This window comes from Pelodiscus sinensis, chromosome 1, assembly GCF_052426305.1.
Source record: "Pelodiscus sinensis isolate ZL-2025 chromosome 1, ASM5242630v1, whole genome shotgun sequence".
In the NCBI taxonomy this organism is placed as follows: Eukaryota; Metazoa; Chordata; order Testudines; family Trionychidae; genus Pelodiscus; species Pelodiscus sinensis.
The window spans coordinates 141,173,590-141,245,345 of NC_143052.1; the positions used below are offsets into that span (position 1 = coordinate 141,173,590).

The 71,756-nt window shown below is 48.9% G+C and overlaps 1 protein-coding gene and 1 gene segment (V, D, J or C); one reads left to right on the forward strand and one right to left on the reverse strand.

The window, feature by feature from the left end:
- Nucleotides 1–21,579: 21,579 nt before the first annotated feature.
- On the reverse strand, nt 21,580–27,779 carry LOC102445365 (cationic trypsin-3-like). The gene is made up of 5 exons (XM_006111843.4): nt 27,621–27,779; nt 26,250–26,412; nt 24,473–24,726; nt 23,410–23,546; nt 21,580–21,830 (listed from the first exon to the last, which is right to left on the reverse strand). The coding sequence occupies exons 1-5, from the start codon at nt 27,658–27,660 to the stop codon at nt 21,681–21,683; spliced, it is 744 nt and encodes a 247-aa protein (XP_006111905.1). The 5' UTR covers nt 27,661–27,779; the 3' UTR covers nt 21,580–21,680.
- A 5,588-nt stretch (nt 27,780–33,367) lies between these two features.
- Nucleotides 33,368–34,305, forward strand: LOC149525643 (T cell receptor beta variable 20-1-like). The segment is given in 3 exon segments: nt 33,368–33,448; nt 33,636–33,688; nt 33,985–34,305. Coding segments are annotated over 3 exon segments (405 nt in total).
- The last annotated feature ends 37,451 nt before the right edge of the window (nt 34,306–71,756 follow it).

Consider the following 71,756-nt stretch of genomic DNA (forward strand, 5'->3'; position numbering starts at 1 on the left):
GGTCAAGGGTCTTTTATAACATGACCTGATATCCGGTACCTTATTAGGGTCTGTTCCCTGGCTGTGCCTGATAGGCTGGTGATGAGGTAATGTGCAATATTGCCCTATAGGATTTTTCATGATGCCTGCCTGATGGCCCCATGGACAGTGCTAGGTGTGGACATGGTCAGTATGCATGGCAGTTGTGTCTAATCTCCCTATGCCTGTCTCCCTACCTTCAAGGACTGGTCAAGAGAGTCTTAACTATCTCTTGCAGTTGTGCTCTATCTTTTCATGCTCACCTCCCTGTTCTTAGATGCCTACAAGGTTAAATTCCATTCACAGAAAGCTACATTGTGCGCTTACAAGTTCTTCTTTGAGTGGTTGCTCATGTCCATTCGAAGTAGGTGTGCGCACCGCGTGCACCACGTCTTCCGGAGCGTTTTCCCTAGCGGTACCCGTAGTGCCGGCAGCGTGCCCCCTGGAGTGGTGCCGCCATGGCGGGGCATAAGTACCCCTGCCAGCGCTGCCCCACCTCAGTTCCTTTTTACCACCGTGTCGGTCGGAGCGTCTCTCTCTCTATAGCTGTTAGGCTTAGATAGGTTAATGGTTCCCATTTCTCACTTTGTAAATAGTTGTGTAGTTAGATAGTTAGGTTTTTTGTTTTTGTTCCTCCCCCCCCACCCCCTTGGCGGTAAGGAATGCCAGGGCCGCAAGGCTTTAAAACGTGCGCTAACTGCGGGAAGTTTATGCCCGGGGCGACCCACACGACAGCTGCCTTAAGTGTCTGCGTGAGGCTCATTTGGCAATTGCCTGCAAAATCTGCAAGTCTTTCAAGCCTCGTACGAGAAAAGACAGTGTTTCCCGCTTGAAGCTTCTCCTCATGGAGACGGCGCTTCAACCGGCACTGCCGGACCAGCCTGCGGTGCACAGAGCACCGGCCTCCACGTGCGAGGCTGTACACCGGCACCGGACATCGGCGTCAAGATCCTGGCACCGGTCTCGCTCTCCACCATCTAAGAGGGTGAAGAAGTCCCGGGGCAGGTCCTCGTCCAAGAAGCTGATGTTGGCTGGATACCGCACTGGCAGGTCACCGGTACGCGTCTCCCCTCCGGTGCACCGTCGGCACCGAGGGGGTCTAGCGAGCCCTGGCCACCTGCCTTCTCATCGCCCGTCTATGCCGGACACCTTTGAAGTGGCGCAGGACCTAATCAGCCTTACAACCTCCCCGCCGTCGTCGGTTGACTCGGACGGGTCGAGGTTGCCCACGGTGCAAGCCTGCAGAGCACCGCCGTCGCCCTTGCATGACCAGACTCGGCATGCTACAGTGGCGTATGCGTCGGGACCAACCCCGGTGGGGTCGGCTCCCACTACTACTACAGCCCCCTTCACGATGCCGGGTCATCATTTCCAGGGAGCTTCGAGCCATGGCACGTCGTTGCTCTCCAAGTTGCCAGAGCCCTGCTTGGCCGTACCGGTGCCATACTCCCAGGGCTATGTGGCCTCCCAGTCGACGTCCGTCTCCATGTCGTCATCGGCACTGGCATCGACCCAGTGGCCTACCCCGGTACCGGGCCTGGGCACCCCGGTACTGCTCCAGTCGGGCACAACTCAGTCGGCATCGAGCCTGAGCACCTCGGTGCCATACCTGCTGGACACGCAATCTACACCGGGCCGGAGCACCCCGATGCTGCAGCTTCAGGCGGCACAAACGGCACCGGGCCTGGGCACCCCGGCGCCGCAGCTGTACACGGTGCTTCCGGTACCAAACTTGGGCACCCCGGTTCCACTACTCCAGGCATCGCAACCGGTACCGAGCCTGAGCACCTCAGTGCTGCAGTTGCTGGCGATGCCGCCGGCACTGGGCCTAGGCACCCCAGTGCCGCAAATGGGGCACACGGCACCGAGCCTGAGCACCTCGGTGCAGCAAATGATGCCACAAACAGCACCGGGCTTGGGTACCCCGGTACCGCAGCTTCTGACGAGGCAGCTGGCACCGGGCCTGGGCACCCCGGTGCCACAGTTGTCTGCGCCATCGGAGTTCGCCGCACCAGGTCTGGGTCCCCTGACACCGCAGACAGCACGTCCACGCCGTGCGCATGCGGGCAAACTGGAGTTGATGGCCAAGTTTGCACCGCACTCCTCGTCAACTCCCCCTTGGCCAGAATCCGATTACTCTTCAGACTCGGACACGGTGTCGGTGCAATCAGGGTCTTCGGGAGCGTCTTTGACACCCAGATCCAGGCACCGAAGGGACCACAACCAGCAGATGTGGCCCCCTCATCCGCAGTCGCTTTTTTGGACTCCCTGGGCCTATCATCAGTGGCAGGGACAACCACCACCATCTATGGGTCAGAGGCCTCAGGGCACCATTCCCGTCCCTCTGCGTCCCTATCTAGGGCACCCCCTCCCCCCTTCGAGTGCCGCAACAAGACCCTGAGGCACCGCAACCACCGGTGCCGGAAACAGCCCCTCCGGAAGCTCAGGCTGCCCAACCGGCCCCGCAGCTGGCCGCGACGGCCCCCCTGTTGGTCCAGGAGTCGTCATCATCATCCTCCCCCGATGAAGCACTGGCAGACCCAGCGCCCGGGCTGCCATCAATGGATGCCAGAGCACAGCAGGACCTCTTGCAGCGCATGGCTTCCAACCTGGCTGTTCCGGTTGAGCCCATAATTGAGGATACCGACCCGATGGTAGACATCCTCACTGAGGACACCCCTGCGCAGTTCGCTCTACTGCTCAACAAAACGGTTTCAAAAATTACTAATGCCCTGTGGCAAACGCCAGCAACTCTGACTCCTACCCAAAAAGGGGTGGAAAGGCGTTACTTCGTCCCGCAGTCAGGTCATGACTTTCTTTACTCCCAACCCATCCCGGGATCATTGGTCGTGCAAGCCGCGGCCCAAAAGGAAAGGCTTCCCCAGCCCGGGCCTTCACCGAAGGCAAGGGAACCTAAGAAGCTGGACTTGTTGGGCCGCAAGGTGTACGCTACGTGTGCTCTACAGCTCCATATCGCTAACCAACAGGCGATGCTGAGCAGGTACGCTTTCAACACCTGGCAGGCGGTTGAAAAATTTAAAGACCGACTCCCTATGGAGGACCGCCAGGAGTTTGCAGCTATGGCTTCCAAGGGTAAAGTCATCACATGAACTGCCCTCCAAGCGGCTTTGGACACCGTTGACTCGGCAGCCCGCACCATGGCGACGGGTGTTGTTATGCACCATGGAGCATGGCTCCACGTCTCGGGGATCCCCACTGACATCCAGCATACCATCCAGGACTTGCCCTTTGAAGGGAAGGCCTTGTTCTCAGAGCACACAGATTACAGGCTCTATACCCTAAAGGACACTAGGTCAACTCTGAAGTCCTTAGGCATACATACGCAAGCCATGCAGCGGTGACAACTGCCGTTTAGGCAACAGGGTAGAGTGCAGCCCCAGCTCTCCCGTGGGGATTTCTGGAGGCGGCCGCGCACCCTCAAGGGCCTAGGGGTCGACGTTGTCGTCCCAGGTCAAATCCCCAGCGGGCAGGGCCCCACGGCCCTTCCAATCAGGGCAAGCCTCAATTTTGACATGGCGCTAGAGAGTCCTGTACCAGTTTGCCATCCTGGTCCCCCGTTCGGGGCCCGGCTTTCCTGTTTTTCCCAGGCATGGGCCTGAATAACATCAGATGCCTGGGTCCTGAACATTGTACATTCGGGCTATTCTATCCCGTTCCTGGGCCCACCACCTTCAAAACCCCCTACCCTGTCCCTAATAAGGGACACCCCTCACGAACACATCCTGTTTCAGGAAGTGGGGGCTCTCCTCGAAAAGGGAGCAATAGAAAGGGTTCCCCCGCATCTGCGGGGCAAGGGGTTTTACTCCTGTTATTTTGTTGTCCCAAAACCAAAAAGGGGGGTCCGTCCTATCCTGGACCTTCAGTTCTTAAACAAGGCGGTGGTAAAACACAAGTTCAGAATGGTGACTTTAGCCTCGGTCATCCCAGTGCTACAACTGGGCGACTGGTACACGACTCTCGATCTAAAGGACGCCTATTTCCATGTGGCCCTTCAGTTCTTAAACAAGGCGGTGGTAAAACACAAGTTCAGAATGGTGACTTTAGCCTCGGTCATCCCAGTGCTACAACTGGGCGACTGGTACGCGACTCTTGATCTAAAGGACGCCTATTTCCATGTGGCTATCAGGCCCGGTCATAGGAGGTTCCTCCGGTTTATGGTGGGCCGTTACCATTTTCAGTTTACGGTACTCCCCTTTGGGTTATGTACTGCGCCAAGGGTATTCACAAAACGTATGGCTGTGGTGGCCATCTTTCTGTGCAATTGAGGGGTACACGTGTTCCCGTATCTCGACAATTGGTTAATCCGAGGTCGCTCATATGAGCAGGTAGAAGCTCACGTATCACTCATAAGAGCTCTCTTCTTAAGGTTAGGGCTCTTGATAAATGTCAAAGTCATCCCTGACCCCCTCCCAGAGCATAGAATTTGTGGGAGCCCTCCTCGATGCGAAGGTGGCAAGAGCGTTTCTGCCCTACAACAGGTTCCTCTCCATAGTGGAGCTGATCTCGGAACTAATCTGGTCCCCCATCACGACTCCTCGAGTCTGCTCCAGGCTCCTGGGCCATATGGCGGCTTGCACTTACACAGCGCGACACGCCAGGATGAGACCTTTGCAGGCATGGTTGGCGAAGGCCTTCTGCCAGTCCAAGGATCTATGGGACTCCATAGTATCAGTGCCCCCAGACATTCTGGACTCCCTACTCTGGTGGACCCAGGAATCTGTGGTGCGCAGCGGGGTTCCCTTCAATGCCCCTCCCTGACTCTGGTCACCGATGCGTCCGACCTAGGATGGGGTGCACACCTCGGGTGCCACAGAACTCAGGGCCTCTGGTCCCCTTCCGAACAGTCCCTGCACATCAACGTCCAGGAACTGCGGGCGGTGAGGAGGGCCTGCGAAGCATTCCTGCCGAGGCTCTCCCACCGCTCCATCCTAGTACGTATGGACAACACTGCAGCGGTTTTCTACCTCAACAAGCAGGGTGGGGCACGTTCGCCACCCCTATGCAAGGAGGCCCTGCTTCTGTGGCATCTGTGTCACACATGACATCACGCTTCAGGCGGAGTACCTCCCCGGGTGCAAGAACCTACTTGCAGACACACTGAGCAGATCCTTTGGAGCCCATGAGTGGTCGCTCAAGGACTCTGTCCTCAGCCAAGTTTTCCGCAGGTGGGGCTATCCTCACCTAGACCTGTTTGCCTCGGCATGCAATACGAAATGCAGGAACTACTGCTCCCGGCTGGGGAAATTTTCCAAGGGAGATGCCCTAACGACCACGTGGCCAAAGAGCGTCCTCTATGCTTTTCCCCAATTCCCACTAATTTTCAGGGTATTGACCAGAGCGAGAACTTTCAGGTCCTCGATTATCCTCATAGCCCCCAGGTGGCCCAGACAGTTCTGGTTCCCCATCCTGGTGGACATGCTGACCCAAGACCCCATAGCACTCCCCCCAGTTTGGGACCTGCTAACCCAACCTTGGGACGGAGGGATAATGGTTCACCCGGATCTCCGGTCTCTTCACCTGACGGCCTGGTTTATCCGTGGTTGAACCAACCAGAAAGGGAATGTTCCCGACAGGTACAGATGGTGCTCCTTAGCAGCAGGAAGTCCTCTACCAGACGGTCGTACGCTGCCAAGTGGTGGCGCTTCTCGTCTTGGGCGTCCCGGAGAGGAGTACAACCATCCTCAGCCCCTGTTCCAGCTATTCTCGACTATCTCTTTCAACTCCATTCTTCTGGCCTGTCCTTTTCTTCTATTAAAGTCCATGTGGCATCTCTCTCCGCCTTCCATGTCGGTACAGCAGGAGCCTCTTTTTTTTCTAACCAGGTGGTTAAAAGGGTTCTTACTGGTTTGGAGAAACTGTACCCCTCAGTGAGGGCCCCATGCCCAGAATGGAACCTCAACCTGGTTCTTCACAGGCTTATGTCCCCTCCTTTCAAGCCTTTGGCTACCTGCTCACTGAAGCACCTTTCATTGAAGGTTGCTTTCATAGTAGCCATTACGTCTGCTAGAAGGGTATCAGAGTTAAGGGTGCTGACTATAGAGCCGCCCTACCTTGTTTTTTCACATGATAACGTGAGGCTACGGCCTTATCCAACCTTCCTCCCAAAGGTGGTTTCCCCTCTTCACCTATCCCAGGAGATTTATTTACCGGTGTTCTTCCCTAAACCTCACTCATCCCCTAAGGAGCGTGTTCTACACTCCCTGGATGCCAAGCGAGCGCTAGCCTTTTATATCAACCGAACCAAGCCCTTCTGTAAATCCCAACAGTTGTTTGTTACATTTGGGGGAAAGGTAAAAAGTTCACCTATTTCTACGCAAAGGTTATCAAGATGGGTGGTGCAGTGTATAGCAGAGTGTTATCAACTGGCTGGTAAAACCCCACCCAGGGTGAAGGCACATTGTACCAGGGCGCAGGCGTCCTCGGTAGCCTTTGGTGCCCAAGTACCGATCACAGAAATTTGCAAGGCAGCCACCTGGTCTTCCTTCCACACATTTACAACACATTATGCGCTACCTCAACAGGCCAGGGAGGATGCAAGGGTGGGCTCTGCAATCCTCGAATCTGTGGTGTAAATTTGTAAATATATAGATCTGGCTATCTTGTTCTGGTTGGTGACTTGTCACTGTTTATTTGTTCAAATAAATCTGTTATTGTTCACCTTCCTTTATGACTGTGGTGCTATGACTGTTCCAACCCCTCCTCCTTGAGGTTAGCTTGGTAGTCACCTGCTTCGAATGGACATGAGCAACCACTCGAAGAAGAAAAGAACAGTTACTTACCTGTAACTGTTGTTCTTCGAGATGTGTTGCTCATGTCCATTCGACTCCCACCCTACCTCCCCTTTGTCGGAATATCTGGCAAGAAGGAACTGAGGTGGGGGAGCGCCGGCAGGGGTACTTATGCCCCGCCATGGCGGCGCCACTCCAGGGGGCACCCCGCCGGCGGTACAGGTACCGCTAGGGAAAACGCTCCAGAAGACGTGGTGCACGTGGCGCGCAAACCTACTTTGAATGGACATGAGCAACACATCTCGAAGAACAACAGTTACAGGTAAGTAACCGTTCTTTTATGCTTTCTCAGAGTGTGTCAGCAGCCTACATTTTCTGTGAGGAGCCTTTGTGTGGCAGAATGGGCATTGCGCACGCGAGGCCGTGGTCAAAAGGACCTGCTCTGCGACATGCCTCAGTTTCCCCTTTCACGTAGCAAAGTATGGCTGGAATTTCCTTTTTCCTGTAAGAGGTTCCAAGATTAGTTACAGCCATTAACAATGAAATATCAACATTGCAAGATCTTTTAACATACAGTCTGTCATTTGGTCATTTCTTGACAGGTTCAATGATTTTTCCAAAACAGTATTCACATTGTACATGTAGTCCCCTTACTAAAGGGGCCTCTGTTTTATTCTGAAAAGACCCTGTGTGCTACAATCCAGACTTCAATTCCCATGAGCCCTTGGGAAAAACAGGAAGGAAAGACTCTTGTGTGTGAGAGAGGACTGCCTCTCCATGTGCGTGAAGGAAAGAGGCCTAGTAGTCTGGGACTCTGCCTTGGAGTTTGGAACCGAAGGGGGAGCCAGGCTGCTGCCAAGGACATTGACCCAGTGCAGGGGCTGTTGGATGCAGCTGCAGACTGGGACTAGATGCCTTTTGGAACTGGGAGTTAGCAGTGTGGAGGCAGGAAAAGGGAATAAGGGAATTTGTGTGCAGCCATCTTGGTCTTGTTAACAAGAGAGCAAGTCAGGCTAAGTCTGTGGCCTGACAACGCGAGATCTGTAATTAGACGCTGCCTTCGCCTCTCGCCTCCATACGGAGATAAGGATAGAATGCCGATTCAAGGGACCTTGAGATAAAGAGCATCTGGGTGGAACTAAATAACTGTTAGCTATTGGTGTTTGTAATGGGAAGGAGACTAATTGTTGTTGTTATTATATTTAATAGACAGTATATAAACTGCTTCATAATTGCTTGTATTTGAAGATCTGCTTCGGGGGGCTTCCCCTCCCCCGTCCAAACCAGTTTTTCCCTTGCTGCAGCTCGTAATAAAACTGCTTCTGGCTACTTGTTGCTTTCAAACTTTCAAACAATTTGGTGCCGTGACTTGGATGGCAATGCCTGGGTGAGGGCAGCAGCTGCTGCAGGCCGTCTCCCCTCCTAGCCTCCAAGGCGCCTTGCGAAAGGTAAGAGACCTTTTGAAATCTCTGAGGGGGTCAGAGGGAGGACTGCCCGTGGAGCCGTCTGCCTCGCTGGGCTCACGCCATCCGAACGTCTTGAATCTGCAACAAGGTCAGATGCAAATCGGTTCCGGGGAGGTTGTTTTGTTACCCCCGAGTAGGCCTAAGTCCGTGGTCACCAACCGGTAGCTCGCGATCTACTGGTCGCTCTCAGAGGCTCTCAGAGTAGCTCTTGAGCCCTCTCTGAACTGTGTGCATGTGCAGTACCTTTACATTAGATTTCCTCATTTGAGGAGCAACTACTCACGAAACACCAGCGGTGAGTAGATGCGAGGAATGGTGGGAGGTTGGGAGGGTGAAAAACCCCAGCCAGCTGGCTGTGGGTTCAGTCCGAAGGAGGCTGCCCCGTGCTCCAGCTGATCGGCGGCTTCCCTTGTGCACCAGCCCACGTGGAGTGTGGTGCACCCGGGCTGAGCGCCGTGGACAGGCAGCCGCTTCTGTGCCGCTTGGGCTCAGCCCGGGAAGCTTGCTCCAGCACAGCTGGAGCTAGGTGCAGCCTCCCTGGGCTGAGCACTGGGGGGGGGAGGGGAGGGGAGGTGGGTTGGCGCTGGGACAAGCGCACGCGGGGCTTCCCTGCGCTGGGGGAGGGAGGGTCATCCCCCTGGGCAGGCGTGCGTGGGCTTCCCTGCGACGTGTGAGGTCGGCCCTGGGGCAGGCATGGGCTGGATTCCCTGGGGGGAGGGGAGAATCCTGGGAGGGGGGAGATTCAGGGGACTCTCCGCCTCCACTGGCACCCCACTCCCCAGCCACAGAATGCTGTCCCCACGCTCCCGGCCCCAGCCACAGTACTCTGTCCCCACTTCTGTCCCCACTCCCCGAACTCTGTCCTCACTGGCGCTCTGTCCCCTGCTGTAGAACCCTGTCCTCTGCCCTCCCAGCACCCTGCTCCCTCTCCTCTGCCCCTAGCCGCAGAACTCTGTCCCCACAAAATGTATAATTATAAATGCTTCATTTTTCGATTTAAATAGCATGAATAAAAAACAGACCATTTATTTCAAAACTATAAACACCTGATTTTAATTTTATGTATCGCATAATTTAAAAATAAACTGTTTATCAGAGTGTGTAAGTAAGGGCTGATGATAGCAAGTGATGGACAGGAGGAGAATAGAGAGGGCAGGGCTTCAAGGAAGGGGTGGGGCTTCAAGGAAGGGGCGGGGTGGTAGATCTTCGCCTTTTCTGAGATTTAAAAAGTGATCTTGGGTGTAAAAAGGTTGGAGACCACTGGCCTAAGTTTATGCAGTGCTGGGAACTGCTGTGGTATTGGTGGTGCCGCCCCAGGTACGGGAGGAAAATTGTATTGCGTCTGGACATAAGGCACCTAGATTTACGCAGTGCTGGGAACTGCTGTGGTTCTGGGGGGAAACATCCAAATATGGATGAGGTCCATAAAGAGAGATGCAAATGTGGGAGGAAAATTTCTGTGTGAAAAGCATGCTGAGTGTGAATGTAATGAGTGGAATGTGAATGCTGCTGCCCAGGTCTCTGAGAAGTAAGCTGATTCCAGCCACACCAGGGCTCTCCCACAAGGGAGTTCTGAACGCAAGAGAGGTCAGCCGAACCTCGAGACCCAGCGGATATGTGAGGGAGTGATGACTCCCCTTATTCAGACCCTGCTTACACATATTACAGTAATTCATTATTTAACTGTTCATACACTTACAATCCTCTCTCTGCCGCTCCACCCCCTCCCCGAACAGAAATCTTTCTCTCTCTGGCTCAGGACTTCCTGTGTCTCAGCCTGTCTGCTCTGCCAGTGAGTGGAGGTTCTGATTCAGGCTCAGGCTCAGTCTGTGTATTTATGCAGCTGTCTCAGACAGATCCCCAGCTAGATGTACAAGTACTCAAAGATTCCTCATTTGCTCTTCATCATCATCATCCAATCTCCTTTGGGTAAGTGAAAGCCAGTGAAATCAACTCATAAATGAGTCTAGAGATCTATTTGCTCTAATGAGATACAGTAGTAAAGGGCTATCTTTTAAGGGGCATTTTTCACCATTGCTCCCACCCCTCAGCACCTGTGGGGAGGTTATATTATCCCAGGCTATCTACAGTGAGTTTTTAAAATGAAGAAAGTAATAAAGCTTTCAACCCTTGGTAAACCCTTCACCTTTGGAAACGCTTCCTGATCTCCAGCCTGAAACCCCCCATTTCCCTAACTTCAACGACTTAAAGCCTTATCTAATTTAATTTCCATTTCCCTATAGGATGGGCTGTCCATCAGTCCCCACACATGGTGGTCAGTCAGGGAGAGCCACTGACGCTGAACTGCTCTCTATCAACAAGCTTCATTACCTTGTACTGGTACAAACAGGCAGTGGGGAAGAATGCAAGACTGCAGCTGGTGGTGTTTTCTACAAAAGGCTCTGATGCAAATGTTGAACAGCCATTTCAAGATCACTTCCAGAGCAATGGGGCAAAAAACAATGTCCTGTCATTGTTTGCTGAGAGAGCCCAGCTAAATGACTCAGGCACATATTACTGTGCTAAGCAAGATTACACAGTGACTCAACGGCCAAAAGTGCCTAGCATAAACCTCCGAGCAAATGAAAAGAACTTCCCTTCTCACACAGCCCTGCCTCCTCCATAAAATAGTAATAGAGAGGTAGATCTTGCTGGAACAGAAGGAAAAACTAACAAGATGGTTTAATAGGTGATAAGCTTTGATGGGCCAGACTCACTTCCTCAGATCATATTCTGGAAGTGCTCACATTTTCTGGATGCATTTTAGCAGAGCTTTGCTGAATAAATAGAGCGGTCTGACAAATCTGTGAGTCCTGTCTGACTTTGACAAAACAAAGTCAGGAGACATCACAATAGAAGAACGGATTAAGTCAGTGAAAGCAGCTGTACAGATATTGAGAGTACCTGAAGATGATCACATGGATTTTGTGGAAGAGCATCTCAAAAGACAGATCATATCCACAACCATGTTCATGGCAACAGCTGGCAAGACAAACACAGAGAAGGTATTTCAGTTTCTCATAGAAATTAGTGGAGAGAAAATGCTTACTGGAACCAGACTCAAGGAATTCTGCAAGCAGTTACAGAATCCAGGTGAGACGATTTGTGCCTGTGCATCTGACCTCCATAAGAAAATAAGCAACATTAAATGCCAGGACTCGTGACCAGTTAGTGCTGGTATATTGGGGTGATTCCCTCTGCCATGAAATGAAGAGGAGGGTTAAAGAAGAATCTAGTAATAAATTCCATGGATTCATGCAAGCTGCCATTACATGTTCTAAAAAAAGAGACAGTTTCTGCAGAAGACATGACCAAGCCTAACTCCCATACATGAAGTGCAGGCCTAGTGAATGCAGCTACCAGGGTAAAGACCCTGTTCCAAACACCATTTACACTGGAAAATTTAAATGAAGCTATCCAGGAAATAGCAGACTAACGGGGGAAATGCTGAAGGTGATGACTGAGGTGATTAAAAAATAAAATCTTCCAACACCAAAGTATTCTAAGACTCCAGAATCTCAAAGGTTCTCTCTGAAGGATGATCAAGGACGGTTCAAGCAGGGACAAATGGTTTCTTAGGCCTGTCTTTGGTTGAAAATTAATTTGGATACAGTGCAGAATGGAACTTGGACAGAGCCAGCATCTCTAGTGACTTCTGTGAACAAGCATTTGGAAACTATTTGCCAAGTTATTTATAGCAAGGATGAAGACCAATTGTTTGTTCAATACTGGCTCAGAAGCCATCATCTTTACTGAGTTGCATTTTTAAAAGTATTTGAAAGACAAGAAACTAACCATGCACAGCACGTGGTTTATATGTCTGTGATGGGATAGACAAGGCCCCGCAGCTCTATGCTGGAGGTTTGTGGTCTCGCCACATTTCCCCTCCCCCAGAAAAACAATAGAGCGGTCCTTCAGGCAGACTAGAGTGGCTGCAAGGGAAGCAGCCAATGAGTAGGCAGGAAGTCCATATAAAATAAGGGCAGGGGACCTTTTTTGGGTTGGGGGCTGCTGACCCAAAGAAAAATCAATCGGGGACTGCACACAAGTGATAAGCAAAAACCAAACAAATGTTCACTGACCCGGTCCCCAAATGAGATGCAGAAAGACACTCCCCACATTCCCCTCACGCACCAGAGCCGGGGGTGGGGGCAACCTAGTAGATTTTGTGTGTTCCAGCCCTATGGTGGATAGTGGGGGGGAGGGGCAGGGCTGGAGTGCCAGCGCAGGCTACCCAATACTGGCGGGGAGGGGGTGGACAGGAGCTGAGCCTTAGGGTCTGAAGCAAGCCAGGGGTCATATTTGCCCCCCAGACCAGAGGTTCCCCATTCCTGGAATTAAAGGAGCTAAAGGACAGAATAGCAGTCAATCCCTCTTTGAAGCTCAATGGGTGCACACCGACTGACTGAGAGCACCGCAGTATCCTGTACAGCTCCCTGTGGAGACAGGACTATGCTGAAACTTTGAAACAAAGCCAGGAGGTAAGGGCCAGTTTGCTGCCTGTAGGAAGGGAGCCCTGGGGGCACCTCTCTCTTCCAGAGCAGGAACAGACTGAGGGGCACTGATATTGCATCTTTGTACCATGTCTAACGGGGGCCCATAAGTAAAAATAATAAGCTGCAAAAGTAAAGAGCATGACGTGATAACCTAAGGAGAAGGGGGCATAATTAATATTTTATACAGAAACACCTAATTATTGTGCTTAGCTGAATCACCAAAGATCCTCCATATCAGAGAGTGCAGGCACATGCACTCAGCCAGCGGGTGCCTGTGAGAAGGGAGTGTGATCCCATTTCAGTCTAACAGCAGCTAATGGACCCACAATCCCAATGGTGGGATGCCTTAAAACAGACATGGGTCAGACACTGGCAAGAAAATGCATTTTCATCATGAAAGACAAAGTGTCTGAAGGAAGTCATATGGGAGATGAAGTCCTGTGGATTCTAGGGATGACCATAATGAATAAGCTAAAGATGTTATTGTTGCCAGAAGAGGGAACAGCCTGCTAAAACATTTACTGGTTGTGGGGAAGAAAATGCAGGTAGTCTATAGTGTTAACTTATAAGCTCTTGCTTATCAGTTAATTGACCACATTATTACATCCCTAGTTTGTAACTGCATGTTGGTAGCAAATCTGTTGGTAGCGTCTTTAACATTACTCTGGCAGAGGAAGCTGAGACACACTTGTGTCTATACACCACTGCCCCTCCCCGCTACAAGAGTGAAGTACAAAATGGGTTCTCCAAGGTTCAACTATCAAAATAATCCCCATATACTTGCTAAGATTAGTTTATGGCTCAGGAACAGTGCACATACCCTTTCAGCCCCAGGTCACTGTCCCACTACTAGGCGTACGGCTAGTTCGGATTAGAAGCCTAATCCGAACTAGCTAGTCCGTGCTGCGTCTAGCCGCGCGGCACGGGGTTCGAACTAGCCGGAATTTAAAAATGGCGCCGGCCGACTTCATGCAAATGAAGCCCGGGAAATTCAAATCCCGGGCTTCATTTGCAACTGTGGATGACTACATTACCCTGGTTCTGTTGCATCTGCTTGGCACTGAATAGCTTCTTAACTCTAAGGGTATGTCTACACTACATGGCTCCGTCGACGGAGCCATGTAGATGAGGTTGTAGACATAGCAAAATGAAGCGGCGATTTAAATAATCGCCACTTCATTTACATCAGAATGGCTGGCACAATGTGCTGATCAGCTGTTTGTCTGCACAATGTGGGAGTCTGGACACTCGGACATCAGATGCCTTTGTCGACCACCCTGTTATGCCTCGTGGGATGAGGTTTACCGGGGAGATCGACAAAGGCTTCTGATGTCGACCGCTGAGCATCCAGACTCCCGTGCTGTGCTGACAAACAGCTGATCGGCACAGTGCAGCAGTCATTTTGATGTAAATGAAGCGGCGATTATTTAAATCGCCGCTTCATTTTGCTACGTCTATAACCCTCATCTACGTGGCTCTGTCGACGGAGCCATGTAGCGTAGACATACCCTAAGAGTGCTGCCTCCCAAGCCAAAGTGTGTGTGTGTGTGCGCGCGTGCGCACACACAATCTGGCAGTCCTATCTCCCACTCCAGTCATCTGAAGAAGTGGGTTGTGCCCACGAAAGCTCACGATCCCATCAACATGTTTTGTGAGGCTCTAAGGTATTGCAGGACTGTTTGTTTTTGTTCCAGTTACAGACTAACTTGCCTCCCCCCTGAAGCTTTTCCCACTTTGTAGCAACCCTGCAGCTTTACTATGAGACTATGTCTAAACTACACCCCTCTGTCGGCAGAGGGATGTAAATTAGACATTTTGAAAGATCGTGTACTCCTCATTTTTTTTAGGAGTACAGGATCTTTCGAAAAAGTGCCCTGTTTTTGAAAGAATTGTATCTAACCCGCGATTTCACTTTTCAAATGGCGCTTGTTTGAAACAGTGCCATGGCGTGATTATGCAAATGAAGAGTGGGATATTGAAATGACTGCTTCATTTGCACTTTCAGAACATCTTAATTTACATCCCTCTGCCGCAAGGGCGGATGAGGGTTTCACGGGGCCCAGGGCAGCACAATTTTGCGGGGCCCCCCCTTTGACACAGTGCATGCACCATGGCGCATGCGTGGGGCCTCTTGAAGTGCGGGGCCTGAGGCAGCCGCCACACTTGCCCTGCCCTATATCTGCTGCTGCTCTGCCAACAGAGAGTTGTAGCTGAGACGTAGCCTGAATGGCAAGACCTTCCCTAAGCCCTAATCTGAGTCTCACCCTCATCAGCACACTCTGACACCTGGAATTTGCTTCAACAAAGAAAATGGGTCAGTTAGAGCAAACCTCAGACTTTCTGCTCCCAGCCACATCTCCGTCACTCTCACACACAGTCGCAGGTGCCCGATGTCTGGCAGTTATCAGTTGTGCTGAGTATTTGTAAACAGGATGCACCAGAGAGTGGGAACCAGCTTGCATCTTTCACGTGGCCCTCACCAGTGAGACACAGTCCACTTTCCTCCCAACACCCACATGTTTTGCATGAGCCAACTGGTGCTGAACTTGCGATTGAGTTCCTGCAGGTTACTGACGAGTGACACCTCATCACTGAGGGGATCACGAAAGTCTGGAAATAGCAAGAGATCCCCCCAGCCCCAGAGTAAAGGGGACGCTGGATGCCAAACCCCAACTCACCTTCCTGACAGTACTCCATCACTCACATATAGTCAACACTGACCTATGTAAAGAGCTTCTGGCAGGTTCCCTGAGTTGTTACAGGATATATGTGCCTTGGAAGATAGACAGGAAAATTGCCTGTACACACAAAATACACTCACCAAGGTTTCATGATGTCCCAGAAAAGTGAATCCTGAATTCCATTGTCCAATGGTATTCACACTGTAGGAACTATACCCATCCCAAAAAGGCACAGTTGCAGAACTGATATGATGGGTACTTTTTTCAGCTTGGAGGGTTGTTCCAACTAGAAGCTGCAGTTGATCTATGCTAATCATCTTGGCTATCATCTTGCTGGACTTCTATACTTTCTGGGTGTCTTTTCACTGCAACGTTTCTCTGGAAAAACCATACCTGCGATAACACTGCCATTGCATTCTTTCAACAGAAAGTTGAAAGAATGGAGGGGTTTTTCTGACAGTGGAAAACTTCTTTCTATGAGAAAAAAGCCTTTTTCAGGAAAAGGCATGTGTGGATGTGGAAGAGGGAGGTTTTTTGAAAAAAGATGCCTCCAGTAAATAACACAGGTGCCCCGGTGGACACTCCGTCCACACTAATAACAATTCTACAGTTCCCAGTTTCTGCCAGTTTTTAAAGCTACAGGCACCCAGGAATAGCCAGGAATCCATCACAAGGTACGGGAATACTGTGCATCATGCCCCAAGTGCCAGAAAACTAGTACCACAAATGTCCCCCGGGCACTCCTGGTGCCACTACCCATCCTGGGAACTCCATTTGAGCAGATTGGCCTGGACTTGGTGGTCCCACTAGAAAGGAGCCAGATGGGGCACAAATATATTTTAGTGGTGGTAGACTACACCATGTGGTACCCAGAGGGGGTTCCATTGCAGACGCTACCGCCCGCATCATTGCAGAGAAGTATCTCGGGAGATTCTCACAGACCAGGGGATGAATTTGATGTTCCGACACATGGCTGAGCTGTGACGGCTGCTGAATATCCATGCCCTCAGGACCTCGGTCTACCACTCGCAGACAGATAGGCTGGTGGAATGCTTCAACCACACCTTGAAGGTGATGCTACACAAGTTTGTGGAGGAGGACGCCCGTCACTGGGATAAGATGCTGCCAGCATTGATGTTTGTGGTGTGGGAGGTGCCTCAGGCCTCCACAGGATTCTCGCTCTTCGAGCTTCTGTATGGATGACAGCCCCGGGGGATTCTTGACCTCGTTTGTGATACCTGGGAGGAGCAAGAGCCTATGGCCCGAGGCGCTGTGCAGTATATCCTACAGCTGTGAGTTGGAATGCCTGGCGCAAGAGCATCTACGCCAAGCCCAAGAGGTCCAGAGGGCTCATTACAACCGAGGGACCCGGACCTGAACCTTCCAGCCAGGAGACCGGCTGCTACTGTTGCTCCCTTCCTTGGAATTTAAGGTTCTAGCCAAATGGCAAAGACCATTTGAGGTGGTGAGACAGGTGGGCCCGGTGAATTATGAAGTACGACTGCCCGGAAGGAGGAAAGAGGTGCGGGTGTACCATGTGAATCTTCTCAAGGGGTGGGAGGACCAGGAGGCCCTGATGATTACCTCGTACCCTATGGAGCTAGAGCTAGGGCCAGCAGGCGAAGAAGACCCAGCACCGGCGCACTTCAACATCAGCACCGATCTCAGTCCAGAATAGCAGGAGCAACTTCGCCGGCTGCTGGACAGCTTTCCCCAGGTCCTGTCATCTAAGCCCGGCAAGACAAGCTTAATGTGCCACCACATCGCCATCCCCCCAGGACAGAAGGTGCAGGACTACCATCATCTGCTCCCCAGGAAACTGGGACATGGTCTGGAAAGAACTGGACCAAATGTTAACTCTGGGGGTGGTTGAGGAATCCCAAAACAATTGGAGGAGCCTTATAGTCCTGGTACCGAAGACGGATGGGTCAGTCAAGTTCTGCATGGATTTCAGAAAAGTGAACGCCATCTCCCGCATTGATGCTTTCCCAATGCCTCGAGTGGATGAGTTGTTAGAAAGATTAGGTCACACTAGAATTATATCCACCCTTGATTTAACCAAAGGCTACTGGCAAATCCCTCTGACACTGGCATCAAGAGAAAATATGGCCTTCCCGACACCTTTTGGACTCTTCCAATTTACAACGATGCCCTTTGGCGTTCACGGAGTGGCAGCCACCCTCCAGCAGCCTATGAACAAAGTCCTAAGTCCATATAACAATTACATGGCAGCATATATCGATGATATTGTGGTGTATAGCCATAGTTGGATGGAACACCTTCAATATCTGGCACAGGTATTGCAAGCGCTAGCAAAGGCTGGACTCACAGCCAACCCAGTAAAGTGCCACTAGGAACGTCAGGAAGTGAGCTACCTGGGCTATACAGTCGGGAGGGGGCAGCTCTGACCCTTGCTCTCCACGAAGAGGCAGGTGCGACAATTCCTGGGGATGGTGGGATACTATCATCACTTTATTCCAAACTTCGCGACTGTTGCAGCACCTCTCACAGATCTCACAAAGAATCCTCAGGTACGCCGCATCGAGTGGACCCCAGAGCGTGAAGCCGCCTTTCAGACCTTGAAGGGGCAGTTAGCCCGAGAACCAGTGCTCACCCAGCTGGACTTTGATAAACCATTTATTTTGCAGACGGATGCCTCCCGAGTAGGGCTGAGGGCAGTTTTAGCACCCGATTCTGTATCTTAGCCACAAGCTATTCCCGCAGGAGACCTGATACTCCACAATAGAGCAGGAGACCCTTGTGGTGAAATGGGCTGTAGAGTCCCTAAGATATTATCTGCTAGGGACCATGCCCCCCTGAGATGGCTCCATGCCATGAAAGATTTGAATGCACAGATCATGTGTTGGTATTTATCACTACAGCCTTTTGCTTTTCATCAGGAAAAGCCACACCAACGCAGATTTCTTTTCAAGGACAAGTGAAGAGGGGTCAGCAGACACCCCATTGTTGCCCCAAACTGAATCCGCAGGGCCCAGCTAGGATTACCTAGCTAACAATCTCTTGAAAGAACAAGTTAGGAACTATTTAGAAAAGCTAAACATACACAAATCCATGGGCCTAGATTCAATGCATCTAAAGGAACTGAGGGAGTTGGCTGATGTCATTGCAGAGCCTTTGGCCATTATCTTTGAAAAGTCATGGAGATTGGGTGAGATCCTAGATGATTGGAAAAAGGCAAATGTAGTGCCCATCTTTAAAAAAGGGGAAAAGAACAATCCAGGGAACTACAGACAGTCAGTCTCACCTCAGTCCACCAGAAAAATCATGGAGAGGATCCTCAAGGAATCCATTTTGAAGCACTTGGAAGAAGGGAAAGTGATCAGGAATAGTCAACATGGATTCATGAAGGACAAGTCGTGTGTTACCAATCTGATTAGCTTCTCTGACGAGGTAACTGGTTCTGTGGATATGGGAAAGTCAGTGGATGTGATATATCTTGACTTCCTGAAAAGCTTTTGATACGGTCTCCCACAATATTCTTGCCAGCTAGTTAAGGGAATATGCATTGGATAAATGGACTGTAAGATGGATACTGTATAAACCTGGCTAGACTGTCGGGCCCAACGGGTAGTGATCAATGGCTTGTGGTCAGGTTGGCGGTGGGTTTATAGCAGAGTTTCCCAAGGATCGGTTCAAGGACTGGTTTTGTTCATCTTTATTAATGACCTGGATGAGGGGATGGTTTACACCTTCAGCAAGTTTGCAGATGGCACTAAGCTAGGGGGACAGGTAGATAGACTGGAGGGCAGTTATAGGGTCCAGAATGACCTGAGGAGATTAGAGGATTGGGCCACAAGAAATCTGATGAGGTTCAACAAGGACAAGTGCAAAGTCCTGCACTTGGGACGGAAGAATCCCAAGCATTACTACAGGCTGGAGACCGATTGGCTAAGTAGCAGTTCTGCAGAAAAGGACCTGGGGATTACAGTGGATGAGAAGCTGGATATGAGTCAACATTATGCCCTTGTAGCGAAAAAGGCTAATGGCATATTAGGGTGCATTAGGAGGAGCATTGCCAGCAGATCCAGGGAAGTGATTATTCCCCTTTATTCAGCACTGGTGAGGCCACATCTGTAGTATTGTGTTCAGTTCTGGTTCCTCCACTATAGAAAGTATGTGGACGCATTGGGGAGGGTCTAGAGGAGGGCGACAAAAATGATTCAGGGGCTGGAGCACATGACCAATAAGGAGAGACTGAGGGATTTGGGTTTGTTTAGTCTGCAAAAGACAAGAGTGAGGGGGGATTTGATAGCAGCCTTCAACTTCCTGAAGGGAGGTTCCAAAGAGGATGGAGAGAGGCTGTTTTCAGTAGTGACAGATGGCAGAACAAGGAGCAATGGTCTCACGTCACAGTGGCGGAGGCCTAGATTGGATATTAGGAAAAACTATTTAACTAGGATGTTGGTGAAGAACTGGAATGGGTTACCTAGGGAGGTGCTGGAATCTCTATCCCCAGCCCTGGTTGGGTTGATTTAGTTGGGAATAGTCCTGCCTTGGTCTCTTCCTGAGGTCTCTTCCAGCTCTATGATTCTATTCTGTGATTCTATGAGTCAGCAGGATATGTGGGGACATGCCAGTGTGCCCTTGTAGCCAAGAAGTCTAATGGCATATTAGGTTGCATTAGGAGGAACATTGCCAGCAGATCCAGAGATGTCATCATTCCCCTTTATTCAGCTCTTGTGAGACTACATCTGGAGTACCGTGTCCAGTTCTGGGCCCCCACTACAAAAAGGATGTGGATGCATTGGAAAGGATCCAATGGAGGGCAACCAAAATGATTAGAACCGAATCTTGGAGCAGTCCACTAGAAACTGACCACCATCCTGACATCGAGCTGTTGATCACTACCCGCTGGGCCCGGCCTTCTAGCCATCTTTCTATCCATCTTACCGTCCATTTATCCAATCTACATTCCCTTAACTTGCTGGCAAGAATATTGTGGGAGACTGTATCAAAAGCCTTGCTAAAGTCAAGGTATATCACATCCACTGACTTCCCCATATCCACAGAGCCAGTTACCTCATCATAGAAGCTAATCAGATTGGTCAGGCACGACTTGACCTTTGTGAAACCATGCTGACTATTCCTAATCACCTTCCCCTCTTCCAAGTGCCTGAAAATGGATTCCTTAAGAATCCCTTCCATGATTTTTCCAGGAACTTAAGAACCACACAGAGGAAGGCCAAAGCTCTGATACAGCAATAATGTCAAGCAGAGCCTCAAGAAATTCAGCATTCCACTGACAACTGGGAAAATCCTGCCTATAATCACTCAGGTTGAAGCAACTGGGTTAAGACTGAGGCAGACACTGTGGAAAACCACCCATTCTGAGGCTTGCAGCTGAGTGGGGAAGCTGTATAAGTTTCAGCCTCCAGCAGGCAAGTGATCCAGCAGCCACCATGGGAAGTTTTGTTGCTCACATGTCAGGCTTTTTTTCTCATGCCATTGTTAAGCACCACTGCCAGACTACCATTGTGACTTCTCCTTTCATCATTTCACACGTTGGATGGCCATGGTGGTGTTAGCATTGAACACTCAAGCAATGGCACTTTTCCCTCACACTCTACACCAGCCCCAGTGCTCCAATATAGTGATAGGCACACTGTGCTCAGGGAGTCAGTAGGGGACATTCTTGCCTCAGAGTCAGTACTGACCCCATATTCTCGCAGCAGAATACTATTAAGTGCAGTGCTGTAGGGGCCACTACTTTCACATAAGGTGTTAAACCAAAGTGCTGAGCATTGAGACTTCTAGACAATCCCACTGCACCTTTCATAGCAAGATGGGAATTAGCCCTGGAGAGCTGGACATATTCCAACTTGGAATGGTCACTTTTACCACTGTATGATTCCCACTCTATTTTCACTTGGATAAAGTCTTTTCAAGCAGGTTGTGCCCAGAAAGCTATCTACATTTTTTGTTAGTCTCTAAGGTGCTGCAGGACCATTCGTTGTTTTTTAAGTTTTTCAGTTACAGATTAACTCATCCACCCTTCTAAGACTTTTCTTTAGCTGTTCTCTTAAATAGTTGTGGGGCATCAGGCTGATTGAGTACTGTTAAACTGGCTGAGTAAATCTTAGAGATAAAGATTGTAAAGCCATGTATCCAAGCAGAGAAAGAGCCAAAGAACATCAACATAGACACAATGTTGCATCAAACTCTATTTATTCCATAGAGTTGGAAAGTCTAATACATGGCTGAGGAAGCGGAGTGCGGAAGATAGCACTGGTAAAATGGAATGAGAGTATCTCAGTTGGCAGCGATGGTATTTTTGATCCAAGAGACGTAGTTGCACACTTTAGTGTAGACCCCAGGGTAGCCTTTCTGTGCACAACCAATTCCCCAGGAGACAATCCCTTGGAGCTGGCCATTGCAGACTACTGGGCCACCAGAATCTCCCTGCAACAAAAATTGTGAAATGATATTTATTAGGCATTACAATCAAGAGGGGATTCTGCCTTCCTGACAAAGCAGCTGGGATCCTAAGTACTTTTTCAAAAACAACAGGAAGTCCTATAGACTAACAGATTTATTGGAGCATAAGCTTTCATGGGGAAAGACCAACTTCATCAGATGCATGTCATACATGGGTCTTTGCCCATGAAAGCTTATGCTCTAATAAATCTGTTAGGGTACGTCTACACTAGCCCCCTAGTTCGATCTAGGGAGGCTAATGAGAGCGACCAAAATTGCAAATGAAGCCTGGGATTTAAATATCCCGTGCTTCATTTGCATGTTCCCGGCCGGCTGCCATTTTAGAAATTGACTAGCCCAAAATAACTGCTCACGTCTACATGCGGCAGTGAAACGGGATTCTGATTTAAAGCTCTACATCGAATTAGCTGGTATTCCTCATGGAATGAGGCTCATGCAAACATGTGCGGCCTGGAGACACTATGCCTACGTGCCAAACAGGAGTTTGCTTTTTGTAGCTAAAAGACAAAGAACAACTTGTGGGTTCCAAGTACTTGGCTGGATTTAGAAGTGAGACTCTTAGTTCTGCCAGAAACTTTTCAATTCATCCACAAACTGATTTGCAAATTGCTATTGACACCAAGAGAAGTCAAGCTGAAAACTGGGCTTCTAATTTGCTTCAATGTCCTACCAGTACTTATGAATTGTGAGGATCAACCCATTCATGTTCCTGAGAGGCTTGAGCGTACATGATGTGCCCATGAGAAAAACCTGCAGAGCCAAGTTTTCTGAAGTGACTATGGATCTTGTATGTGTCCATTTTGGGCACTCACCTCAAGACATCTCGATACTGATTTTAATATACACTAGTCCCTGAATCTTTTAAAGCAGGGATAGGGAATCTTTTTTGGGTTGGGGCCCACTGACCCACAGAAAAATCAGAAAAAAACCCAACCCCCCCACTAATATGGTGCCCCAACTGAGAAACAGACACTCCCCACATTCCCCCACATGTCAGCACCTAGGGGGCTCAGTGTAGTAGATTTTGTGTGCTCCAGCTCTGTAGGGAGTAGCAGTGGCTCTGTTCCTCCCCTCTTCTTGCCTCATACAGAGGCAGCAAGTGAAGGGGAAGCGAGTAGTCGAGTATTCCACTAGACTATCCAATAAGGTTATATTTGTCGGATAGTTGAGTACTTGCCTACATCCCTAGTTCCCCACCCCTGGTTTAAAGGCTTGAACTGGAGCAGCAGGTGATCACCACCTCTAATATCCAAGAATAAATTGTGTCAAGTCTGGCATAAAAAATGGAGGCATTTAAAATCCATGACTAACCAAATAAAAGTCACTCCTTGGCCTCCAATGAAACTCCCTAGAAGCACTGCTAAAAATGGTATGTCATGAGGTAAGGACAAGTTTCCTACTAGGAAATCAACCAAAGGTCAGCAACAAACCAGAGTTCAGTACTTGAGGAAACAACTAACCATGTATAATGCCTTATTTGCTGAGGATAGAGTGGGGGTGAAGGGTAGACAACAGGTGATAAATGTGGGGTGAACTGTTTTACCTGACAGGAATCTTTGCCCCCTTCCAGGTATCCGATACAGATCATGTTGCCAGTGATTTGTCCTGGATAGGCATTGCTACATTGGCTGGAAGACAGGACAGGAGCTTTCAGGCACTGCAGGAGGTCAGGATAGTTAGCTACAAGAAAAGAAAAACAAATTAATAATGAAAATCCTTGAATTCACAGTGAAATAACAGCTACCCTTTCAGTAACTGGAATAGTGTCTCTAAGCGGCATTTTTATCCCCCTAGACTTTTCTCTAGCAGCAACCAGCTCTCCCCCAGGATGGCTATCATCATACAGGGACCTCCTTACTCCAGAGGTATCAGAATAGGTAACTAGAAAGTTTATTCAGCCAGCTCTCTGCACAGATTAAACACTGAATTCCAGAAAATGGGCAGCCAATTGAACTAAGAAATTATTATAAATCAGAGGAACCCAGTGAATGGAAAATACTAATTGAATTGCTCCCAGTCAGCTTCTGCACTGCAGTAATGGGTTATAGTGTAGCCTATGGATCAGTAGCCAGACCCCAAGTGGATTTGGCTCATTCTGTCTATCTCGCTTTCTGATGCCTGGGCTAGGGCAAGAGTTATATTGTAAAAATGTAGTTATAACGTAATAATCTTGAATGTGCAATCAAAATATTGAACTCCATCTTGAGAGCTGTGGGGAAGCCTTTGAGGGCATTGGTCTCAGGGGGGCTGTGGGTTCCTCAGCACCTGTCAGGATCTGCCCCACAGAATGTCCCAAGTAAGGGTGATAGAGGGTTTCTTCCTGGAACTCACAGAGGAACATATTTAGTGATTCAGCCAGCTCCATGCCAATGATAACAAGAGTCAATCAAGGATATTAGAAGAGAGCATATTTAAATTAGATAAAGGTTGCCTGCTCCCACAGGCTCTTCCCTTTGAGCCATGACATCCCAGATGGATTCTCTCTTCAAACTGCCTCCCCCACAGGTGCTCGCCCCTCCCCATATTCTCCTCTATGGGGCCTATTACCAGGCCAATAAAGGTCTCCAGGATCCCCGAGAAGCTCTACACTCCCACAGAGCACTCACTGCCACTGCTGAGAGTGTTGCCCCAGCCAGAGATCAGGCACGGGGTGCCAGTGGCCACACAGCCGGTTGGCAGGGCAATTGTGTTGACGTAGGAGTTGAGGGTGGCTTCACTGGCCAGCTTGATGAGCATGATGTCATTGTCCAGGAGCCGGGAGTTGTACTTCTCGTGACGGATGACTTTGACTGAGTTAATGAACTGTTCGGTGCCTTCTCTGACTTCTATGTTGTGTTCTCCAAGCCTCACTTGTATAGAGCTGGAAAGGAGGAAGGAATAACAGCATCCTTACCAGCACTGTCACCATCATTATCCATCATCATCATCACCACCACAACAACCTACGCCATCACTGTGGCTATTGCCACCACTACAGCTGTCATCAGCACCAGCACTAAGTCTCAGTTGCTCCATTCAGTGGAAAGCTCTCTGGTTTGGCGTTCACATGCCAGGATTTGGACTCATCTGCAATCCAACTGTGCAGGGCAGTCCTGGAGCACTGAATTTTCTTTGAAAATTATCAACATTTGTAATTTTTTTACCATGTCTACACATCTCTCCCCACGCTTTACTTTTAGTTCTAACAAGGGGGTAGTAATTCCTAACTCACAAGGGAGTTCTGAGGCTTAACTCAAAGGCTCTGAGTTCCTCAGGTGGTGGTGCTGTAGAATTGAAATGTAATGTTCTTCCTGGGGGAAGAGGTACCCATGTGATGAGAAGGTTATACTTTGAAGGATACAGTACACTGAGGATGCCTACTTACTCCTCTTCAATGGGTTCCCAATGATGGCCCTACAAGGCAGCACTGAAGAAGCAGTGGGTACTGATCTATTTGAGGAGCTACGCCACAATGGAGATGTCTGACAACCTGGCACGGTACCAATCAACCATCTCTAGGTGATTTACAGCAATAGTTTAGGAAAACCCTGGTGTCCTCATCAAATCCCTGTTCCCATATTTCCCAGTGAACGAAAGATACTCTAACAAGACGGTAGGTGAGTTTTCAGAAAAGGTGACACATAATCCCTGCATGACCACTGCACTGTCACCTGGCAAAGGATCTTCAATCATTCTTTGTTAGTCCATCATTCTGCTTTCTGCAATTTTAGTTCACGATTGAACTCCCACAAAGCCAATTAACTCCCTTAAAGCAATCAAGAGACTTCCAGAAAATACTAGACCATTATAGGACATGCCTACACTAGAAGCTGGAAGGGCAATTCCAAGCTCAGGGAGACATTTCTGTGCTAGCTTTAATTAATCAAGCATGCTAAAAATCACAGTGGCAAGAGGGATTAGCAGCCATGAGTATGTGCCTATAGGGTTGGGTGGGAAAGTGCTTGAGCTGGCAAGCCCTTCCCATCATTTGCATCACCACAGTGACATTCTATTTTCAGTGTGTGTGTCTCTGAGCTGGGTATCATGCCTCCAGCTCAAAGTGTAGACATACCCACTGACGGTCACCAGGACAGATGACTCATGCTAGGGCATTTGATTCAGTTCTAATTCAGAAAAAATGTCACCCAATACTGAATCGTCACCTCATGCAGCACAGCACCCTCTTCTAATGCCAGGCTGCTGGTGCACTGCAGTCAGTACTGACACAGAAACCAGAGCCTCTCCTGAAATACCAACTCCATTGCTTGAAGGACTGGAGCATTCTTTGACAATCTCCCACCTGAGGTGGACTGACCCTTGCTTAGTTAACCAGATCTGACACTACAAGGGTGATAGGGCCAGAGGGGAAGCAGTAATTTAACGGCACAAATATTTTCTACTCACGATTTGTAGCAGTGAGCAGCTGAGACAACCCATCTGCTGTTAATGAGGGCACCTCCACAGAAATGGTATCCAGCATTCAGGGACACCTGGTAGGGCAACGAGTTCTTTGAACAGGTGTAGCCTCCCACTATCTTGTCATCATCATCATCAAGGGGAAAGGCAACTGCGTGAAAAAGGAAGATAGTAATTAATATGCATGATGAGGACCATGGAGCCAACCTGAATGAAAGGACAGACAATTAGGATACAAAGCCGCTCACTTGTAGGAAACTGGGAGCCAAGCCTGAGCTGATGGTGGTCAAAAGGTCTCCACAGCTGGTGGCTCTTTGTTGGTTGTTTTATGAAATCCAGCTCTGGGGCTCACTTAACCCAGCTTCTAGTGCCTATTTGTCCATATTACAATCAGGCTACGTCTACACTGGTGGCTTCTTGAGCAAAAACAGCTGTTCTTGCGCAAAAACTTGCCGGGTGTCTACACTGCACAAACATTCTTGCACAAGTAAATTTACAGTATAGCATCGGAAAACAGGGCTTCTTCCAGAAGAGTTATTCTTCTCCCCACGAGCAATAAGCCCTCTTGCACAAGAGCTCTTGCGCAAGAGGGCAGTGTAGACAGGAAACATTAATTTCTTGCGCAAGAAACCCCTATGGCTAACATGGCCACCAGAGCTTTCTTGCTCAAGAGAGCATCCACATAGCCATGGATGCTCTTGTGCAAAAGCACATGTCAGTGAAGACACGCTCTTGTGGAAGACTTTTTGCGCAAGAACTCTTCCACAAAACAGTTCTTGTGCAAGAAGCTGCCAGTGTAGACGTAGCCTTCAAACTCTGTGATAATTAGCCTGTGGCTGACAGTCTTGACAATTTTGGGGATAAAAAAGGGCTTCACTCTCCAGGGCTGTATCTACACTGGCACGATCTCATGCAAAAGTGGACACCCTTGCTCAAAAACTTGCTGCCTGTCTACACTGGCCACGTGATCTTGCGCAAGTAAACTGACGTTCTAATGTATGAAATTAGGGCTTCTTGCGCCAGAACTCTGATGCTCCCACTCAGGAATAAGCCCTTTTGCACAACTGTTCTTGCGCAAGAGGCCAATGTAGACAGGCAACATGAATTTCTTGAGCAAGAAAGGCCTATGATTAAAATGGCCATCAAAGATTTCTTGCACAAGAGAGCGTCTACACTGGCATGGATGCTCTTGTGCAAAAGTACATGCCAATGTAGATGCTCTCTTCTGGAAGAGTTTTTGCAGAAGAACTCTTCCTCAAAAGAGTTTTTGTGTGAGAACGCACCAATATAGACGTAGCCAGTAGTATACAACCTGGCTCATATAAACTTCACTGTAACAAACAGTAAAAATGAACTTACCAGCTGCTCCCAGAAAAGCTACTACCAGGATGTATTTCATGGTCTTCCTATGGATTTAATACAGCTTTGTAGACTAGAAGATATAATTTCTGGGGTTTTATCCTCCTGAATGGGCCTTATCTCCAGCCCAAGGATTTCACCAAAGGAAAGTACACAATGGAAAGTTTGAAAGTATACATTTAGGTGTTTATCAGGCACAGGTAGAAAAAATCCCACATCTCCCCAAACTCCAGAGTTAATGATGAACTTTTCCTCATTTGCAGAGGTATTTTTTAAATGATTACAGGAGATAGCTTTCAGTTTAAAAATGAAATGAGAACTTAGGTCAGTTTTTCTTTGATTTTATTCCAGGTTTTGTTAGTGCACAACAAACCTCAAAGCCTTTTGAGAGTCATCTGTCAGTAATCATGCCTTTCTGGAATGTGCCTTTTCTTTCCAGAAGTTAAGAGTTCTCTATGTAGGGTTTAAGGTCCTATAAATTGGAATTGGAGATGATCTATTATTAGGTTGTCTCTTGACCATGTAGTTATCCTGGCCAATACAGATTTATTTGTATCCATTAGAACATCAGAGTTATGAACACCAGAGTTACAAACTGGCTGGTCAACCACACACCTTATTTGGAACTGGAAGTGCACAATTAGGTGGCAGAGACTAAAAAAAAAAAGAAAATATTATATAGGACTGCGTTAAATGTAAACAACTAAAATAAAGGCAAAGCTTTAATAAGAGGATGGGATAAAGTAACTTTGTATTTGATTCATCTAAATTAAGATGGTTAAAAGCAGCATTTTTCTTCTACATAGTAAAGTTTTAATTCTGTATTAAGTGAATGTTTAACTGTGAACATTTGAAAGAGATGTAACAGTTTGAGCAGAATTGTGAGTTTTTCTGTTAGGAATAATCTCCATTCCTGAGGGGTGTGCAGCTCTAATTTACTATCCCTGTGGTTGTTGTTATTTTCCCACTTCTAGTGGTAAATGAACCAAATTATGGAGCTTTCATAATTTCATGTGGGAGACAACTGTCCACTTACGGATTTTCCTGGATTTATTAATCCAGCCAAGAACTGTGTCTCAGCTTGGATTTTTAAATTTTTGGGGGAATGTTCTATAGAAAATCAATATTCCAATAAAATATGGAACTCCCAATAATAATATATATACTATTATAAAAAGTATAAAAGTGTCCATCACACTGTCTGTTATAGAGAACATTTGAGAATACACTGGAAAGGTACAATATGATAAGCTGGGCTGGTGGCTACCATTTGCTCCTCTCCCACCCCCCACAACAGAGCAGGATGTGAGGATGTGGTGGATAGGTGGGGTGGGCACAGGAAGACCTGCGGGGGCACCAGCTTGGGGAGCCGAGGTAGGGATGAGCAGAGCATGGCGGGCAGGGACTTACTTCCAGTGCCACCACTCACAGCATCTCCCACTTCTATATGTCCCTGGGCCCAATATGCCACTCGGAGAAGTCATTGTGCTGCAGGTGCTGCCCCCCGCCAACCTCTGCTGCTCCCGCCCCTCCACCTGTAGGACAGGTCACCCCCAGGGTGTAGGACAGGTCACCCCTAGGGTGCAGGACCCTGCCCCGTGAGCCGCCTACCCTAGCAGGCACAGGTCTGAATGATACCACTGCCCCCACAAGGTCCCTGCCGCACCTGCCAACCACTTGCTGAGGAGGCATCCCAGGGGCAGCCTGTCTAGCAAGTGGGGGCAGTGTGGGCATCAGAGTATGGCGGGGGGGGAGGGAGGGAATGCCTCACAGACCATTGAGCAGCTGCTGCCGTGGCAAAATGACTTCTCTGCGCACACCTCAGGCCCTGGGACAAAGAGAAGTGGGAGGTGCTGCAAGAGTCCCTTCACGCCATGCTCCGCCTGTTCCTCCTTCAGCCCCCCAAGCCAGTGTCCCCTGAGTCTTCCCACACCCTCCCCTCCCCCATGCTGCCCACGTGCCTGCCTCACCTTGCCGCCACATCCTCACATCTCTGCCACCTCTGAGACTGTTGCACTGCAGGCATGAGGCAGAGATCCGCTAGTGATAAATTAAAAAGGAGTAGGGAAGGGTCATCAGGTCTACCATATAGCTAGAAGGGAAACGAAAGGTATTTCCTTTTAAATTGATAAAAGTTAGTTTTAAATAATTAGCTTGTAAAACTCCCTGTTGCAGTGTATTCTTGAAACATATTGCTTAGGGCCCAGTGTTACTACCTTAATAACTTTTTTTGTGAGTAGTCCCATTGATATCAATAGGAGCTGCTGCACTTTTGAAAACAGTTCACTAATCTAAGTGCATAAGTATGGATTTGGGAGGTTTAACTTTGTGACCATTTTTAAAAATCTTTGTTAGTGTGTTACTTGACTCTCATCATGTGCTTAAATGAATTTAGAACATTATAATAACAAACCAACATCCCTGCCTGAGAGGAGAGCTGATTTGTGCAAGGACATTGGCCACCCAGAGATGAAAGTGTTTGTTGATGCAGCTGTCAACTCTCCTGAGTTAGTATCTAACTACCATGGGATGATAGCAGGTGGTTGTTGGCTCAGGATAATCCCCAGGTGGTTATTGGCTCAGGATAACCCCATGGAGACAATGCTATAGGGAGCAATCCTACACTGGCTGGGGCTGGAGGGGGAGGACATTTAGAATGTGATACTAACAGGAGGGGGGAAGAGTCCAGGAGAGCTGGCAGTATTTTAGAGAAGCTTTATTGAAGGTGCAGGAACAAACCATCCCAATGTGCAGTAAGAAAGGCAAATATGGCAGGTGACCAAGTTGGGTTAGCAGTGAAATCCTTGGTGAGCTTAAACACAAAAAGGAAGATTACAAGTGGAAACTTGGATAGATGACCAGGGAGGAGTATATATATTGTTCAAGCATGCAGGGGTGTAATCAGGAAGGCCAAAGCACACTTGGAAGCGTAGCTAGCAAGGGATGTGAAAGATAAAAAGAAAAGTTTCTACAGGCATGTTAGCAATAAGAGGGTGATCAGAGAGGGTGTGAGGCCCTTACTGGATGGGAGAGATAACTTAGTGACAGATGATGTGGGAAAAGCTGAAGTACTCAATGCTTTTTTTGCCTCTGTCTTCACAGACAAGATCAGCTCCCAGACTCTGGGCTAGGCAACACAGGGTGGGAAGGAGGCAGCCATCAGTGAACAAAGAATAGGTATAAACAGCTATTTAGAAAAGCTTGATGTACACAAATCCATGGAGGTGGATCTAATGCATCCAAGGGTGCTGAGGGAACGTGTTCTTGTTGAACCTCATCAGACTTCATTTGGCCCAATCCTTCATTTTGTCTAGGTCACTCTGGACCCTGTCTCTGCCCCCCAACATATCGACCTCACCCCCAGCTTGGCATTATCCACAAACTTGCTATGGGTGAAATCCATCCCCTTATCCAGGTCATTAATAAAGATGTTGAACAAAACCATCACCAGAACTGACCTTCAGTACATTCCACTTGAAACTGACCACCAACCTGACATTGAGCCATTGATTCCTACTGGCAGAGCTTAACAAACTAGCCAGCTTTCAATCCACCTCACAGACCATTTATCCAATCCATAAATGTATCTTACATGCTGGCAAGAATTCAATGGGAGACCGTATCAAAAGCTTTGCTCAAGTCAAGGTATATCACATCCACTGACATCCCCATGTCGACACAGCCATACTCATGGACATGCAAGTAAATAAATCACTGGCGGCCAGCTGGTGAACCTCCTCCAGCTCATTTCCCACCACTGGGTCAGAGCGAACAACTGAGAGTTTGGATACCCATGTTTATTTCCTTCTGCCAGAGAGGAGGGAATTGAACATGGGATGCCCACATCCCAGACAAATGCGCTAACCACTGCAATACAGGTTTAAAGATCAGTAATGCTAGCTAGTTTGGATTTTTTGTGAGGAGTTAGATAGCCCCTGAGCACAGCTACTGGACTGGGCCCTGCATGATCTTCTCAGAACCCTGGATTCAGCTAGCTACTTCTGTGTTGTCAAGGAGCATGCCATGCTATGAAGTGCCCAAAGTAAGGTAGTCATGCTCATGATTAGAGGCAAAAATTTAGGAAATGTGATTATGAAAAACTCCCACATCTCTCTAGTACACTTCCTCCTGACAGAATTCAGAAGATTCCATGCAGAGATTCTGAAATGCAGAAATTATTAAAAACTTCCACATCTCTCTAATACAGGGGTCTCCAAACTGCGGCCCGCGAGGCCCTCTCATCCGGCCCGTGGAGACCGTCCCTGGGGCGCCGCCGAACGGGCCCTTCTTGCCGCGGGGGGGGGGCCCTGTCAGGGGTGTGCGGCGTGTACTCACGCCGCGCCGGGGCAGGAGAAGCGGGCAAGAATTCAATGGGAGACCGTATCAAAAGCTTTGCTCAAGTCAAGGTATATCACATCCACTGACAGGGCAGCCGGCCAATCAGGGGCAGGATGGGCGGTGGTGGTAACGCCCGCCCGGCGACGTGCGGGGGAACGTGAACCCCGGCGGGAACTTTAAAAAGGTGACCCCTTCCGCCCGGGGGGGGGGAAGGAGTGAACGGTGGCAAGCAGGAGGGGAGGACAGCGTGCAGAGGAAGGGGAGAGCAGGGGGAAAAGCCCCCCCCCCCTTCCGGGAGAAACGGATTCGCAAAGCCAGAAATGTCTGCTATTTTGGCATCCAGGAAACAATTTCACCATTCACACTAATACAGGTGTTCATGTGTAGTGTATCAATGTGTTATTAAATAATAACTGAATAAAATAATATTAAATAAATAATTAAAAACAACATCCATGTTTTGATTGTTTTTTATTTGGACCTCAAGTGTGTAGTCGGCCCCCGAACTGCTGTTTGATAGTTAATGCGGCCCTCGGGCTGAAAAGTTTGGAGACCTCTGCTCTAATACATTACTTCCTCCTGAGAGAACTCAGAAATTCTTGCTCAACTAGAAGATCAATATCAGGCAATGACAGAGCCTAATAAACACTGAAAATCCTATATAGTCTCCCAGCTTTGAGAACTCCACAGCTGACAGTCAATTGTTCATCCAGTGATCTCCAAAATGCAGTTACACATGGGATTTGGATCTGCACAGCATTGTGGGTAGGCAAGTGAAGGAAGATGATTTCTACAGGGAGGGGAGCTGGAAAGAAAGGGAAGCTATAGATCCAGGAAGGAAGCTCTCAAGGAAAGTAAAGAAAGATCTCTCAATGGGAAGGGAATATTTATTCAAATGTACTCAAAGAAAAGCCTGAGTGACAAGGAATTAATATTTAAAAAACTACTAATGAATTGAAAACTAATTTACTAAATAACTGGGTGTAGCTTTTAAAACAAAGTCAATCAAAATGCAGATGGTATCTCTGCATTTCCAAACAGTCCACAGATTGTGAGGAGAAAATTCTGGAAAACAAAAATATAAGATAGTTGTGGTTCTACACTAATATTATTTCAATCACTCAGTGCATGGCGCAGTCAATCAGGAATGGAAGGAAAGAATAACTTCATCTACATTGCTGGGGGCAGAAAGCAGTAACATGAGTTAGGGTTTGCCCAAGAGCACATCTGGATCTCTCGTATAAAGTGCTGAAGAAATATTTATGACCTGAGTGCTCAGGAAACCGTTTTGCATATCATCTGAAGCAACATTTATACATCATTTCAATTCGTCCCCTCCCCAGGTTTTCATTGGAGAAATCATAGAAGGGAGAAGATGCTCAGTCAATTCATCACTTCCTGTCACCTTCACAAAAACCAAAAGATAAACCAGAGAGAAGAATAAAATTCACTAGCAAAAATGTTGAGATTCCTGCTGCTTCTAGTGCCTGGTAAGAACCTAGAAATCCCACCCCAAGCTGGTGCACAGGCAGAGCACAACTTCTCTAGAGATATGCGCAAGCCAGCAAGGAGCAATCCTACACTGGTAGGAGGAGGGAGGGGAGAGACATTTAGAATGTAACTTAAAAGACTGTATACACCTTTAATTTGTTTTTTTTAATTGCTTCTCTCACATAGGCTCTGGGCTGGGAGTCCTCATCTCTCAGTTCCCAAGAACAGCAACCCAGGGTGTGTCTAGACTACATGCCTCCTTCGACGGAGGCATGTAGATTAGCCAGATCGGAAGAGGGAAATGAAGCCGCGATTAAAATAATCGCGGCTTCATTTAAATTTAAATGGCTGCCCCGATCTGCCGATCAGCTGTTTGTCGGCAGATCGGGAGAGTCTGGACGCGATGCCCCGACAAAGAAGCCTTTCTTCATCGACACAGGTAAGCCTCGTGAAACCAGGTTTCATTTCCCTCTTCCGATCTGGCTAATCTACATGCCTCCGTCGAAGGAGGCATGTAGTCTAGACACACCCCCAGAGACATGGAGAAAGGATGGAAATAACCTGTGTCCAGAATGACACTAGCTACACCTATATGTACTGGTACAAACAACTCAAGACAGAAGGTCCAAGGTTAATAGCCTTAAGTGTATATGGATCGAATGCTACTTATGAGAAGGACTACAATGCTTCCAAGTTTCCAGTCACTAGACCCAATACCAGAACCTCTTCCATGAACATCATAGCTCTGGAAACCCAGGATTCAGCCAGCTACTTCTGTGCAGCCAGTGAGCACACAGTGCTACATGGCGATCAGCACCTCATTCAAAAACTTGCCCTTTACCTAGGAGCGAGCTGACAATAATGGGAGAGAGAGATGCCAAAGCACCCCTCATTTCAAAAACAAAGGCATTGTTTGCATTCCAGGGAAATGCAAATTTTGCAGTTGTCAGGGGCATGCATGTGAGAGGCTTCCTGTAGCCTGTATTGTTTAGGGTAGGATGGGCAATCATTTTTGGTGGGGAGCAGTGTTCCCTCTAAGCTGCAGGGCTGCTCAGCTTCACAGGAGATTAATCAGCACTGCCCAGTCAATCAGCTCCCTGCATGGAACCCTGAGCCTCTGACTGGGCGGGGCTGATTAATCACCCATGAAGCTGTTGTTCAGCTTAGAGCAAACACTGGTCAGGGTCCACTCCAAGATTTTGGAAAGTGGTCAAGGGCAGCACTTTCTGGTGGAGGAGGCGTGGGGTCTAGGATGGAGGTTGGGTGTAGATGGGCGCATAGGGTAAGGGACTGGGGTGCAGGAGATGATATGGGGTCTGAGAGGGAGTTTGGGTGAAGGAGGGTTGTGACCTGGGTCCGGGAATTGGGGTGCAGGGTCTGGGAGCAGGAGAGCACTCTGGACTGGAGGAGGGATATAGAAAGAGGTACAGGGTCTGAGAAAGCTATGACCTGGGGCAGGGGGGTGCAGAGGATGGTGGGAGGGAGTTGGCGTGGAAGAGGGGCAGGGGTGCCAGTGGCACACTCTGGCTGGGAGGCGCTTACTTAAGCATCTCCTGGACAGCAGCTCTGTAGCACCCTCAAGGCAGGCTGGACTCTCTGCCTGCTGCAGCCCCAAACTGCTTAAAAGTGCAGCCTGCTCCCTCCATTTGGCTCTCAGCTCCCAGAGGGGGAGAGGCTTGTGCTGTTCCCCTCCCCCAGGCCAATCTCACAGGTCCTATTGACTGGTTATTTCTGGCCAACAAGAGCAGAGGATTGGGTTGGGGGCAGGAAGATCACACCAAGCCTCCCCCTCCCTGCAGAGCAGAGAGGCGCTTGGAGCAGTGGCTGGTGCGTGCCTGAAGGCCCCTGCAGGGTGTCTGTGGGCTAGATCCAGTGGTGACAGTTACAATAAAGAAACCCTGTTAAAGACACTGGAGCTGGGGGGTCCCTGCTCTTCAGGCTGAGCTCTGCTGGGGCAGAGGGAGGTAGCGGGGAAGAGCTATCCTGTCTGGGGGAGAGAGGCTTGGGGAGAGCTGCCCTGGCTGGGGGGAGGAGTAGGGAGCTGGGAGGAACTGCCCTGGCTGGGCGGGAGGTTGGCACTATCCTGCAGGCAAAGGGCTGAAAGCAAGGAGCGCTATGCCTCCACTTCACCAACACTACAATGTCATTATCTTCTGCATTTTCACATCAAAAACCATGAATGGGACACAACCAGCCCACTTAATTAGCCTTATTAACACATATCCTACAATTTCTGTTATTTCCATTCCAACTCATCTGATGAAATGGGTTTTACCCATGAACTCTCATGATTCTATATATTTTGATAATCTCTAAGGTGCCACAGAACTACTGATTGTTTTCATACCCATTGGAATTCATATCCCAAATGATCTTCTACAGGCTCTGAATAGAGGAAACATTCACCCACTACACACCATGAGAAAGGAATAAACATCCTCATCTTCTGATTTCATTAGCCTTTCCTGCTATGGCCACTCGAGGGCAGCATGGTGCTAATAAAACAAAGCCCGGAAGAGCAAAACCAGAGTCAATCTTCCTGGCCCTTGTCTATAGCTTCCCCCCCTCCTGTAGCATACAACAAGTTACCAAGGGTGGAGGAGAACATATGGGCACAGGAGAGATGAGGAGAGTCAGAGGGTAGCATGTCCTTGTCTTACTTGAAACCAAGAGAGTTTTCAGGTGCAGATTATTAACTCTGGGGTCAAGCCTGGGGCCAGTTTTGTTCAACATCTTCATTAATGACCTGGATGAGGGGATGGGCTGCACCTTCAGCAAGTTCGCAGATGACATTAAGATGGGGGGAGGGTAGATACTCTGGAGGGCAGGGATACTCTGGAGTGACCTGGACAAATGATTGGGAGAAATGAAATCTGATCAGGTTCAACATGGACAAGTGCAGATTCCTGCACTTGGGACGGAAGAATCCCAAGCATTGGTACAGGCTGGGGACTGACTGGCTAAGCAGCAGTTCTGCAGAAAGGGACTTGGGGATTACAGTGGATGAGAAGCTGGATGTGAGTCAACAGTGTGCCCTTGTAGTCAAGGAGGCTAAGGGCATATTAGGGGGCATTAGAAGGAGCATTGCCAGCAGATCAAGAGAATTGATTGTTCCTCCTTTATTCTGCACTGACGAGGCCACATCTGAGTACTGCATCCAATTCTGGGGCCCCCATTACAGAAAGGATTTGGATGCATTGGACAACAAAAACAATTAGGGAGCTGGAGCACATGACCTATGAGGAGAGGCTGAGGGATTTGGGATTATTTAGTCTACAGAAGAGAAGAGTGAGGGGGCCTTCAACTACCTGAAGGGGGGATTCCAAAGAGGATGGAGAGAGGCTGTTCTCAGTAGTGACAGATGGCAGAACAAGAAGTAATGGTCTCAAGTTGCAATGGGGGAGGTCTAGGTTGGATATCAGGAAAAACTATTTCAGTAGGAGGGCTGGGAAGCACTGAAATGGGTTCCCTAGAAAGGTGATGGAATCTCTATCCTTAGAGGTTTTTTTAAGCCAGGTTTGACAAAGCCCTGGCTGGGATGATTTAGTTGGGGTTCTTCCTGCTTTTAGCAGAGATTGGACTAAATGACCTCCTGAGGTCTCTTCCAACCCTAGAATTCTATGAAATGCAGCCATGTCTCAGTAGTGTCTTCCATCCTTCTGACATATCCTAACATGCTGCATTCTTATCCCAGGAAATTCTCACACACCTCTGAAATGTAGTGAGGACAGGGATGGAACAGGACAGCTGTCCTTTGCCAGTAATGCTACAAATGTGAAATCTAGAGAGGCAGAAAGAAATCAAGACTTGGGTAGGACAAGGAATGAGCAGAAAACTGACATATCCTGGGATCATCTAACCCAAATGTCAAAGTATTTACAACAATTGATGTGAAGAATAGAGGGAAAGGGACTTAAGCCACACTTTTCAACAGAATGTTTAACCACCACACTACATTGCTGGGTTGTGCAGATCTGGGTTTACAATTTCATCCATAAAGAAACACCAAAAAACAGCACACTTCAGATCCATATTTGGACCCCATTTTTCCACCTCCACCATCTGCTCTGCCTCGTGATCATCAGTTATTTCCCTTTTTGTGGTTTTACAGAACTCCGCCTACTAAAGGAACATAGAACTTTGCTCAATGAAAATGATCACTCTGGCTTGTCTTTTCTGCAGATGCCATGTGGAGGCCATTCGGTGTCTCCCTTGGCTTCCAGCTTCTGGCAGGTAGGAAAGTGTTTCTGATAAATATTTTGACTCCAGGATGATACAGCTTTACTTTAGCCTCTGGGGTGAGAAGTGGAATCTGGGGCAGAGGGTGATTGCTGCAGAGGATGGAAGTTTCACAGGAGACGACTCCAGTACCAAACTGACAAGCATATGTGATGGGAAAAAGGGAGGAATCCTCTGCTAGACAAGTGGAGGAAACAGGGAGAGAAAGGGTGGAGCTGTTTCCAGAGAGCAGGAGCTGCACAGGAGTTGGCTTATGTACTGACTCCGATAATGTTGTGTGAAGAGACAGGGTTTAGGCCATCGACAGAAGTGAGGAGGAAGCAGTACCAACAAGGTCAGTGAGGTGACCAGACCAGTGTCTATAGGGATTTAAAATCAGGAAAGGAGTTTTAGAACTGCATCCTGAAACGCACATGGGTCAGGTGAGTTGTGTTCCATCCTCCATGGCCCTCACTCACCCTGCCCACTCCATTCTCCTTTTAGGTCTTTGCAGCGGGGTGACGGTGACACAGAAGGAGAAGTTTATAGCCATCCAGAGTGGGAGCGAGGGAAGAATCCCATGTGAACATAATGACAAGTCCTACTATACTGTCCTGTGGTATCAGCAGAAGAAGGGTGCAGAAAAGCAGCTGCAGTTAGTTGCCACTTCTGTAGATGAGACTAATTCACCAAAAATAGAAGAAAATTTCAAACCCAGATATAATATGACACGACCAGAAATACTGAATGCCTCCCTGACAATCAGTCGGGGGACAGTTGAAGATTCTGCTGTGTATTTTTGTGCTGCTAGTAAAGCACAGTGAGAGTTTTGGGCCTCACTGCTGTGCAATAACCCGCCAGTGTTGCTCACTCCATGTCCCTTCCAACACTCACACCTCAGCCCCAGTTGGCCCTTAGCAATGGTAAAGGCTACTGATACCCAGCCCAGGAAGCCAAACAAGTCTTTTTCTTAATCTGAGGCAGAGGCAGAGCAGTGGAAGCTTCCTTTCCCTACACACATACCCCCACATGAACGTGCTGTTCAGGCACTGTCCTGAGGGCACCACAGCTAGAAGAGAGAGGGACATTTCCCAGGGAATCAGTGTAATCCAATGAACAGGGGATCTGGACTTTGTTCCCATGTCTATCACTGACTTGCCCTATGACTTTGGGCAGGTCACTTAACCTCCCTATTCCTCATATCTTTCTTGTAAAACAGATTGAATGACACTCACCTACCTTTGGTAAGTGTTTGGAGATGAATGCTGGTAAGTGTTCATTAGCAGTGACAATAGGAGCACATTTAATCGATGGGACATTCAACCCTGATGCAGAGGAACCAGAGCCAGAGTGCCCAATTCAGTCCTTGTGCTCCCTGCTCAGATGATCATTTAGCCTGACACTGGGAAGTCGCCCCTCTATTTATGTCATACAGACCCACTTGCAATGAATCTGTCTCTCTGCGGGGAACACAGATTATTGCTCTCAAGGGCACGTGTGCAGGGCCCTTTAAGTAAGCTGCTGCATCTGTAAGTGTAGGAGCCTGGAGTCAAACCACAAAGTGATTCTATCTATTGTTGGAGGAACCACACCTACAGAGCAGAGGGTGTAAAACCTGATGCAAAGGAATGTCTCTGCTCAGTGAGGCAGAGATGGGGACATGGATATTCTGGTACATGGTCATTTCTCTCGAGGTAGCAAGTAAGTTGTTGGCTGAGATGTAGATGCTCATCTCCGTGTTTGCAGGACATGGCTCTGGACATGCCTTACAGAACCATGTGTTTCACTGTCTCTGCATCGTATGTTTTATCTCTCTCCCCCACAGGATACTCAGGTGCTTGGATCAACCAAACACAGAGTCTGGTTCTGGAGAAGGGATACCGAGCCCAGCTCACATGTCAACAAACCTATGGGCACAACAGCATGTTCTGGTACCGGCAGGATCCAGGTCAGGGCCTGCAGCTGCTCTTTGTCTTTGTTAATAAAGTCCAAACAGACAAAGGCAATGTCACTAATCGATACCGAGCGGAACAGCAACAGGCTGGGGTCCTTCACTTGGATATCTCTCCTGTAGCACCAGAGGACTCAGCTGTGTATTTCTGTGCCAGCAGTTTAGACACAGTGCTTCGCAGGCGCCTCCTCCCCCTACAAAATCCTCCTCCCCTGCTCCTTCCCAGAGAGGAGCTTCCCTGTGGTCTTGCCTCATAACCAGTGCAGGAGGATGGAGGAGAGTAGGAGGAAAGGTTATGAAGGTGGTTGTCATTCTCTAACTTCTGTCATTTTGTGTGAAGTTAGAGGGAAGTTTCAAAGCATGCCACTGGCTCAGGCCCTGCAGGAGTGATAGACAGCCAAACACCCATCTTACCTCAGATCACTTTGGCCCTTAGGAGTTCAGACATCTAGAATGAGGCAGCGGTGGTATGTCCAGAGGCAGAGAAACCTGCATGGGTGGCTTATGTCCTAGGCAGGAGAAGTCACTGCCTTCCCAAACTACCTCACCTGGACCTGCCCTTGCCCAGCTATGTGCCATACCTTCTGGGCCAGGCTGGGGTTGTGCTGCCTGCTGGCTCCCAGGAGCTCTGGAGCCAGGGATGGTTGGGAGATACTACCCTGGGAAGGGAGGAAGCAAGGGCCAGCACTCTGATGGGGGGTCAGAGGCTGGGCAGAGGCCAGTAGGCCACAGCGAGAGGAGGAGCATGGGCTCTGGTGGGTGGAGCTGGGAGGGGCTTGCCTCCCCAAGTCTGTACCCATACATAGAGGCAAATAAGTCAAATCTCTGAAAGGTTGCTGAACCCTGCCTTAATCTAAAGTAAAATAATCATTTAGATTGAAAGATCATTGGACTGACTTTTGTGAACTGGAAAAACCTAACTCCAAGAACTGTCAACACTGAAACTTTCCAAAGCATTTAAAATTCCCTAAAACAATAAATGAATTAGAAACTAGGTTCTAGGGACAAAAGGCTCTATGGCCCAGTCTGCAAGTTCCTTGGTCCTGTCTGTTCTTTCACAGAAACAGTTTAGGTCAGCTTCAAAGTGGCATTTATATATGGTGACCAGATTTTCGGAACCAAAAAATAGGGACAACTTGGCCATGCCCCCTGAAACCATTAGCCATGCCTCTGGCCCCTTAGGCACCTGCCGCAGGAAGTCCCAACCCTGGGGTAGTATTTCCTGGGTCAAGATGAACACATGACTGGAAGTAAAGGGTGTCACGTGACCCCTCTAAGAACTCCTCTCACCATCCTCTACCTATAGGGATGGATTTGGGACCCATAAAAGCATGTCCCATGAAACTATTCTGCAATTGCATTAACCCAGGGTCCAGACCTAGCGTCCCATGACAGCGCAGTGCTACAGGTCTCAAGATGAGATAGGGTATGTCTACACTACAGCGCTACTTTGAACTAACTTAGTTTGAATTAGTTAATTTGAACTAAGCTAATTCAAACTGACACATCCAGACTAAAAAACTAGTTTGAATTAGCATTTTGCTAATTCGAACTAGCTTGTCCACACAGAGTGGACGCTAAACCGGGGTTAAGGATGGCCGGAAGCAGTGCCGGCAGGGCATCAGATGAGGACTTAGAGCGTGGAGCTGCTGTCTCAGGCTAGCTGAGGGCTGTGCTTAAAGGGACCCGACCCCCACCCCGGACAGACAGTTCTCAGGGGTGCCCCGCTTGCAAAGCAGTCCTGGCTTGGATTGCCCGGAGTACCCACACTGGGCACATCACAGCACTCGGACATCAGACCGGCTGCACTTGCCGCAGGCTGCCATCTGGGAAGAGGGGGCAATCGGGGGGCTGCAGGAGAGCTTCCACCCCCCAGAAGCCCGCAGAGCCACCCCAGTCCTCCCCATCAGGAGCTCGTACTCCATTCCTCCCTCACCTCCTTCCACTTACCCTTCCCTAGCCCCCCTTCCTGATGTACAAAATAAAGGACAATTGTGTTCAAAAATAGAATCTCTCTTTATTGAACAAAACTGGGGGAGACTGGGAAAAGGAGGTGGAAGACGGGAAGGGAGAGGGGAGGGCAACTACAATGATGAGGGGTTTGGAACAGGTCCCATATGAAGAGAGGCTAAAGAGACTGGGACTTTTCAGCTTAGAAAAGAGGAGATGGAGGGGGGATATGATAGAGGTCTATAAAAGCATGAGTGGGGTGGAGAGGGTGCATACAGAAAAGTTCTTCATTAGTTCCCATAATAGAAGGACTAGAGGACACCAAAGGAAAGGAATGGGTAGCAGGCTTCAAACTAGTAACAGAAAGTTGTTCTTCACAAAGCAAAGAGTCAACCTGTGGAACTCCTTGCTGCAGGAGGCTGTGAAGGCTACAACTAGAACAGAGTTTAAAGAGAAGTGAGATAAAGTGATGGACGTTGGGTCCATGGAGTGGTATTAGCCAGGGGGTAGGAGTGGTGTCCCTGCCCAAAGTTTGTGGAAGGCTGGAGAGGGACGGCACGAGACAAATGGCTTGGTCACTGTCTTCGGTCCATCCCCTCCAGAGTCCCTAGGGTTGGATGCTGTCGGCAGACAGGCTACTGGGCTAGATGGACCTTTGGTCTGACCCAGTACGGCCATTGTAAGCTCAGGGCTCAGGGTCGGGGGTCTCAATGGACCCCCTTGATTTTCATGCACACCTGCTCCTGGGTGGCCAGGCTGGCAGCTCTCCTGCCCTAGACAGCCGAATTCCTGTGCCTAGTGCGGAGGTCGGGGACGAGGTCCACGATGTCCGCACTAGCCCAGGCGGGTGCCCGCCTCTTGCGGTCCCGGGCAAGCTCCCGGGAGCCGCCAGCCTGGTCCCGGGAAGAGGGGGAGGGCTGGGGGGCATCAGGTGGCTGGCTCGAGCCGTGCCAGGTACAGGGTCTGCTAGCTGGGTGCTGGCAGGCTTGCACCTGGCACGGGCGCCGTAGCCAGCCCGTGCCCCTTTAAGGGGTCCGGGGCAGGGAGGGGGGCATAGAGTTTCCCTGGTGTTGGCCAGAGTGGCCACCAGGGAAAGCTGGGGAGGGCTAGCCTCCCACTAGTTTGAATTAAGGGGCTACACACCCCTTAATTCGAACCAGTAAGTTCGAACTAGGCTTAGTCCTCGTAGAATGAGGTTTACCTAGTTCGAACTAAGCGCTCCGCTAGTTCGAATTAAGTTCGAACTAACGGAGCGCTTGTGTAGCACTTATCAAAGTTAATTCGAACTAACGTCCGTTAGTTCGAATTAACTTTGTAGTTTAGACATACCCATACAGAATCTAAGACCTATTACTTTGCAGTGTAGATGCAGCCCCATTTGATTCAGAGCCTGGGAATCATCCATAACTATCCCACAAGTTCACGGGACAACTTCCATAATCCTCTTAATGGATGCTGCCTAATGGTTCCAATTAACTGGTAATGAGGGTGCTGGAGCAGCTCCCCACCTGCTTCCGGAAGGGGGCTGCTCCAGGCTCACAGAGGGCCTGCTGCAGACAGGGGTTGTGCTCATCCAGATCAGCCCCTGTCTCTGGGGAACTCAGGATCCCCACAGGCATGGACTGCACCAGCGTTCAGAGCAACCTCTCTCCGTGGGGAGACCAGCTTGCTATAGATAAAGTCTGCTCTGGAGGGGGCTGGGAGCTAGCAGCATCCCCAGTGTGACCTAACATTAATCGGTTAACTGATGAATGGGAATTTACATCCCTAAGGAGATGTTCTGCAACTACATTTTTTGAAATAACTGCAAAATTATCAAGTGTCCTCCATTTCCACAAGCCAGAATGACAATACTGAACCATGACAATTACAGGGTGGATAAGATCATATCACTAACCCTCACCACCGCTGCTTGAAAGGTTGTTGTTGTTGTTCGTCCATCGTATTCGAAGAGGACCTTGACATCTAACGGGTTGTGGACTGTCCACGGTGTGTCCGCAAATGGCTGATAAGGCCGATACGGGCACGGAATGTTCTGCCACATGTCAGGCAGACATGTGGGGGCACCACTGTTGCAGCTTTTGCAACTCTGGCTTTACGGAGTGCTCGCTTCTCTTGTGCTATGGTTGTCCTTCTGGCTTCAGATGTTTGACAGCCTTGGTAGATCAACGTGTGCCATGTTGATCGGTCTTGTGCCAGGGTCTCCCAGGAGGTGTTGTCAATATCCAGGGACTTGAGAGAGGCTTTAAGCGTATCTTTGTATCGCTTCTTTTGTCCCCCGTGCGATCGCTTCCCTTGAAACAGCTCACCATAGAAGAGCTGTTTAGGGATGTGATGATCTGGCATCCTTGCAATATGGCCTGCCCAGCGTGTCTGAGCTTTCATCAGCAAGGTGTAAACTGACGGCAGACCTGCTCTAGAAAGGACTTCTGTGTCTGGCACCTTATCCTGCCACCGGATCCTCAGAAGTCTGCGGAGGCAAATCGTGTGGAAGTGGTTCAGTTGCCTAGTGTGCCTCCTGTATACAGTCCAAGTCTCACTGGCGTACATCAGGGTAGTTAACACTACTGCTCGATAGACTTTAAGCTTTGTAGCAAGGCTTATTCCACGGCGGCCCCACACTTTGGTCAGCAGTCTGCCGAATGCAGAACGTGCCTTGGCGACTCTGCAGTTGACCTCGATGTCAACTGTCACTGAGCGGGAGAGGGTGGTGCCAAGATATGTACATTGGTCCACTGCTTGCAGCTTTTGTCCCTTCACTGTGATGGTGGGCACTTGATGTTGAGCTTTCGGAGCTGGCTGGTGCATCACTTCGGTCTTCTTTGTGTTGATGAGAAGGCCGAAGTTGTCGCATACTGCTGCGAATTTGTCCATGCTGGCTTGCATTTCCTGCTCTGATCCAGCATTCAGGGCGCAGTCATCAGCAAAAAGGAGATCTCGTAGCACAGTCTCCTTTATCTTGGTGACAGCCTGGAGTCTTCGCAGGTTAAACAGTTTCCCATTGGTCCTGTATCTCAGGGTATGTCTACACTACAAAGTTAGTTCGAACTAACTTTCCTAGGCGCTACACTAGCGCTCCGTTAGTTCGAACTTAATTCGAACTAACGGAGCGCTTAGTTCGAACTACGTAATCCTCATTTTACGAGGATTAAGCCTAGTTCGAACTAGCTAGTTCGAATTAAGGGCTGTGTAGACCCTTAATTCGAACTAGTGGGAGGCTAAGGCTTCCCAGGTTTCCCTGGTGGCCACTCTGGCCAACACCAGGGAAACTCTATTGCTCCCCTCCCGGCCCCGGAGCCCTTAAAGGGCCACGGGCTGGCTACACACTTTGTGCCAGTTGAAAGGCTGCAAGCACCCGTACCTGCACAGCCTGCACCTGCCACACAATGAGCCAGCCATCCGAGGGCTCCCAGCCCTCCACTGCTCCCCTGGTCAAGTGCGGAGATCGTGGACCTCATCGAGGTTTGGGGGGAAGCCTCCAATGTCCATGATCTCCGCACTAGCCACCGGAACGCGGCCGTCTACAGCTGCATGGCTGCCAGCCTGGCCGCCAGGGGCCACCAGCGCAGCCGGGAGCAGGTGCGCTGGAAAATTAAGGACTTGCGGCAGTCCTACTCCCGGGCCTGCCTGCCAGGGGCTGACCCGGAGGCCTGCCCCCACTTCCATGCCCTGGACCGCATCCTGGGGGCTCATGCCGTCCCTGCCCCCCGGGACGTGATTGACCCCGGGGCAGAGGGACCGCTCCTGGACACAGAGGAGGAGGAAGAGGGCTCTGAGAGCCAGGAGCCTGCCGCCAGCCTGCCCAGGACCCGGCACCCCCGAGGCACGCCACAGAGCTGCTCGCCTGTGTCGTCTGAGGCCGGGGAGGCGTCCACCTGTGAGTACCCTCGTGTTCCCCTTATGTGTACGGGGGGCTGGGGCGAGAGGGAGCCCCGGAACCGTGCGCCTGGGCCTTGCCCACCATGGAGCAGCAGCTGGGGATCCTACAGGGGCCCTGGCCTTGCAGAGGGGAGCTGGGTTTCACACACTTGGGCCCCTGGGGTAATTGACCGCTGGTCTTCTTGCACCACAGCCGCAGCACCTGGGCCTGCAGGGCGCACCACCCCACCTGCAGCAGCCGCCCGCGCCCGGGCAAGCAGGACAGCCAGGAACCAGGAGGACTACCAGAGGCGGCACCTCCGGTTCCTGGATCAACAGCTCCGTCTCCAGGACCACTGGGTCCAGGAGGACCTCAGGCTACGCCGGAGGAGTCTGGAGGGCCTGGAGGAGCAGGGCCGTGCCCTGCAAGGCCACCTACAGAGCCTGCTGGACCGCTTCCCATTTCCTCCTCCCCCTGCTCCCCCTCTTGCTCCCCCTGCTCCCGCTCCTGCTTCCGCTCCTGCTTCCTCCACACCCCCTGTCCCTCCTGCCCCCCCCCCTCCACAACCATTTCCCACCGACGCCCCCGGACTCGCAGTATGGCGAGACGGGAGAGGCAGCTGGACTCCCACCCCTGAGCTTTTCTTTCCCTTCCTCCCTTCCCTCCCCTTCCCTTCCAGCTCCCTCGTCCCAGGTTTCCCCCTCCCCTCTCTCACCCTCATTCCTCCCTTCCCGCACCCAGTTATGTTCAATAAACAGACGTTTTTGTTTCAAAAACAGGTGTCTTTATTGTACAGTAGGTAGGGAGGGAAAGGGGAAGGAGGGTAGGGTGGAAGAAGGCCCCAGTGGGGCATGCAGGGAGAGTTCAGTCCTCCTCCTCCTCCTCCACCAGGAAGCTCTCCCGCAGGGCTTCTCGGATCCGGACGGCCCCCCGCTGGGCTTCCCGGATGGCGGCGGTGCGGGGCTGACTGTAGTGTCCAGCCATGCGGTCAGCCTCAGCCATCCAGGCTGGCAGGAAAGCCTCCCCCTTCCGCTCACACAAATTGTGGAGCACACAACATGCCACCACCACGGGAGGGATGTTGTGCTCGGCCAGGTCCAGACGGGTGAGGAGGCATCGAAAGCGGGCTTTCAGTCGCCCGAAGGCCCCCTCCACCACGATGCGGGCCCTGGTCAGCCTGGCATTGAAGGCCTGGCAGGAGGGATTGAGGTGCCCCGTGTAGGGCTTCATGAGCAAGGGCTGCAGTGGGTAGGCGGCATCCCCCACCAGGCACACGGGCATGTCCACGTCCCCGACCCTGATGTGGCGGTCGGGGAAGAAGGTCCCGTCCTGCAGCCGCTGGCACACGGAGGAGTTGCGGTACACCCGGGCATCGTGTGCTTTGCCGGACCAGCCCACATTAATGTCCGTGAACTGTCCCCGGTGATCACACACGGCCTGCAGGATCACAGAGAAGTACCCCTTTCTGTTGACGTACCGGGACGCCTGGTGTTCCGGGGCACGGATGGGGATGTGCGTCCCGTCGATGGCCCCCCCGCAGTTGGGGAAGCCGAGGGCGCCGAATCCCCGGATGACGGCGTCCGGGTCGGCGAGGCGGACCACCCTGCGGAGCAGCACCCGGTTGATGGCCTTGACCACCTGCGGAGAGAGACACAGCAAAGCGCCAATCAGTGGGGCGCCCGGGTGGCTGGGAGCATGCGTGCCCTGGCAGTGCCCCGCGCCCCACTCCCAGAAGCAACCCCCCCGGCGGCGTGTAGTACGGCCGGGACAGCCCAACCCCTCCGGTGCGGGGCGCTTTCGCCTCCTCCCTCCCCCTCTTTGTCCCTTGGGAGGCCCATCCCCTCCTCGCAGCCCCCGTCCCCTCCGGCTCGGTGGCCGACGAGTGCCATACCTGCATGAGCACCGCTCCGACGGTGGATCTCCCCACGCCGAACTGGTTCCCAACGGATTGGTAGCTGTCCGGCGTGGAGAGCTTCCAGAGGGCGATGGCCACCCGCTTCTGGAGGGGGATGGCGGGCCTCATGCGAGTGTCCCTTCTTTGCAGGGCAGGGGCGAGCCACTTGCAGAGCTCCAGGAAGGTGTCCCTCCTCATCCTGAAGTTCTGGGTCCACTGTCGGTCGTCCCAGCGCTCCAGGATGATGCGGTCCCACTAGTCGGTGCTGGTGTCCAGATGCCAGACGCGGCGGGGCACGCCGGTGCCGGGGCGCCGCCGCGGCTCCTCCACGGCCCCCAGGGCGGCCAGGCGGAGAGGCAGGGGGCTGACGTTCACCAGGTGGTGCCAGGCAGCCTTGAGCCATTGCTGGCAGGCTTGCAGCAGCAAGTCCAGAAAGTGCACCAGAAGGTGCAGGGCGAGCTGTGGCTCCATGTTGCCACCTGCGGCGGCCCCCCCCGAAGGGAAGCACCGACACAGATGGGCACAGAGACCAATGCTTTGCTGTCCCTCGGCGAGGTTGGCAAGCAAGCAGGAAAAGCTGAGAACCGGCTGTCCAGGGGGGTCCCTTTAAGCTCGAGCCTCAGATAGCCTCAGACAGCAGCCACACAAAGCAACTACTGACCTGATGCCCTGCCAGAACCGGTTTCAGCTGCCCTTAAATGCCCCCCTGCATCCAATCAGTGTGGACGCGCTAGTTTGAATTAGCAAAACGCTAATTCGAACTAGTTTTTAGTTCTAGACGCGTTAGTTCGAATTAGCTTAGTTCGAATGAACTAATTTGAACTAAGTTAGTTTGAATTAGCGCTGTAGTGTAGACGTACCCTCAGTCTGATTCCCAAGGAACTGTTCTGAAAGGCGTGTGACAGCATGGCTGAAAACATTATGCTGAACAGGGTCGGTGCCAGCACACACCCTTGCTTGACGCCGTTTGTGACGGGAAAGGCCTCTGAAGCTTCTCCATCATCCAGAACACGAGCCGTCATGCCGTCGTGGAACTGACGTACCATCAAGATGAATCTGTCAGGGCACCCAAACTTCGACATGATGCGCCACAGACCTTCGCGACTGACAGTGTCAAAAGCCTTGGTGAGATCCACGAAGATGGTGTACAGTTCACGATTTTGCTCTTGACACTTCTCTTGGAGCTGTCGGGCTGCGTAGATCATATCCACCGTGCCACGCTCTTTGCAGAAGCCGCACTGTGTCTCGGGTAATAAACCCTGTTCCAGGTGGTCAATCAGACGATTCGTGCAAGGATCTTACCTGCGATGGAAAGCAGTGATATGCCTCTATGATTATCGCAAACTTGTCGATTTCCTTTCCTCTTGTAGAGGTGTATGATGGATGCGTCTTTCAGTTCCTGAGGAATAGATCCTTGATTCCAGAAGGACTGGAACAGCTGAGTGAGTTTGTCAACAAGCACTGCACCACCACCCTTATAGACTTCCGCTGGGATCGCATCAGATCCTGGGTCCTTGCCACTGGACAGCTGGCTGATGGCCTGTAAGGTTTCAGTCTCTGATGGTGAGACATCCAGGCTGTGGTTGATATCCGCCTGGGGCATTCTATCAATCGCCTCGTTATTGATGGAAGATGGGCGGTTCAGTACAGCTTGGAAGTGCTCAGCCCAACGCTGTAAAATCAGAGTCTTCTCAGTAATGAGAGTTGCACCATCTGAGTCCAGTAGAGGGGAACTCCCTGAGGGCTGAGGTCCATACAAGGATCTAAGGACTTCGTAGAACCGTTTGGCATCGTTTCTATCAGAAAACTTCTGGATTTCATCTGCTTTGGCACTCAACCGGGAGTCCTGCATCTTGCGAAGCTTGCTCTGTACGATCCTGCAAATGTTGTTGAAGGCATTTTTCTTAGCTGTTGACGATGGGTCATTCTGATGAGCACGGTGAAGGCGATGCTTTTCAGCAAGTATGGCCTTGATCTCTTCATCATTTTCATCAAACCAGTCCTGCTGTTTCCTGTGTGAGGGTCCAAGAACCTTTAGTGCAGAAGAGTGCACAATATCCCGGAAGCGTTCCCAGTCCTTCTCAGCATTTTCCTCTAATTGCAGCTCTAAAAGTTGGTTGCCAAGATCTTCTGCTAGTAAAGCTGCTGTGCTGGGGTTCCTCAGTCTACTGACATTGATCTTTTTCATCACAGCTTTGTTTCCCTGCGGACGTCTCTTTGGCTTGATGTGAAAGCTTAATTTGGAGATGATAAGTCTGTGGTCAGTCCAACAGTCAGCACTCGGCATTGCCTTGGTCACCCTTACATCCTGTCTGTCTTTCCTCCGCACAATGACATAATCAATGAGATGCCAGTGCTTAGAGCGTGGGTGCATCCAGGACGTCTTTTTGCGAGTGGGCAGGTGGAAGATGGTATTGGTGATGATCAAATCATGAGCCGCACATGTCTTCAGTAATAGTAGGCCATTGCTGTTACATTTACTGATTCCATTTTTTCCAATGACGCCATCCCAGGCAGTGTGATCAGATCCTACTCTCGCGTTGAAATCGCCAAGTAGAATCAGCCTGTCAGTGCGCTTCACGGATGAGAGTAGGGCATCGAGATCTTCATAAAACTTGTCCTTTACTTCATCCGGATTCGTAATTGTGGGCGCGTAAGCGCTGATCAGTGTGGCTTGCTTTCCTCTCGGTAGTGGAAGATGCAGTGTCATGAGTCGGTCATTCATGCCCTTGGGAAGACTGGCAAGTTTGCGGACAAGATGATTCTTAACCGCAAAGCCAACTCCAGATTCATGACGTTCGTCACCGCTGCATCCACGCCAGAAGAATGTGTAACCACCTCCTGTTTCCATGAGCTGACCTTCATTTGCTAGACGAGTTTCACACAGTGCCACAATATCGATGTTAAATCTTGTGAGCTTTCTGGAGACCAGGGCTGTTCTTCTTTCTGGTCGACCTGCTGAAGGGTTGTCTTGAAGCGTGCGTACATTCCATGTGCCAATAGTGAGTGGTGTCACCTTGCATTTTGTTTGAAATTTTATTGTTCGACCGCATGAGATGGGATCCCCTCCAGCCGCGGTAAGCTGGCCAGGGTCCTATGAAGCAAACAATGTTTAGGGCACCTTTTCTAGCCCCTTCCTCTTACTACGGAGGTGAGCAGTGCAATCCTAAAGAGGGCTGCTCAGTCACTCAGGTAGACGCCGAATCCAGCTGTTGCTTCAGCCAGCAAGAAGACGACCATTAGACCTGAGCTGCCTGTGTGCTACAGCTCCCAGTGTATCCACACCTGCTGCTTCGTCGCTCGCCCGTCGCCACAGGACTTTAAGGTTTACAGGAATTAGGGGATGTCGAGATGTCAAGACTTGCGCGTGAATTGGATTAAAGTGAGGGAGAGGTGCGCATAGTCAGCCTCACTCTCTCTTCCCAGATTCCATCGTGCTCCAATGGCAGGACTAATGTCAAGACGGTTGGAGATGGGCTGGGCGCAGTGGTTGACCAGGGCATCTTTCATGTCTTGCCGTGCTCTTAGCGTACCACATCGCTTGCAGAAACCACCTTCATGACCGTTGGTCCTATTCTAGTAGGTCTCATCCGCTCGATCCACCAGAGTCTGTCTTCACATGCTCGGGATAGACAAGTCCCTATCTCACCGAAGGTCGATGACCCGACGGCTACTCTCAACCTGGTTTAGCCAGCCTGTTGAAGCTGTTGCCCAGGGTGTGGCCGCTGAACATGCTACAGCTACTAGGAGCCACAGGTGAGAGCTGAGTGACAAGTGGGGACCAAAGGTGGACGAGCTGCCCTAAAAGGACACGACATGCCCGTACATCAGAGGTGCTACCCCTCCCTGAACACCCCATACACCCCAGGTACATTGCTCATGGAGATCAATGGGGCTGGGCTATTTTATATGTAAAGCTACTAAGAAATGTATATGTCAATACCATGATGGCAATGCCTCTATTATGTAAATAATACCTAATAATAATTGCCAAATGAGACCACTTCACAACCTGCTTACAAAGGGCCTGATTCAATTTATTTTAAGCTAGGATTGGGCCCAAAAAAATCTGTTGATATTACCCAAGAAGATCCAGGTATTATTTAGTCATCCCTCAAAAATATAAGGGACCAAAACTCCATTGCTTGGTAGAGGCGATCTTTGAAGAAATTTGGAGAAACTTTGACAGCAGTGCTTTTTCTCACTGGGCATGTCTACACTACCCTCCTAGTTCGAAGTAGGAGGGTAATGTAGGCATACCGCACTTGCAAATGAAGCCCGGGATTTGAATTTCCCAGGCTTCATTTGCATAAGCGGGGCGCCGCCATTTTTAAAACCCCGCTCGTTCGAACCCCGAGCAGCGCGGCTACATGGGGCACGAACTAGGTAGTTCGAACTAGGCTTCCTAGTTTGAACTACCGTTACTCCTCGTGGAGTAAACTAGCGGGGTAGTGTAGATATACCCACTGGATGTGGGGGCTTTAGCACAGGTTTCACTTTGTGTCAGAATAACTCAGACATGTGTTGTCCCCACTAACTCCATTCAAGTCTAGGCAACATGCAGCCCAAAGACAGAATAAATTCCTTTGAAGCTGGAAGTCAAAACATCTCACCTCTACACAGAGCTCACAAAGGGCTTGTTCACCATGAGAGACGATACATCCTGCCTCTCTATGGATTCACCAAGGCTATGTCTACACTTGCAGCTTCTTGCGCAAGAACATCTTGCACAAGTGTTCTTGTGCAAGAACTCTTGCACAAGAAAACGTCCACACCGCCATGTGCGAGCTGTGCTTTTGTGCAAGAGTGCCCATGGCAGTGTGGACGTTTTCTTGCGCAAGAAAGCTCTGGTGGCCATTTTAGCCATAGGGCTTTCTTGCGCAAGAATTCCCTGTTCAGTGTCCACACTGCCCTCTTGCGCAAGAGCTCTTGAGGAAGAGGGCTTACACTTGTCAAAAAAGAGCGTAGCTCTTGCACAAGGAGCTCTCTCTTACCACGCCATACTGTAAATTTACTTGCGCAAGAGCGTGAGGGCAACGTGAACGCTCTGCAGATTCTTGGGCAAGAACGGCTGTACTTGCGCAAGAAGCCGCGAGCGTAGACATAGCCCAAGTGTTTTCAACTGGCATCTTAACACATCAACTGTTTGGATGAGGAAAACTCACAAAAAGTCTGTCCATCATCTGCACCCAACTGAGTGATTTCACCACTGTGGTAACAGAGCCAATCTGTCTGTGGGCTCTTTTGGAGCACTAGGGAGCCTGGGGAGGTCCCTCTGGGGAGATAGGCCAGGGAATACCTCTATTTCATTGATTCTCAACTTTGTTGAGCCATGGGGTCCACAGACAATGTAAACCTTTCTATGGACCACCAGTTGCTAATGGAAACTCACCTTTAATTACACCATTTTTCTAGTGCTGCAGCTAGGGAGAATGATTTAATTTAAATTGTTAAACAGATCGAGCATTTTAACTCATGTTAATCAAACTTCGTTTTAAATAAAATAAAATATTAATTTATGTCCAATACAAAAGGTTTCAATGGTTTCTTTATTTATCAACTTCAGAGGGGTAGCCAAGTTAATCTGTACAGGATAAACTTTAAAAACAAATGGTCTGGTAGCACTTTAGAGACTAACAAAACATGTAGATGGGATTATGAGTTTTCGTGGGCACAGCCCACTTCTTCAGATGACTGGAGCTATGGGCTGTGCCCACGAAAGCTCATATCATCTACATGTTTTGTTAGTCTTTAAAGTGCTACCAGACCATTTGTTGCTTTTTAAGTTTGGATTCTTTATTGATGGCAGGCGTGGGGAACATTTTTTGGGTATGGGGCCATTGATCCACAGAAAAGTCAGTTGGGGACCCAGAAGTGAGAAGCAAAAGAACTTCCCAAACCCCCAACCCTCACCAAAGTGGCCCCCAACTGAGACACCTCATTCCTCTGGCGTTCTAGCCCCAACTTTTCTGGTAGATTTTATGGAGCCCCTTAGGTGGGGACAAAATGAGAGGTTTAGTATGTGTGGAATAGGGATGGGGTGCAGGATCTGGGAGGAAGATGTGGGGGGGGCAGAAGAGGCAGAGATTGCAAGGTGTTGGTGGCAGGTAGGGTGCAGAAACAGGCTAGGAATAAGGGTGTCTGGTTTGGGGGAGGGCTCAAGAGCAAGGTAGGGCGCAATGCGTGGTGAATAAGGAGGGTGCAGGAGGAACAGTGGATGCATGAGCAGACTTGGGCTAGGTCTACACTATCAGGGGTTTTTTTTCAGAAAAAGCTACACAAATTGCACTCCACAAATTGTATAGCTTTTTCTGATTGCTTTTCTGAAAGAGGCTTTTCCACCATTTGGCCCTGTCTAGAAACTAGGAATACAGGGTTCCCCGAAAGAGCATGTTTGCTCTTCCACTTTTTTTTGTGGAAGAGCAAATGCATTTTCTGGATGCAGCGAGGTTTTTCTGGGACACCTCTGGTAGCCAGAAAACCCCTTCAGTATAGATGTAGCCTGGGGTGTATAGGGTGTCTTGCCAAGGAGGAGTGTGCAGGAGGAAGTCAGGGGGTGGATGCTTCCGTCCTGCTTTCTGGCCCTTGCCAGGCTGCCCTCCAGCTGCTTTCCAGACCCCCTCCAACTGCCCTGCGGACCGCCCCTGCCATCCAGGCCATGGTGGGGTGCTGCTCTTCACCACATTGTTCTCCCTCCACCAACCCAGCCACTTACGTGGCTTCCCTGTGCTCCTCAGAGGCACTACCTTCTGCCTCTTCTATTGGCTGGATCCCCAGCCGCAGGGAAGTCCCGGGAGCCTCCCTAAGTCCTCCCCCAGAGAGGGGAGGGGAAGAAGGAGGAGAAGCAGCGAGGGACCTTTTTCCAGGACAAATCTTGGGGTTTTCGGGACACCCCCCACAAAACATTAAAAATTGGGTCAGTCCCAGATTTTTGGGGCCATATGGTCACCATACATGTATATCAAAAGAATATTTCAAAGATGCCAAGAAGTACTAGAGGTCATGCACTGACTTCACTGGGTTCCTCTCCCCACTTTCATGTTCTGCCTCTGTGAGTGTGAAATGGGTTTTTATTTTCCAACACAGACAAATCTCTTTGATTTCTAGTAAATGTTACAGACACAGATTTGGTGTCAGTAGTACCTGCTGATATTGATGCTTTCCAAAGTTCCTTCTAAGCTGCGTGGCAACACAGTATCCTGCAGCTGCTTAATGAGCCCCACCTACAGGCTCAGGGCTGTGGGGCACAGAGCTGGCTGGCTGGGGGAGGGGCGCTTCTCCCTCAGCAACAGCAGCAGCTCCCCACTGAGGACAGAGAAGCAAGTCTCTCTCAGTAGGTAGCCTATACTGCTGAGCTATCCAAGGTGCCTTGCTCTCTGTGCTGACAGTAGGCTCTGTAATGTGGATACACTTCTTTGGACAACGTTCAAGTCTTGCCTATAGTAAGGACCTGGCTCTTTGACTGCTCAAAGTCAGGTGCCCAGAAATCGACCATAGTAGAGTCAATCTTATCTCATAGTGGACGTGCTCTGTATGATTCGGAGAAGACCGATATATCACATGGGAAGCAGGGGAAGCTATTAGCTGAGATCTCTGCAGTAAACCTCCATTTGCTCACCCCCACATGAAGCCCTTGCCCTGCCGACATGCCAGGACCCTCTCCTCCCACCCACCTGCTCCTGTGAGAAGGGGCAGTTGTACTCTCCCAGAAAACAAGGGAGGTTGCCAAACACATGGATACAGCTAAAAACCTTGCCCTGCTGCCATGCCTGGACCTCCTCCACACTCCAATCCACTTCCTCTAGTGGGAAGGGAAAGTTGCACTCTCCTGGCAAATAGGTGGAGTCAAACACTCAGGCACTATGTGAACCCCTGCCCTGCCCAAACACTCACCTCCCACCCGCAGACTCATGTCCTGGCCTGTCCCTTATCATGCCTGTGTGGCGTAGTGGGGGTGCTCTCTGCTCTGTGACCCAGGGTTCCCCTGCGCTGTGATGTGTGATTCCCACTGACTCACCCAAATGTGTATTAACCCAGACACCTAGGCTCAGCCTGGGGAGATAACAGGGGATTCCCAGGGGGAGAGACAAAGGGAGAGAGGCGGAGACCAACACCAGGTTTCGGGGGAAGGGACAGTTGTTGGCTGGAAAACATGAAGGAAGCAGCCTTAGCTGAGGGCTGAGGGTCTAGTGATGACAATGGGTTTGAAGCATCGTGGCCCTGATTCCTGAAACCACATCACATCTATGCTGTGCTGTATCCTGGAGGATCAATAAACCATTTCTATACTACTGGGTGGTGGAGTCTCATCTTGCTGCAGACGGGGTGCAGGATTGGGGGGTACCTGATGTGCCGCCACAGCCTGCCACCAAAATGAGTCTAGCTGCTCCCCTAAGAACTCTGAGGCGTACCTGCTCCATTGTGGCTGCTTATACATTGGCCTTGTCATCCCTATTGTCCTTAGAAATACTTTCATTTTATTTCAAGGCTACATCTAGACTGCAGAGTTGAATCGGAAAAAGAAACATAATTTGTGGTATGCAAATTGCGTATCTTTTTCTCACTTTTGAAAAGAAACTTTTTTGAAATTTGGTGCGTCTACACAGAGCCAAATTTCGGAAAGAAAGTGCTCTTTCTTTCAGCACATCCCTTATGCCTGGTACAACAAGGTTTACAGGGATGGTGAAAGAGAACATCTGCTTTTTCAAATTTTTTTCTGAAAAAACGGATGCGTTCATTGCTTTTCCAGGATACCAGTCTAGACATAGCCTAACAGACTAGATAAGAACATAAGAACGGCAATACTGGGTCAGACCAAAGGTCCATCCAGCCTAGTACCCTGTCTGCCCACAGTGGCCAATGCCAGGTGTCCCAGAGGGAGTGAATCAAACAGGTGATGATCAAGTGATCTCTCTCCTGCCACCCATCTCCACCCTCTGACAAACAGAGGCTAGGGACACCATTCCTTACCCATCCTGGCTAATAGCCATTTATGGACTTAATCTCCATGAATTTATATAGTTCTCTTTTAAACCCTGTTATAGTCCTAGCCTTCACAACCTCCTCAGGCAAGGAGTTCCACAGATTGACTATGTGCTGTGTGAAGAACTTCCTTTTATTTGTTTTAAACCTGCTGCCTATTAGTTTCATTTGGTGGCCCCTAGTTCTTATATTATGGGAACAAGTAAATCACTTTTCCTTATTCACTTTCTCCACACCACTCATGATTTTATATACCGCTATCATATCCCCCCTTAGTCTCCTCTTTTCCAAGCTGAAAAGTCCCAGTCTCTTTAAACTCCCCTCATATGGAACCCATTCCAAATCCCTAATCATTTTAGCTGCCCTTCTCTGAACCTTTTCTAATGCCAGTATATCTTTTTTGAGATGAGGAGACCACATGTGTACGCAGTATTCAAGATGTGGGTGTACCATGGATTTAATTAAGGGTAATAAGATATTCTCTGTCTTATTCTCTATCCCTTTTTTATTGATTCCTAACATCCTGTTTGTTTTTTGACTGCTGCTGCACACTGTGTGGACATCTTCAGAGAACTATCCATGATGACTCCAAGATCTCTTTCCTGATTAGTTGTAGCTAAATTAGCCCCCATCATATTATATGAATAGTTGGGCTTATTTTTTCCAATGTGCATTACTTTACATTTATCCACATTACATTTCATTTTCCATTTTGTTGCCCAGTGACTTAGTTTGGTGAGATCTTTTTGAAGTTCTTCACAGTCTGCTTTGGTCTTAACTACCTTGAGCAGTTTAGTATCATCTGCAACCTTTGCCACCTTACTGTTTACCCTTTTCTCCAGATCATTTATGAATATGTTGAATAGGATTGGTCCTAGGACTGACCCTTGGGTTATGTTCTACAATGTATCTCCTATAAAGTCTGCCTTTCACTTTTCATTACAGCAGGAACAGCAGTGAGCCTGCTGTGCACTTTCCCAATCCCACAAGCTATCCACCTGACATAAATACACAGGTAAAAATGGACTACAGAAGAGATATTCAAGGAGCAAATGCAACTTGTCCACTTGGACAGGGAGCGTGTGAGTTGAGGAATACGCTGCTGGAGGAGATGTGAGTGAGACATGAGGAAAGGAGATCATTCAGGGTACAGGAATTGAACCACCAGGAGAGTCTTGTCATCCATGTCAGCTGAGATGGGCAGGCTTCTTATGGTTTTCAGGAGCATCTGGAACACTCCCACTACCTGGTGGAGTGGCTGCCCCTGGTGAAAATACTACAAAATCCTCAGGCATAGCATGACCCAGGAGAGTGGGCACTTCTGCTGGTTAGTGGGTCCAGTGGAGAGATAATACCATGTGTTTACCCCCGATGCCAACTCCATCTATGTTCTCATGTCCACCCAATTTGCTTTGCCCAGTCAGGCTACCTCTAGACTGCATCCCTCTGTCGACAGAGGGATGCAAATCAAGCACATCGAAATTGCTAATGAAGCCGGGATTTAAATATCCTGTGCCTCATTACCATAAACATGGCTGCTGCTTTTTTTTAAACTTTTTTTTTTTCAAAAAAAAAAAATAAATAAGGCAGGCTAGACGTGGATCTGTCAAAAATAAAGCCTTTTTCAACAGGTCCCGTATTCCTCAAAAAATGAGGTTTACAGGATCTGTCGGAAAAGGCTTTATTTTTGACAGATCCATGTCTAGACTGCCTGTTTTTTCCGAAAAAACCTTTGTTTAGAAAAAAAGCGGCAGGCATGTTTATGCTAATGAAGCACGGGATATTTAAATCCTAGCTTCATTAGCAATTTCGACGTGCCTAATCTACATCTCTCTGTTGACAGAGAGGTGTAGTCTAGACACACCCTCAGTGTCTATAGGTTCCCCCCATACTTGTTGCCAAATACATTACCCTATCTGTCTTTTTGTTACAATCAAGTAAGCCATTAACACCTGTGATGATAATCATAAATTTAAGCTGCAATCCATATATCACCAAATGATTATAAGTCCCATATGCAATCTTAGTCCAACTGTATACTACTTCAGTGACATATTCAGTATCTTCTGCCCATAATGTCCAGTTCATGTTATTTCGGACTGTGATGTTGAATTAAAAGGTAAGGCTACTGGCTCTGCTAGAGACGTGGATGCCCTCATTTCATACTCCTAAATTGATTCTGGCAAGCTCTCTTCCCGGTGGTCCCAAATGCAGCCTGTAACTCCATAGGTGATAGCGACGAGGAGTCCTGTGGCACCTTATAGACTAACTGAAGTGTAGGAGCATAAGCTTTCTTGGGCAAAGACCCACTTCGTCAGATGCATGTAGTGGAAATTTCCAGAGGCAGGTATAAATATGCAGGCCAGGATCAGCCTGGAGATGACGAGGTGGATCCAATCAAGGAGGATGAGGCCCACTTCTAGCAGCTGATCTGGAGGTGTGAATTCCAAGAGAGCAGAAGCTGCTTTTATAGTTAGCAAGCCATTCACAGTCTTTGTTTAATCCAGAGTTGATTGTGTCAAACTTAAAGATGAACTGTAGCTCAGCAGTTTCTCTTTGAAGTCTGGTCCTGAAGTTTTTTAGCTGCAGGATGGCTACTTTTAGATCTGCAATTGTGTGTCCAGGAAGACTGAAGTGTTCCCCTACAGGTTTTTGTATGTTGCCATTCCTAATATCAGATTTGTGTCCATTGATTCTTTTACGTAGGGACTGTCCAGTTTGGCCGATGTATATAGCAGTGGGGCATTGTTGGCACATGATGGCATATATTACGTTGGTAGATGTGCAGGAGAATGTACCAGTGACAGTATGGCTGATCTGGTTAGGTCCTGTGATGGTGTTGCTGGTGTATATATGTGGGCAGAGTTGGCACCGAGGTTTGTTGCAAGGATTGGTTCCTGAGTTCGAGTTATTATGGTGCGGTGTGTAGTTGCTGGTGAGAATATGCTTCAGGTTGGCGGTTGTCTGTGGGCAAGGACCGGCCTACCTCCCAAGGCCTGTGAAAGCGAGGGATCATTGTCCAGGATGGGTTGTAGATCACTAATGATGCGTTGGGAGAGGTTTTAGCTGGGGACTGTAGGTGATGGCCAGTGGTGTTCTGTTGGTTTCTTTCCTGGGCTTGTCCCGTAGCAGGAGGCTTCTGGGTACACGTCTGGCTCTGTTAATCTGTCTCCTCACTTCCTCGTGTGGGTATCGCATCCATAGGTGATGTTAGCAATACTGTCAGTGGTCCAAGTCACCAGTCAGTAGATGGTTGATAATGCAGGAGAGTGGTTCTTGATCCATACAGTATTTGAGCCATGGCAGGACAGGTCAAGATACAGAGCAGCAATTTGTTTTTACATTTGCTTAAATAACAATATGTTGACCTTCAAACACTTCCACCATCCATAGGCATAGGATTAACAGCATCTGCAAAGAAAATACAAAACTATTCTTGGGGTTTTAAATATACCCTGGCACAAAATTAAGTTGTTACAAGGAGTTAAGAGCCAGTAGATGTGCCCCGCCCCCATGGCAATGATGGCATTACCCTCGAGATTCAGGTACATATCCTGTTTACCAGTCCATCCTGGGGTTACAGCAGAGAGGGCATGTATTGTTTCCCCATTTATTGCCCCTGCATGAGCTTCAGGAATGGACCCCTCCCCCTGTGGTTTATCAGTTATTCATTTTCCATACCACTTTGTTTAGCAGCCTCGTCTTTAAAATATTACCTTTACTAGTTTAAACCATTACCATACCAAGCTGTTACCATTCACAGGAATTTAAAGTTCCTGTGCTTGCACTTTTTGACTTGCTACACAGTTTTGTTTTGTACCTACCGGCTCCAACTTCTGCTTTACTTACATAGTTTCAGAATCAATTTTAGCAGCTTGACAAGCCTAGCAAGTTTGCCACTACAATCAAGGATCAGGTGGTGGCATGGTCTTTCAGGTGGTGGAGAGGTAGAGAGAGGAAGAAGTATGATTAGAGAGTTACTGATTTTTCCTGCTTACTACAGTATCTCCTCTTTTCCCAAAACAATACACGATAATGCTAGCATTGAGACAAATGACACAAAACAATATATAACGCAACACATAAGACACAACAACACATGAAACACAATTTTTGTCGCGACAATAAATCCATATTATTCTCATTGCTCTTCAGCTGGTGCCAGCTCTTTCTGATGTTCTAAAAGACAAAAGAAAACATTTCTATCCCCATGGGAGGAGGAGGGTTGGGGAGTTGCACATTATACCTTGAAATACTTCTTTCTTTTACCAATATTCTTGTTGATTTCTCTCTTTACCTTAAGTTACCCAATACTTTCCTATACTTTTGTTTTACAAGCAGACCAAGTTTTAATAATTTTTCCCTTTATGGATGAGAGTGACTTATCCACTTTTTAATCATTAAATTAATAATGATATACCTCAATTTCCTTATTATACTTCAGAAAAGGTACATTTCCAACCACCACTTCATTATACTTATGGGCTGTGTCTACGCTGGTGCAATCTTGCGCAAAAGCAACCGCTCTTGCGCAAAAACTTGCTGCCTGTCTATACGGGCTGCGTGTTCTTGTGCAAGTAAACTGACGTTCTAATGTATAAAATCAGGGCTTCTTGCGCAAGAACTCAGATGCTCCCGCTCAGGAAGAAGCCCTTTTATGCAAGAGCTCTTCCAGAAGAGGCCAGTGTAGACAGGCAACAGGAATGTCTTGCGCAAGAAAGCCCTATGGTTAAAATGGCCATGAGAGCTTTCTTGCACAAGAGAGCGTCTACACTGGCATGGATGCTCTTGTGCAAAACTTCTGGAAGAGTTTTTGCGTAAGAACGTACCAGTGTAGATGTAGCCAAAGGGGTTTCCTTTTCCAAAACAAAATCATGTGCATTAGTAATTGTTACTAATTACATTACACATTGTTACAGGGTTACTTCATAAACATTATTATTTATCCCGGGATTAAACATTAACATTAGCATACATTTTCTTACAAGTGGATATTTACCATGCCTTGTTAAAAAACTTATCTTTGAGGCCACTGTATTCCATGTCTTTCTGATATCTTCGCATAGGCTTTAATTTATTCAGGAGGTATGGGTAATTAAAAAAAAAGATGTATCATGCATGTAAGCAGATCCCTTTTGTGCTACCACTTGTATTCACACAAACACTTTTTGGCTCGCTCTGATATTCAAAACTTTCAGCAGCTTAGAGTCTCTGCCTTGTGAGAGAGACAGTAAACTTTAGCGTTCTGATTGCTGTTTACTTTAAAGTCCTACTTGTTTGCTATTTTGCCAAAAACAAAAAATTCTGAATCTCTTCCCTTAGCTTTTTCCCATTTTTCTCATTCTGCCTGCCTCTAATAATAGCCATATATTGGTCTATAAAAATATAAAGCATGAAGATACATTAAGGGTTAAATGCTAGACTCAAAAAATTAAGCAATACTAATTTCCAATATCTGACTAAAGTGTCTTGTCAGTTTTGCAACTCTGTAATGAAATGGCATTCAAACAAAACCAAAACAAACCAATTCATTTACCTGAAACCTACAAAACAGAATTTCATAAACATACAAAAACACTGATTAGGTCCTAGAAACATCACATATTTACACAATATAGACATACATGTACATGCACACACTCTTTTAACTTCTATTTCAGTGGTCCCCAACCTTTCAGGGCTGCTGGGTGTCCGGGGGCAGGGCCGCTCATGTGCCTTGCGTGGGGGGCGGGGCCATCCATGCGCCACACACTTGGGGTTGGCACCACGCCTTTGCTGCGCGCCCGGGGCAGGGGCTGCCCATGTCCCATGCGCCCTGGGCCAGGGCCGGCACCGTGCATTTGCTGTGTGGCCAGGGCAGGGGCCGCCCATGCACTGTGCGCCCAGGGCCAGCACCACACATGTACCAGGCGCCCAGAGGTGGCGCTGCACATGCACCGTGGGTGGGGCCAGCCCAGATCATTTGGCAGGACACAGAAATGCCCTGGTGGGTGCCATGGCACCCACAGGCACCACACTAGGGACCACTGTTCTATTTATACTGTTCCCTCATAGCTTTACAAAATTACATTCCCTTATGCTCTTTAGCAAATTCCACTGACGTATCCATGGCTAAATTATTTAAATCAGATTCTCTTTTTGCCTGGATTCTTTACAGACATTCCTCTGGAAAAGGGCCCATTTTTCCTCCAGAAATACTGCAAAGAAACAAAAGATTATTTTCCTATCACACTTCCCCTTCTAGCATTTTACAACAATTGCTCAATTCCTTCCAGACTCCGTGGACTTAACTTCTCACTCTCTTCTCTTAATCACTTGCTTTCATTTCACTTCAAATGAAAACTTAACTAATTTAGATATCACCATTCCAAGTACTTTTCCAATAATTTAACTCTCCAGTGCCTGTACTTACTGCTTTCCTTATTCCTTCAAATAAGCATGTGATAATGGGTAAGAGGTTTGGAGCCCATGTTTCCCCCGGTTTTACCAAATTAACTAATTAATTTAAAATAAGTTAATTTGAAATAGCGCTGTAGTGTAGACATTCCCTCTTATATACAGTAATAAAGCCTAATTCACTTACACCTCACCTGTATGTTGCCTACAGTACCAGGCAAGAGGTCATGGTTCTATTTCTTCCCATGCATAGGAACACCATGCATTGGATCGCTGGTGTGAAGGGCCTATTACTTCTAGTTACATCGAGCAGGACGTGTGGGTCAGTCCTGCCCATTCCCTCCCATTGCTTGTTCTTACTAAGCCCAATTTATAGCAAAGCAAAACTTAGTCCTTTTAATAATATTTACCAATTGATTACATATTGTGTAGGACACGTAAAAAAGCCCAATGCCCCTGTTTGTGGTACATCCTGCTGCTCAGGATGTTGCTGCTATGTGCACAGTTGACAATTTCATGGTTGCATCTGTACTTTTTGCTTATCAGAAACAAGTACCAGTACGAGGTTGCTTATCTGGTGTCTTCTTGACATGACCAGGCTTAATCTGCATTGCTCTGCATAACAATTCCTGACTCTCAGGCCTTGCCTGCGTGCTTTCACACACCAGACTTGAAACAGGCCAGAAATCCACACTTTCGACAAGGCAGACATTACCATTTATTGCCAAGGCAGAGTAGTGCAGGCTCCCCCACAACCATCCTCCTTAAAATAGGCTATCAGCCTGATGTTGCTGGGAGCTGATACTCAGCAGAATGGCCTCTGCAATGTCGCACTAGAAAGTGTGTTGAGATGATTCTACAATCATCTTATCTGAATCATGGTTTCGATCTCACAGCTGGAAATCAAGATGACCCCTGAAGAGGGCCAAACAAGATGAGGCTGAACTTCCCCAGGCATCTCCATTGCAGTGCAGGTGCCAGCAGTGATGACCCTGACAACAAGCCCCACCTACTGATGCTGATAGGACAGCCATATAAAAGTCAGTGCAGGGGAACGGCCCCAAAGATGGAAATGCAGATAGTCTGGTTCATGGCCATCTGTCTCTTTGGAGCAAGTAAGTTTTTGGCTAAGTCATGAAATCCTTTTCCTGCAGTTTGCAGTGTACAACTCGGGAGGTTTCCCCATGAGCCATTGCTTTCACTTTGCTTTGTCTCCTTCCCACAGGAAGCACAGATGTCCGCCTCAATCAGACACTGAGTGTGGTAGAGGAGAGAGAAAAAACAGTACAACTACAATGTGAACAAAATGCTGATCATGATTATATGTACTGGTACCAACGGCATCAGGGCAAAGGATTGCATCTGATCTATTACTCCTATGATACATCTGAAGTAAAGCAAGGAAATATTTCTGAGCGATTCAAAGCCACCCGACTGCAAACTCAGCGCTTTCACTTAAACATCTCATCCTTGAAGCCTGAGGACTCAGCTGTGTACTTTTGTGCCAGCAGCTTAGGCACAGTGCTTTACAGTTACCTCCCACCTCTACAAAAACCACATCCCCGTCCTGAATGCCACTGAAAGGGTATGTCTACATTTGCCCCCTAGTTACTCCTCATTGCAGTAATCCTGCAATAAGGAGTAACAATTAATTTGAGGGAAGGGGTTTGGATTGGACTACCGCATCTACACACAGAAAGTTAAATCGGGCGGCCAGCATTTTGAAATGGCAACTGACCACGAATATGCTAATCAAGCACAAGATATTTAAATCCCGCACTTCATTAGCAACTTCGGTATGCTTCATTTGTCTCCCTAGTCCGGACTAGGGGGCAAGTGTAGACATACCCAGGAAGGCCACCCCTCCACACTTTCCACAGAGGAGGGAGGTGTGCTGCCATGCAAAGGCACATGGTTCATATTTAGAACTCCAGTGATGAGTAAACTTCTGAGTATTACATAAAATGACACATTCCCGAGAGATTTCCAGCTCCCACTCTGACAGCCCTTCACTTCCTCAAGCACTACAAACCCCTCTGCAATCTGCCAAACCTAATATTAAGTCCACCCTCGCCCCATTGACCCACCCTCACCTGATCCTCTCTGTTCATTCTCAGTAGCCAAAACCTCTCACTATCTCCCTCAACTTCTGAATAGCCACTCAGGGCCTGTCTTGACTGAAATTCCAGGGTGTAATAGCTGCTCAAACTGACATACTAAAGTGAGCTTTAAGTTAGGCCACATCTCCTAACTGCACTGGAAATCGATCTTCTAGCATTCAATTTAGCAGGTCTAGCAAGGACCCACTAAAATGAAGGCTGAGAGTGCCCTGGTTGGCACTGGTACACCTCAATTCATGAGGTGTAAGGGAAGCCGACAGGAGCAATTGCTTGAGTTGCTTACCTTAAGCCGACTTTCTGTATCTAATATAGACCTGCCCTTAGCTAGTTTAGGGTCTGGGATAGTGAAACTGCAGCAGTGCAAGCTTCAGTGGAGGCTAGCCCTACCAGTAGTTACCAGGGGTTCTGGGTGGGTTTGTACTACAACTCATGTTGCTGAAGCTTAATTACCCAAGTTAGTGAAATTAAGTCATGGCCATTTGGGAACCAATATGTCATCAGCTGAGATATCAACTTCATAAATAAAACTCTTGCCATGAGTCATTTGCTTGATTGGGTCCATCTTTTGTATTGAGTCTTTTCCCCCCAGAGAATCTGGCAACAGAGAGAGAACAGTAAGACCCCTGCTAGCTGTTTGCTTCTCCTGTGCACTTATCTCAAAGCCAAGCACCCAAATCCGTACTCCAACATTCTGATGCTGCTTACAGTGTCTTCCTTATTCCTGGTCCTGGGATTTCATTTCTTTTAGCCTCTCAATCCCCACTTAATTACTCAGCAACAATCTGGCTCCCCATTGCCTCTGCGGGCCAGATCTGGTGGCTTGGCAGGCTGGATTTGGCCCACGGGCCGTATATCGCTCAGGCCTGACTTAAAACCTACTTTTATAATAAATAAAAACACTTTTCTTTAATATCAAACCCAGTGTAAATAATGGTTTCCTGGAGGAGGGGGAAACAACCACTGTGCATATACCTCTTTCACTGATAAAGGGGGAAGGCATCTTTTGGGGGGTTGGGTTCCTGGGTGTTTTCAAGGCCTGCAGATGAGCCCTCCCAGAGCTGAGTTGGTTCAGAGTGTCTGTGTTGCTCTGCTGTGGGCTGTAACCCCAATTTAGTGCCTTTGCAGGGGGAGACCAGAGCTTCTGGCCCAGAAGACAGGGTTGTGGGGTGCCCCAGAGGGAAGATAGGTGTGCTCAGTGGCATGATCAGCATGCTGGGTAACAGTCCCAAGGGGATCTCTGTGATCCAACCCATCACAGAGGCATCATAAGACATTTTGATGGACAACTATGTCTCACACTCAATCAGTCTTATTCTGTTGGTGGAACTGGAGGGCAAATGGAAGGAGGACAGAAGTAAAACAGACTACATTATGAGACTGAGAGAAGAAGTGGAAGCTCCCTGGATCCAGCCTGAGAAAGGAAAAGCCTATGACAGGAGCATTCTGACTGGAAGAAAGAAAATACCATGTAAGAAAGGGCCTGATGATAGAGACCTAAACCCAGGGATGACAGCTGGTGCTGGTTTGGCAATAGACTTGGGTCAATTAGGACCACTAAGCCAAGTGTCTGACTAGACAAACTCTAGAGATTTTAGGATTCGAAGTTGGAGAAAGGCTGCTGAGTATGGGTATATCTACACTGCAACGCTATTTCAAGATACAAGAGTATCCCGAAATAGCTATCCCGCGTCTTCACAGCAAGCCTGTTATTTCAGACTCTCTATTCCAATCTCCCTGTAAACCTCACTACACGAGGGCTGCGTCTAGACTGGCCTGATTTTGCACAAATACTTTTAACGGAAAAGTTTTTCCATTAAAAGTATTTGAGCATGAGTGCGTCTATACTGGTATGTGTCTTTGCACAAAAGATTTGCTTTTACGCAAAAGCATCCATGCCAGTGTAGCCGCTCTCTTGCGCAAGAAAGCTCTGATGGCCATTTTAGCCATTGGGCTTTCTTGTGCAAGAAATTAATGTGGCTGTCTACACTGGTCCTCTTGCGCAAGTATTCTTATCCCTGAGCGGGAGGCTTATCCCTGAGTGGGAGAGTCGAAATATTTGCAGAAGAACCACGGATTTTGTACATTACAAGGTCAGTGCTCTTGCGCAAATACTCGCGGCCAGTGTAGACAGGCGGCAAGATTTTGCACAAAAGCAGCCACTTTTGTGCAAAATCATGCCAGTCTAGATGCACCCGAGGATTAAGGGACATTTTAGAATAGTACTTTATTTCAAAATTTGGTGCTGTGTAGGCAGTGCCAAATAATGAAATGAGCTATTTCGAAATAGCATCAAAATAAGATACGCAATTTGCGTAGCTCAAATTGTGTATCTTATTTTGAGTTACAGTGCTGTGTAGAAGCACCCTAAGTGTATTTATTGGGGCTTAGCCTTAATATGGAACAAAAGATTAGTTGACAGCAGCTATTTCTATTAGCGGGTGGTTCCCTTAAACCAGGAGTGAGCAATATTTTTTTGCCGGAAGGGGTGGGGCCTCAAATGGAAGGGGTGGACCAGGATGCTTCGGGCTTTCCCACCCACAGACCAGGATTGGTCTGGGGGTGGGGAGACCCTCTGCCTCCCCTTCCCACTAAGCACCCGTGCCCCTGGCAGTGGGAAGAGACTTCCCATGTTCCCCCACCCCCAGGTCAATTAGGGTCTGGGGGTGGAGGAACATACGAAGCCTACTCCCACCCTACCAGGAGCGCCACACACTCCTTGCAGGGTGGGAGTAGGGTGGCGGAAACTGCGTGCTCCTCCTGCTCCCAGGCCAATAAGGGCATGGGGGCAGGGGAGCAGCAGGGTCTCTGCGGGCCGGATCTGACCCGTGGAGGCCCTTTTGCCTAACGCTGCCTTAGACTATTCACAGTTTCAGGTGTAACCCCAGTAGCTGAATTTCCCGTAACACCCACATCTATTACTAGCTCTCTGCCAAACTGCCAGACCTCTGAGTATACGCAACATCCCTGGGTGATCCCTCACTATAAAAAGTCTTAATGTGGTTCTAACAGGAACACTTATAACACTTGCATTCAGGATTTGTGATGTTGTCCTGGTTGCCAACATGAATTCTGTGCACCTCTGCTCACTTCAGACATTTCTGGGGCAAAAGTTATTATAGGATTATCATCATCACATATTGGCAGAGAAATTGAGGCAAGGAACAGTAAAGCAACTTGAACAAGGTAACAATGAGTAAGTTTCTGAGCTGGCAGCAGGACCTGATAGTCTTGGCAGGCTCCCTGTTTTACCTTTTGAACTACACTCCCTGTACTAGTGCAATCATGTAAGGTCCAGCGCCTCTCCCAAAATCATCATGGAAACTTTCCAGAGAGTGTCTTTCTGTCTGAGAACTGGGGCTGACAGTAACACAAGAACTGGTCTATCAGCATATCTGGCATGACTGCAGCTACAGAGCAGAGTGCTGAGGAAACACCTCCTGTTCAGTGGGACAGACATGGGGATGCAAATCATTTGGTATGTGGCTGTTGGTCTCATGGCAGCAAGTAAGTCAGTAACTCAAATATGAATCTCTCTGGTGGAATTTGCAGGACAGGGCTCTAAATGTTTCCACTGGAGCCATTTGCTTTATTTCACATGTTTTTTCTTTTTCCCCTGCAGGAGGCACGGATGCTGGATTAACGCAAACGCCAAATCTGATACTGATGACAGGACAGACCGCTCACTTGAGATGTGAGCAAACTGACGAGCATTACATTATGTATTGGTATTGGTTGCAACAGGGGAAGGGTCTGCAGTTGATCTATTCCTCAGTAATAAACTCTGTGCAGTCCGAGGGCGATGACAGTATACAAGGGTTCACAGCCTCCCGCCCTGAGATTTCACTCTTTCATTTGACTATCTCCTCCGTGACAGTGAATCACTCTGCTGTGTATTTCTGCACCAACAGCAGACCTGCAGAAGAGCTACACAGTGCTCCAGAATTTCCTCCTCTCTGTACAAATTCCTCCCTTGTCCAGGAGAGAGGGCAGAGCCCCCAGCACAGGAAGCAGGTGTCCCTCAGCATAAATAAAGGTCACCTCAGTATTAACAATGGAGCAGTGATTAAGGGGATGAGGAGAATGTTTAAGATATGTCAGAATTTTCCAAAGTGGCTACAGATGCTGGGGAGCCTCCATTTTTGCACACAAATGCTGTGGCCACTTTGGGCTATGTACATTTAAAATGCTATAATGGCACAGCTGCATTTGTAGCACTTCAGTGTACACACTACCGTGCCAGGAGTGGTTTTCCTGTTATAATGAATGCACTTCCCCAAGAAGAAAGGCAGCTTGGTCAACAGAAGAAAGTCTTCTGTCAACCTAGCACTGGGAGTTAGGTAGGGGTGGATTTTTCAGAGGTGTGGATTTTTCACACCCCTGAGAGATGTAGCTATATAGTTTTCAGTATATAACAGTCCTTGGAAAACACTGACCTTAGCTCCATAGGAACATAAGAACTGTCAGACTGGATCAGACATAAGGTCTATGTTGTTGTGTATTGTGTCTGTGCTGAGGTAATCGTTTTATTAATAGAAAATGATATGCACAAATACTGTTATACTAAATAGAGTTTTCCAAACATTTAAAACAAAGTGGTCTAGGTAAAATAATGAAACAAGTTCATTAACTACAGAAACATAGATTTTAAGTGGTTATAAGTGGCCAATACCAGATGCTTCAGAGAAAATTTTAGGAAGCCTCCAGAAGGCAGATGGGAGATTGGCCTCTTACACTACATATCATTCTTATTGCTAATATTAGAGATCAGCTTAAGCCTAGAGCACTAGGTACAATCAATATTCCTTCCAAATGTTAACAAGAACTATGATGATTCTAGAAAACCTTTTACCCACAGTTCCAAAAACCCTTTCCACACTGCACAGAACCGGAAGGGACCTTGAGAGGTCGTTGAGTCCAGTCCCCTGTCCTCACTGCAGGACCAAGCACCATCCAGGTGTCTATCATCCCAGACAGGTCTAACCTGCTCCTAAATATCTCCAGTGATGAGGATTCCACAACCTCCCTAGGCCATTTATCCCAGCATTTAACCACCCTGCCAGGTATGTGGTTACATACATATCACCAGAGCTTTTTTGCAACAGGACGACCCGGTACAGAGTACCAGCACCTATTTTCCCAGCATACTGGAAATGAATGGCACTGTCCTTGGGTGCACCAGCACCTATTGTCAGAGGAGATTTAACTGGCATTTTCCTGGGGTAGCTTGGCTCCTGCTTGGAACTCGTGGTTCTTAAAGGGGTATAAAAGCAGGGTGGGGGGCTTCAGCAATCATGCCCTGTCTAGCTCGTGCTGCGATCAAGCCACCCCTGCTCAAAGGAGACAATCCTGGGAGCTGCCCGCCGGCCCACGGTGCGGCCCAGCTAACGGCAACGAAGGGCAGAGATGGATACCCGGCAGCCACCCTCTGCCCCCGCTTCTCTCATCCACTCAGCCCCACCCCCAGGCTTGCTGAGGCCTGTGGGGGGAATGCTTTGGACCTAGCCAATTCACTCCCCTTGCACCGCACACTGGCCTAGAGGCACTACAGGGCCTGACACCTGGGATCCCACAGTGCAGGAGAAAACAGGGCCTAACCTGACCCCCAGTTCAAAGGATCCACTTGAGGGAGGGCCCTAGCACCAAAATCTCACTGGTGCTCAGGAGGCTACAGGGCCTCTCTAGGGGGCACTGGCTCCGGTTCAGTCCCAAGGCAGGGGGCAGAGGCTGGCTCATGGAGGTATGGATGGGCTCTGGGGATCCTTCCCTTCTAGGGGGCACCAGTCCCCATCTAACCCCATGCAGGCAGTATAGAATCACAGAACACTAGAGCTGGAAGGGACCTCACGAGGTCAACCAGTCCAATCCTCTGCCCTTACAGCAGGACCAAGCACCCCGGGCTACTCAACACTTGGCCCGTGGGCCGCATGCTGCCCATGGCCAGTTTGTTTGCGCCCTGCGGTGCAGTTTGGGTTTATGTGGAGATCAACACATGGCCAGCGAGTGGGAGCCAAAACAAAAAAGTAGTCAGTGTAATGATCTTCTATTGATGCGTTTTAGTAGTTAAATACTTGGACTGTCATTGCTCATGAAAAGTGCTATCACATGGGTAGAAATCATGGGTAAATGTTGCATTTTATTAATATCAGCAGAACTTACTTAAATGGGGCCGGTGTGTTGTATAGTCTTTCCTTAATCTTTGTATTCATGCCTGTCAGTGTAGGAGAAGCTATTTGTATATATTTGCTTGCATACAGGGCTGGCCCAAGCCATTTTGGCTCCCTGGGTCCGGGTGCACAGCACATGTGTGGCCTGGCCACGGCCACTGGCATGCAGCCCGGGCCTGCCCCCGGGGGCGCACGCGCTGCCCAGCCACCGCTGCTGGTGTGCTCGAGCTGGGCCATGCAGGGCCCCACAGCCATGGGGGAACGGGCATTGCTGGCTGGTGTCGTGGAGATGGGGGGGGGGGACAGCGCTGCAGCAGCTGGGCACATGGGGCCTGATGGCAGCTATAAGGGACGCCGGGCGCCCCTTATAGCTGCCATCAGGCGCCCCCCATCTGTTGGCGCCCCTGGCAGCTGCCCGGCTTGCCCACCCCTTAGTCCGGCCCTGCTTGCATAAGTAACCACACTTAAGTTGAGGCCCTCAGCATGTTCCATAAGTATCAGTGTGGCCCCTGGGGCTTCCAAAGTTGAGTTGCCCTAGCTCATCCCTGACAGGTGTCTGTCTAACTTGGTCTTAAATATCTCCAGTGATGGAGATTCCACAATCTCACTAGGCAATTTATTCCAGTGTTTAACCACCCTGACAGGCAGGAAGTTTTTCCTAATGTCCAATCTAAACCTCCCTTGCTGCAATTTAAGCCCATTACTTCTCATCCTAACCTCAGAGGCCAAGGAGAACAATTTTTCTTCCTCCTCCTCATGATACTCTTTTAGGG

Coding starts and splice junctions, on each gene's coding strand:
- LOC102445365 (XM_006111843.4), bottom strand. CDS start 27,660: ATGAAATACATCCTGGTAGTAGCTTTTCTGGGAGCAGCTG. Junction 26,413..27,620: donor AGCTTTTCTGGGAGCAGCTG/GTAAGTTCATTT, acceptor TTTTTCACGCAG/TTGCCTTTCCCCTTGATGAT. Junction 23,547..24,472: donor CAACACTCTCAGCAGTGGCA/GTGAGTGCTCTG, acceptor CTTTTCTTGTAG/CTAACTATCCTGACCTCCTG.